Source organism: Symphalangus syndactylus, chromosome 3 (genome assembly GCF_028878055.3).
Source record: "Symphalangus syndactylus isolate Jambi chromosome 3, NHGRI_mSymSyn1-v2.1_pri, whole genome shotgun sequence".
NCBI classification, from domain to species: Eukaryota; Metazoa; Chordata; class Mammalia; order Primates; family Hylobatidae; genus Symphalangus; species Symphalangus syndactylus.
Window position 1 is genome coordinate 50222245 of NC_072425.2, and position 72089 is coordinate 50294333.

Below are 72089 nucleotides of genomic sequence, written 5' to 3' on the forward strand. Positions count from 1 at the left end.
AAGATATGATGGGAAGCCAGGTCTACAAGACACACTTTCTTTTTTCTCCATTCAAACCTTTAGTCTCTTTTCCATTGCCTCTCACTATAGTTTTATTTTCAGTAAGTTTTGGTCACAGGATCTGCTGACATAGTCTAATATTTAGTGCATTATGTTTTGCTAACTCATTATAATTCATAGAATCTTCCATAGATGTTTACCATCCAGGAAGGAGAAGTTTAAGTCTCAGCTGCCAGCTTTCCTCAGTGGAAATCAAGTGAAGTCATCATCTTGCAGTTCTCAGATCCTCTTTCCACCTGGCAGCTGGTTCTCTTGGGTAGCACTGTGGCTAATCCTTTTCTTGGTGCAGATCTTGCATTCTCAGAAACCACAGTTCCCTGTATTGACCTCCTTTTACTGAAAACAGAGGTGCACAGCTCTGCTTTCTAGCTCAGTAGAGGATTCTTGGAATATAAAGTTTAACTCATTCCAAGAAAGCGTCTTAGGATCACAGCACTTCAAAATCAGGTAATGTTCAGGCAATTTATCAGAGACACATAGTAGATTAGTATTTTGACTTTCAAAATTTCAGAGCCAAGTTGTGTGCTCTAGAGATGCATTGTGGTATAACAGCATTGTGGTATAACATAGAGATGGGATGATCTGAAGTTCTCCAAACAAACAAGCTTGAAGTAAGGTAAAGGAGAAATTGCATTTGATTTCTTAACACTCAAAGCACACTATGTTTACTTCTGTGAAGACTAAAAATCATTTCATAATGTTCTCCTTATTTCCTCATTGAGAAAAGGAAAATAAAAATTAAATACCAGGTTGATTAATAAATACTCAAAGCTTATCTTTTAGAATTTTAGTTAATTCAAATCAGGTAAATGTCTGATTTTGATTGTGTAACCAAGTATTTCTGGTTGTTTTTCATATCATATGTCTTCTTGCTTCCCAGTCTTATTTCCTAACTTGAGGGGAAATTGTAAGGAGACACCCTTGCCTTGTTATCAGAGTTCACAATTGAAGGAGTTTTAGGAAAAGTTCGTCCTCAGCAGCTTGTCTTTCTCCTGGTTATCTGCTGCTTCTCAATAGTGTTTGCCATCAATAAATTAACCTCAACATTTATTAGATCCTACTTTAAAGGAGACTGTTTTCTGCTGCATAAGTTATGTTTCCTGTTGTCTCTTTTTAAAACTTATTTTTCTGACAATTACCCAGAGTTTTGTGGCTTAAAAGAAAAACATTTATTTTGTTAATGAACCTGTGGTTTGGAAAAAGCTTGGCCAGGACAGCTTGTCTCTGCCCCCTCAGCTTCCCTAGGAACAGCGGATCAGTTGGGAAAATGGAATCATCTGAAGCCTTGCTCACCTATGTGTTTGATGGTTGATGCTGGCCATTGGCTGGAACCTTGGTTGGGGCAGGCAGCATGAACACTGACACTGGCACTGCCAGGTTCTCTTTGTGGCCTGAGCGCTCTCACAATCTGGGAGCTGAGTTCCAAGGGAAAGCAGTCCGAGATAGAGAAGCCACATGGTATCCCTTTTACTGCATTCTATTCATTAGGAGGAAGTCAGTAAGGTTGGCCCATATTCTGTTTTTTTAAATGGGATCAATGTAGCTTCTCTTTTGTTTTAAGTGACACATATATACATAATTATGGGTTACAGAGTGATATTTTGATACATGTAAATAGGGTGTAATGATCAAGCTAACTAGCACATTTACTACTTCAACCATTTTTCATTTCTTTGAATTGTGAACATTTACAATCTTCTGGCTTTTAAAAAAAATACAATAAATCATAGTTAACCATATTCACCCTACAGTGCCGCAGAATACCAGAACTCATTCCTCTTATCTAACTGTAATTCTATATCCATTAACCAGCCTACCTTCCCCTACTTCTTTGAGCTTTTTTATTGTTGTTAAGAGACAGGGTCTTGCTAGTGTAGTCTGGGCTCTGGGCAACTGTAGTCACCCAGACAGGAGACAGTGGTTTGATCATAGCTCACTGCAGCCTCCAACTCTTTGTCTCATGTGATCCTCATACTTCAGCCTCCTGAGCAGCTAGGATTATGGGCATGCACCATTGCACCCATCTGATTTTTGACTTTATAGAGATATTTCCCTATGTTGCCCAGGTGCTCTGGAACTTTTGGCCTCAAGTGATTCTCCTGCCTTTGTCTTTCAAAGTGCTAGGAAATTACAGGCATCAGCCATGTTGCCCAGCCCTCAATTTTTCTTTAGCTCCCACACAGGAGTGAGAATGTGCAGTATTTATCTTTCTGTGTCTGCACTTAACATAACATTCTCCAGACTGATCCATGTGGCCATGAATAACAGGATTTAATTCCTTTATATGGTGAATAGTATTCCATTGTGTATGTGTGCCACAGTTTTTTGTCTTTTCATTTGGTGATGGATATGCAGGTTGATTCCATACATTAGCCATTGTGAATAGTGCTACAATAAACATATGAGGACAGGTATCCTTTTGATCTATTGTTTTCTTTTCTATTGCCTGAATACCCAGTAGTGGGCTTGCTGGATCCCTTGGCAGTTCCATTCTTAATTTTTTTAGAAAACCTCATGTTGTTTTCTGCAGTGGCTGCACTAATTTAGCTTCCCACCAACAGCATGTAAGAGTTTACTGTTCTCTGGAATCTCACCAGCATTTTTTTTTAATCTTTTCAATGATAGTAATTTATTCGAGTTGGAGAAAGATTATATCACATTGTAGATGTGATTTGTATTTCCCTGAGGATTAGTGATATTGGGCATTTTTAAATTTATTTATTGGCTATTTATATTTCTTTTTTCCTAAAAGAAGTATAGTTAGATATTTTGCCCAATTTTGAACTCAGATTCTTTTTTTACTGTCAAGTTGTTTGAGTTTCTTGTATATTTTGGATATACAAGATATACAAGAGTATATATAAGAGTAGTACCATTTGTCTATCATTTGTTTTTTGCCTATGCTTCTGATGTCTTATCCATAAAAATCTTTGTGCAGACTAATGTCCTCAAGCATTTTCCCTATATTTACTTACAGTAGTTTGATAATTTTGGGCCTTATATTTCAGTCTTCAATCGATTCTGAGTTTATTTTGTTATATTGTGTTACACAGGAAGCTAGTATCATTCTTCTCTATATGGATATTTAGTTTTCCCATTGCCATTCCTTGAAGAGGCTGTCCTTTCCCCAGTGCTTGTTCTTGGCACCTTCACCCAAAATCAGTTGGCTGGAAATATGTGGATTTATTTCTGGGTGCTGTATTCTATGGCCTTTACCCCAAGAATCATTACTTCTTAAAATGCAATTCAAATTAGCATGAAACATTTGCAGTTTAAGCAAAGGCTTATGGCATCAGAATCCTTATTTACTGGATTCATTATTTTGTGTTTTTTTGAGATAGGGTCTTCATCTGTCATCCAGGCAGAAGGGCAGTGATGTGGTCATAATTCACTGCAGCCCTGAACTCTGGGTACAAGCCATCCTTTTGCCTCAGTCTCCCAACTAGCTGGGTTTACAGGCATGAGCCACCATGCCTGGCTAATTTTAAAAAATATTTTTGTAGAGATGGGGGTCTCACTATGTTGCTCTGGCTGATCTCAAATTCCTGGCCTCAAGTGATCTTTCTGCCACAGCCTTTTAAAGTGCTAGGATTACAGGCATGAGCCACCATGCCTAGTATAGAGTATTATATTATTTTCAAAGTCTTATTCCTAGAGCCATTTATTGACTTTGGCCTAAATAACTCAATATGATATCTCTGAAACTTTTTTTGACATATGGGGAATGATAGGGAAGGGGGTTAGATACTTTTTACTAAGAGATAACTTAGTGCCATTTAAGGAGGAACAAAAATAAATTATCAGAAAAATAAAAGTAAGATGAAGTGCAAAGTTCTGTGGCAAAGATGATGATAGTATATAGTATATTTTTGTGACTCATGGTAGCTTTTACTTTGTTCTTAAAATTCTGAGTAATTTAAGGGTTCACATTTGAAGAATCTACTGCATTACAGATAACATTTTATTGCAAGTAAATGCATTTCAAAAGTTGCTATTGGTTTTGTATTAGATTATTCTCAGCCTACTTCATTATCAAGCTATACTATTTTATTCATGCAGTTTGATGATCTTACAGCAGAGAAGGAAGCTGTATCTTCAACATGTGTCAATTTGGCTAAAGACAATCAAGTTCTTCAACAGGAGTTATTATCTATGAAAAAAGTACAACAGGAATGTGAAAAACTTGAGGAGGATAAAAAGATGTTGGAAGAAGAAATATTAAATCTTAAGACACATATGGAAAACAATATGGTAGAACTTAGTAAACTACAAGAATACAAATCAGAGCTAGATGAAAGGGCAATGCAGACAGTAGAAAAATTATAAGAAATCCATTTACAGGTTAGTTTTTTAAATCAGGTAAGTTTATCTGTAATGTACTTTCATTTATTTCACTGCAAATTATATTTTGGATACGTATATATTGTGTTTCCTCTGCCTCTCTTGTAGCAATTTGCTTTGTAGAGTTCTAGAAAAAAGATGGCATCTGTTTTTTCTTCTAAATATTTAAATTTCCATTATTATTATAATAAAATCAATCTTTCAGAGTAATGATTCTCACTATGGAGTCATTTGATGATTAAGACCAGTTGGCATAAGAAAAAGTTGTGATTTAGAAATTATGTGATACTTTTGAATTGGTCTTAAGCTACATTTTTGGTTGATCACTTTTTAAAATTATGAATGGATTCTATTACTTTTTATATGACCAGATTACATTAATACTAACATAATTATGATTTCAAATTTTTATAAATCAGACTTAATTCTGAATTCAGTTATTAGTTTTTATATTGCTGATAAACATTTTAAGCTTCAGCCTCTTTTTTAAACATATTCAGAATTGCTCTTTGTATCACTGACTCAAAATGAAAGGCAACAAACATGTAATAATTAGGTTATAATTGTTTTAAAAGTGTATTCTTTTCATTTGTTTTAGAAACAAGCACAATATGAAAAACAATTAGAGCAGTTAAACAAGGATAATATGGCTTCACTAAATAAGAAGGAACTCACACTTAAAGATGTGGAACGTAAATTCTCCAAAATGAAAACTGCTTATGAAGAGGTTACAACCGAATTAGAAGAATATAAGGAAGCCTTTGCAGTAGCATTGAAGGCTAACAATTCCATGTCAAAAAAATTAATGAAGTCAAAACATACACTTATAGAAAATGAATTAAATTCATTAATTTGTTTTGAAAGCATAATTTTTAGTGAGATGGCTTCAGGATATTAGTAGGAAGTGAATGCTAATTTGACAATGTAATTTTGGAAAATAATGTTAGTAAATAATCTTACCTTTAAAATGTTAGTCAAGGATAGTTTCTGTCTCTCCTCTCTTTTTTTTATTTTTTTTTGCTTTTGTATGGCTTTTTTCCCCTGAAAAGTCTCATGTAGTTAACTTAATCTGTTAGTTTTTTTCACTAAGTATTTTTGAAGCTATATAATTAATAAAGTGATCTTGTTATAAAATTACTTGTCAAAATTTCCCTAAATAGAAATATTAATGAGTTTAATTTTTTTTTTTTTTTTTTTTTTTTTTTTTTTTTTTTGAGACGGAGTCTCGCTCTGTCGCCCAGGCTGGAGTGCAGTAGCGCAATCTCGGCTCACTGCAAGCTCCGCCTCCCGGGTTCACGCCATTCTCCTGCCTCAGCCTCTCCGAGTAGCTGGGACTACAGGCGCCCGCCACCACGCCCGGCTAATTTTTTGTATTTTTAGTAGAGACGGGGTTTCACCGTGGTCTCGATCTCCTGACCTCGTGATCCGCCCGCCTCGGCCTCCCAAAGTGCTGGGATTACAAGCGTGAGCCACCGCGCCCGGCTTTTTTTTTTTTTTTTTTGAGACAGAGTCTCGCTCTGTCGCCCGGGCTGGAGTGCAGTGGCGCAATCTCGGCTCACTGCAAGCTCCGCCTCCCGGGTTCACGCCATTCTCCTGCCTCAGCCTCCGAGTAGCTGGGACTACAGGCGCCCGCCACTGCGCCCGGCTAATTTTTTGTATTTTTTTTAGTAGAGACGGGGTTTCACCGTGGTCTCGATCTCCTGACCTCGTGATCCGCCCGCCTCGGCCTCCCAAAGTGCTGGGATTACAAGCGTGAGCCACCGCGCCCGGCTTTTTTTTTTTTTTTTTTGAGACAGAGTCTCGCTCTGTCGCCCGGGCTGGAGTGCAGTGGCGCAATCTCGGCTCACTGCAAGCTCCGCCTCCCGGGTTCACGCCATTCTCCTGCCTCAGCCTCCGAGTAGCTGGGACTACAGGCCCCCGCCACCGCGCCCGGCTAATTTTTTGTATTTTTTTTAGTAGAGACGGTGTTTCACCGTGGTCTCGATCTCCTGACCTCGTGATCCGCCCGCCTCGGCCTCCCAAAGTGCTGGGATTACAAGCGTGAGCCACCGCGCCCGGCCTAATGAGTTTAATTTATTTTTCAGTGGATCACAACCTAAACCCAAAGTGTCAAGTGGTACTGCTACTCTGGGCACAATCTTTTTTGATTGGGATCTTTAGTATTATCACTAGAGGATGCCTCAAGAAAGACTATTTGTGTAACATTTTCAAGATGTTACAGAAAGGCATCCTTGAGAAATAGGGAATAATTATCACAGGAATTTCAAGAAGCGTAATTCACAAAGTGGTTAAAAAATAACACCTTGTTCAGCCTGAAGGGGTGTGTGGAAGGCAGAAAGAACAAGCCCCACCTCCAGTGCCTTGGTCACAGTGCTGGGGGCTAATTGCCTTCAGAGACGCTTTAGTTCTTTTTGGTCACCAACCAGACAATCTAGTTCTCCCCTAGGAGTTGTTGCTCTGAATTATTCCTCAGTGCCAAATGTTTAATCGTTCCTAGATAATGGGTGAAATGTACAAGGGTGAAACCTAAAACTGGTTTACTAAACACAAGTATTCCTAGATTTTTTTCATTCATTTTAGTTTTCTTAACCTACATTAAGGAGTACAACATGATGTTTTGATATAATTACTTCTAGTGAAGTGGTTCTTGTAATCAAGGCAAATCAACATATTCATTTTCCCATGTTGTTACCCTTTAAATACAAGTATTTCTAATGGAATCTTCAGAATCTTACAATTAGAGCCATTTTAGAAGGCAGCAAGTTTTACCTTTTGAGCCAGACATCACTGATAGCCATTTCTCTTCCCTGTCTACTTTGTTTGAACTGCTTGTTCAGTAGAAATCACCTTAGAAACACAGGTACTTCTTTAGAACGATTTTAAAATTATAATTCCTTACAACATGTGTGCTCTCACACACCTTCGGTGTGAAAACACTGTTTATTGGGTAACTTGGTTTACTCTCAGGGCAAGTTTTTAAAAACTGCAAGTCATTAAGAATCATTTAAGGAAAAATGAAACACTAAGCATTTGTCTTTGCTCTCTTTACAGATCAAATAAGAAAATAACAATGATCAGCACCAAGCTCCTTATGCAGAAAGAGCGGGTGAAATATTTTCTCAGCACTCTTCCTACGAGGCCAGACCCAGAGTCACCTTGTGTTGAAAATCTTAATAGTACAGGACTCAACAGAAAATATATTCCCCAAATGCCTGTAAGAATTCCTACTTCAGACCCACAGACTTCAAATAACTGCAAGAACTACTTGACTGAGGTTAGTTATGTGACCGTTTCTGTTTTGGGTTTCATTTCTCTAATATAATTCTTGTTTTTAATTTGGTGAAATACTGAGTTGTTCTGTTGACTTATGCATGTTAAGTAAAGATCATAATTAGCTGTGTTAACACAGAAAGGAAATGGGAACTTTACATTTTTTAATTCCCTGGAGCTCTTATTTTCAAGAGATACCCATTTACTAATTGTATTCAATAAATGTGGCTAAACTGACATGTTTAAAATATCTTTAAAAGCTGCATTTAAGTTAGGTTTTAGAAATTGCATGTTATTGCCTGATAACTGACAACATACTTTGAGATGCTTTGGCTTTCTCTCTAATTGATTGTAGTTTAGCTTTGGTTCACACCACATTTTTTTTTTTTTTTTTTTTTTTGAGGCAGTGTCTCACTCTGTCACCCAGGCTGGAGTGTCGTGGCACCATCTCAGCTCACTGCAACCTCCACCTCCTGGGTTCAAGCGATTCTCCTGCCTCAGCCTCCTGAGTAGCTGAGACTACAGGCACCCGCCATTACACCCAGCTAATGTTTGTATTTTTAGTACAGACAGGGTTTCACCACATTGGCTGGGCTGTTCTCGAACTCCTGACCTTGTGATCTGCCTGCCTCAGCCTCCCAAAGTGCTGGGATTACAGGCATGAGCCACCGTGCCCAGCTCACGTCACTTTTAAAGTTTCTTTGCACCAGCCAGGCGCGGTGGCTCATGCCTGTAATCCCAGCACTTTGGGAGGCCAAGGCAGGTGTGTCACAAGGTCAGGAGTTCAAGATCAGCCTGGCCAAGATGGTGAAACCCCGTCTCTACTAAAAGTACAAAAAAAAATTAGCCAGGTGTGGTGGCGGGCACCTGTAATCCCAGCTACTAGGGAGCCTGAGGCAGAGAATTGCTTGAACCCGGGAGGCGGAGGTTGCAGTGAGCAGAGTTTGTGCCACTGCACTCCAGCCTGGGTGACAGGGCAAGACTCCGTCTTGAAAATAAAAAATTTTTTAAAAAGTTTATTTGCACCATCTCAACTCTTCTCACCCATAATCACAACTGAATGATTGGCATCCAAACACTTTACCCCGCATATGGATGTTTATTATATAGTAGAATCTAAAATAATTGCATTTTATGAATTACACAAAACACTAAAATGTTCATTTCATTTTTATGTTAAAAGCTTTGTGCTTGGCCAGGCACGGTGGCTCACACTTGTAATCCCAACATTTTGGGAGGCCGAGGCAGGTGGATCACCTGAGGTCAGGAGTTTGAGACCAGCCTGGCCAACATGATGAAACCCATCTCTACTAAAAATACAAAAATTAGCAAGGCATGTTGGCAGGCATGTGTAATCTCAGATACTTGGAAGGCTGAGGCAAGAGAGTCACTTGAACCCAGGAGACAGAGGTTGCAGTGAGCCAAGATCATACCACTGCACTATAGCCTAGGTGATGGAGATTCCATCTCAAAAAAAAAAAAAAAAAAGGTTTGTGCTTCTCTTTCATAAGAGTACATCCTCTGACTATAAAAATCCTGATAGAAAACCTAGGAAATACTCTTCTAGACATCATACTTGTCAATTAATTTATGGCTAAGTCCTCAAAAGCAATTGCAAGAGTAACAAAAATTGACAAATATGATCTAATTAAGCTAAAGAGCTTCTGCACGGCATGAGAAACTATCATGGATTTAACAGACAGCCTAAAGAATGGAAGAAAATATTCACAAATTATGGATACAGCAAATGCCTATTATCCAGAATCCATAAGAGACCTAAACAAATCAACAAGCAAAAATAAATAACACCAGTAAAAATGGGCAAGGGACATGAACAGACACTTCTCAAAATAACACATGTAAGTGGCCCACAAACATATCAAAAAATGCTTACCATTGCTAATCATTAGAAAAATGCGAGACAAAACGTCAGTGAGATACCATTTCATACAAGTCAGAACGACTTTTGTTAAAAAATTAAAAAAAAAAAACGATATTGGGGAGGCTGTGGAGAAAAGGGAACACATGCCGTATGTGGCAATGTAAATTAGTTCAGCTACTAGGGAGAGCAGTTTGGAAATTAAGAACTAAGAATGATTGTTGGATGCAGCAACCCATTACTATACTAGGGGTATACCGAAAGGACAATAAATCATTGTAACAAAAAGATGCGTGCACATGTATTTTGATTGCAGCACTATTCACAATAGCAAAGACATGGAGTCAATCCAGGTGTACCCAAGGTAGACTGAAAATCCAAGGTAGATTGGAAAATTCCATATATACCATGGAATACTATGCAGCCATAAAAAGAACAAAATCATATCCTTTGCAGCAACATGGATACAGCTGGAATCCACTCTCCTAAGCAAACTAACACAGAAACAGAAACCAAATATCTCATGTTTTCATTCATGTGGGAGCTACACATTGGGTGCACATTGTCATAAACATGGGAATAACAGACACTGGGAAATAAGAACGGGGAGGGACAGAGTGGGCCAGGGTTGAAAAACTACTTATTGGGTCCTATGCTCACTACGTTTGTGATGGGTTCAATTGTACTCCAAACCTTGGCATCCCTCAATATACCTTTGGAAGAAACCTACACAGGTACCACCTTAATTTAGAATGCAAACTCGAAAAAAAAACAAGAAAAATTTACTATAAAAAAAGTTTACTATAAGTAGAGAATATAAATTTCATTTTAGGATAAAATTTGTTGAAGTAAAAAATGGATTAAACTTTTATAAAGGGCAGAGTTTTGCTAAGAATTTCAAAGCAATGCATTCATTGCAAAAGATGACTTTAATTATTTAATTTCTTTTCTTTTTTTTGAGTCAGGGTCTCACTCTGTCACCAGGCTGGAGTGCAGTGGTGCAATCTTGGCTCACTGCAACCTCCACCTCCTGACTTCAAGCAATTCTCCTGCCTTAGCCTCCCTGGGACAGGTGCGTGTCACCACACCCAGCTAATTTTTATATTTTTAGTAGAGATAGGGTTTCCCCATGTTGACCAGGAAAGTCTCAATCTCCTGACCTCATGATCTGCCTGCCTTGGCCTCCCCAAGTGCTGGGATTATAGGCATGAGTCACCACGCCTGGCCATTGTTTAACCTTTGTACTAATAAAACACTACCTTTCTAAAATCGTGCATATGCAATAGACCACTATTAACTGTATTTTTGTCAGACTGCTCTAAACAGCATTACACAGATACATCCTCTGTTATCTAAACTTAAGTAGAAATTTTACTTTATTTATGTGATTATTTTTCTATTTAAGCAAACTTCGTTATGTCTAATCACTAAAAATACTAAAGGCCACATTTTGTAAGTGATATATTATTTTCATGATAATGTTCCTTGTTTAACTAAAACATTATTAATTATTTTTACTTATTTTAGATGCAGCCGGACTGTGTAGAACAAATAATTAGAGAAACAAAGAGAAGTATGTGGCCAAAATTTATTAATTAAATTTAGGTTTATTTTAGAAATAAAGTGTAAATAGCAAATGGCATTCCTTTTCATTGTTGGGTTAGTAGGTACTACGTCAAGTATTTTTTTTCTTACACACATCTAATGAAAGATGTGAAAACAAAAACTTTCACAGAGAAGACTTTGCTTATGCACCATAAATTCATCACGTTCCATAGCTTAAAAAATTCCCAAGAAGTCTATGCATCTCTTTTTCACTGGCTCTACAATTTCTTCATTTTTGCCATCCTCATGGAACTGTCAGCCAGCATACTGAAACGATTCTAAGAAAACAAAGGCATCATCAAGTTCTCAGGGTTTTGGTAGAGACTGAAGGCCAACAGACTTCAGACTCATTCAGAAATCCTTAGCTGAGCAATAACCCTTCATAAGCAATCACCTGAAGTGACATTTTAAATCTCCTGTCATCTACTGTGTCATTGGCTTACATCTGTTCTCAGGAAAAGTTCCAAATTTTTCACCATGAAATAAAAACATCCATGTCAATGTGATTCTTGTCAAGTTACTCAGCCTTGTCTCTCACCACTTACCCCACTCTGCCCTTTGCTCCAGCGCCAAACTGGATGGAGTGGAACTCCTCAGGGCTCTTCCTCACCTCAGGCGCTTTGCCTTCCTCTCGTCTCTCTATCTGGCAAGCTTTTCCTTGTCCTTCAGGTATCAACCTATGTATCTCCTCCACCACAAAGCCAATGATATTGACACAAAAGTGGGATCATGTCCCTTCTGTGTGTTCTAGTAGTGCCCTGCTGTATACCTGTCATGGTATCTGTGACTCTATATGGACTTTGCCTGCCCGTCTGTTTTTTTAGGTTATAGCCTATGACTATTGGGAGGTGGACCATACCATTTTCATCTTGTAATTCCAGTGCTGGTTCTAGTACCTTAGCACGTGGCTGTTGCTTACATGAATGAATAATGAAAAAGCTCTGATATTTAAACACAATTAGAATTAATGCCATGTGTAAATTATCAATAGTAATTTTGTATTGTAAATGTATATACAAATTTCTCATTCTTATTAACTCTGATAAAGTTCTCAACTCTTTAGTTTTTAAACTCACACTTAATTAACTGAAGAGTTTTAGGTAAAGAACATAAATTTTTTTTCTTTCCAGCTGTTGCTGTGTTGGACACTAGTTCCCATCTACTTTCTTCTCTAGAATCCACTGGTAAGCCACATCTAATGAAGAGAATATTTAACCATAAAGTCTTAAGGAAAAATCGTATGATTTAAAAGATTATAAAACTTTATTACTGGGCTATTTACACAGCATTTTAATCGTTTCTCATAAAATATATAACATTACAATATTTACTGAAGTAGGATATTTTTGTATCATATGTATGATGATAATTTATAGGGTATTTTAAATGATGTTTTTTAGCCTCCTTAAGTTTTAAGTGGATCTTGCAAATGAAAACCAGTATTATTGAGTTTGACATACTCAAATTGCCCAAATGTCAGCTGTTTAAACAGCCAAACAACCAAGTCATCGTTGATACTTTAGTAAAGGTCATTGAAGGCTTCTTTGCATTTTACAGTTTTTATGACTTAGGAGAGTTAAGGAGTACTCCCAGGTTTGTCCATGCTAATGTTATGATTTTCTTTTTGTAGTTCAGCCGTATTTTGTATGGAGATACTTTGAGGCTCTGTAAATATCTGGTTACTCCTCAGAACCCACTAGATTTAGCATTTCATGGATGACTTGTGTTTGAACAATTATTACTATGATGGTTGCCAGATGATTATTTTCTTATTCTCTTCTTTGTTCTACATGGAGAAATAAAACCAATAAATAAGGGAAAAGGGAAAGCTCATGATTCTGGTGGTCCAGTTCCCCAAGATTAGGCCAGTGGTAGACATTTCAAGCTGACTTTATGTCTTTTTGATTTGTCCCTGTTACTCTGGCAGGACTTTTTTACTTTCTGGCACAAGATGTTCTAAGCTAATCTTGTGTTTTCTCTGCCCGAGCCCTGGAACGGGTAATTTTTCTTAGAAGCAGAGGTGGAGCCACTGAGGAAGCACAGGCAAGCCCTCCCCAGCATGCGCTCACTAGTGTCCAACAGAAGAACTGCTGCCGCATCCACTGAGGTACCAAGAAACCAGCAAAGGGCCTTCTGGCTCTCTGGGGACCATCCTCATGTGGTCCCCTGGCTCAGCCTCAAAGGTTGTGGATTAGTCTTCCTGTAGCCTCTGTGCTGTGTCTTTAGATTGGGGCTCTGTGGGAAGGGCCCTTGGAGACCCAGCAGCACAGAGTGTCTCATCTGCTAAATGTCCCTCCCTTCCTCACACTCTGACACTCAGGAATAGGGTAGATGGCGTGTCCAGGCAGTGCCAGGCCACCTCACTGTCTCCTTTGAGATGGGCCCAGAGGACCTTTGGGGGTGAGTGTGGAACTGGGCACCTGGAGCCTGAGGCCAACTGTCTCTCCCTGTGTCTTGGAGGAAAGCCTGTGTCCCAAAGAGACCCCCTGGGCCTGTCCTCTGGGCACACAAGCAGGAGGGAGGGTCTGTGAACTGAAGGGGTCATTGTAATAAATCTTTGAGCACCGCTGCTCAGGGGCCTGGTCAGTGGACCATGGTCAGAGATGACCTGGTCATCAGGACCTGGCCAGTTGGGACCTGATCAGCAGGGGCCTGGTTAATGGTGGCCTCCTCAGTAAAGGCCTCATCAGTGGGAACCTGGCGACCTACTCATTGGAAGACCGGTCAGTCGGGGGACCTGGTCATTGGTGGCCTTATTAGTGGGGCCTGATCAGTTGGAACATAAATAGTGAAAAACTGGTTGATGGGGCCTATACAGTATACTAGGGGCCTGGTCAGAGGGGGCTTGGTCAGCTAGGGACTGATCCATGGAGAATTGTTCAGTGGGAGGTCGAGTGAGTGGCAACCTGGTAAATTGTGGTCTTGTCAGTGGGAACCTGGGCAGTGGGGACCAGATCAGTGAGAAATTGGCCAGTGGGGTCTGGCCCATGAGGCCTATTAAGTGCGGGCCTGGTTAGGAAGACATGGTCAGTGGGGACTTGGTCAGTGGGACCTGGTCACTGGAGGAGTGGTCATTAGGGGCCTCTTCAGTGGGAACCTGGTCAGGGGCAGCTGGTCAGTAGGAACCTGGCCAGGTGGCCACTATATGACCTCAGGCAGAGGGTTTGTCTGTGGAGCCTCCTTGCCTCCATCTGTAGGGAAGGTGAGTCAGGGCACCCTGGAGGGTGGTTGGAAAGAGAAGGTGAGAAGATGTGTTGAATCCAGCACTGCTTGGCAGACCTACAACTTTACACATGACCTGCGTTCCACCTAGAGAAGGTGCCAACCCTCTCTGCTCTACCCGGTGCCCCTCCTCTGTCTGCATCCTCAGGACCACCATGGGTGGGGAGGGCAGAGATTGGGGAGCACCTGTAGAGGCTCTAATGCTGGCCACGGGCCCTTGTGGTGACAGTGATGAGGACCTGGGTGCATTCGTGAGTGGAGAAGCTAGGCCTGGCCAGAGAAGCAAGACAAACACACACATATGTGCGCGCACACACACAGGCACACACACATGCACAAACACATTGCATGCACACATGTCAGTTCAAGGGATAGAGGACACTGACTCTGGGCCCTGTTGACCCAAGCAGGCTCCCATTGTGGTGGGTTGTGTCACCCACAATGTCACTGTTGCTGAGCCCCCATCGCCTCTGTGTTGTGGAGCAGTTAGAGACACACAGCAGTGTCTGTGAGTGGCTCTGCGTGAAGGACCATTTTCTAGCTGAGAGGCACATCTCAACACAGCTGCCTGATTAGACTCAGGTGAGTGGGACCTGCTCTCTTCTCTTCCTCCTAGCTTGGGGACAGTCGCTATCAGGTGGGTGGTTTTGGCCTCTGGGCAGCTACTGAGGGTAATCCCTGAACACTCACCGGGTGCCTGTTCTGTGCTGACAGTCATCTCATTCATTTTCGCAGCAATTCCATTCTGCATCTTTTCTGATCACCCGTGACCACCCAGGACAAGCCCATCAGGACCATGTCACCAGGCCCAGTCCGGCTCCATGATAACCAAGATGCAGGTCCAGAGACAACCGCCCTGCATGGTGCCTGCATCTGACCCCCCTTGGTGGGTAGTGATGAGCACAACATGGAAGAAGCCAGGGCAGCATGCGGCCAGCTGCCCTGCAGCCCCAGATGTCTCCTTGGCCTTGGGAAATCATTCTTAAAGAGGAAGCTGGTCACTTTGAGGTCCCTGGAGGGAAGGGTGAACGTGCATCCCAACAGCCCTGGCAGCCAGCAGCATGCCATACATCTTCTCACCCAACCTGTGTGACAGAGCCCCCCTCCTGGGGCACAAGTCCCATACCTAAAGGGTCCTGTCCCAGTCGGGCCTCATCCTGGGCCCTGGGAGGGGAGGGGCACCATGGGCCCCCCTGCAGCAGCCAGGATTACCACCCAGGGGACTCGGCCTTCTGTGGCCCTGGCCAGACTTAGAATTTGGCCCAAGATAAGACAAGCTCACTCGGAGCAGCTTGTCAGTACCCGTGGCCTGTGCATGCCAAGCAAGGCCAAGCTGGCTCAAAGAGCAACCAGCCACCTCTGCAAGGGTGTGCCAGGAGCCAGTGGACCAGCCACCAACCTCACCTACTCAAGGAAACAGGGATGGCCAGGTTCCCACAGCCTGAGTGACCACCACCTGATGGCTGATGGAGTGGAGCCCTGAGGAAAAGCAGATGGCACTGGGGCCCTACCTCCAGGGCAGAATAACTGATTTATCCTGACTAGCAGCGAGTGAGGTTGGTGGCTGGTCCACCTGCTCCTGGCACACCCTTGCAGAGGTGGCTGGTTGCTCTTTGAGCCAGCTTGGCCTTGCCTGGCATGCACAGGCCTCAGTGCAACAACTGTGCTGCAAATGGAGCCACATAGAGGAAATGAGCAGCAGGCTCAGGAGCAGGGTGTGCGCTGCCTTTGGGGCTCCAGTCCATGCATCAGGGCTCCTACAGCACTGTGGGCTTCTCGGGTGCCAAGAGGCAGACCACAGGCCATCTTGAGGAGGACTCTATGTTCAAGTGCAGAAAGGGCCCAATCTGGTAGATGAACCACACAGCCAGCTTCTGGGTGCAGGCATAGTGCCACATCTTCCGTCACTTCCTGATGTTCCCCACCAGTGCTGAAAAGACAGCCTGGAGACAGGGCAAGAGGAAGGCTGAGAAGGATGAGGTGGTGAGTTCCAGCTTCTTCCTGACCCTGAGCCCACCCCTAGAGTGGCCCTCAACCTTTAGGAGTGGGAGAGCAAAACTGATGGCTTTGAGTGCTTCACCAAGAAGATGGACAACAGGGCACTCAGCTCAACTTCACAGCCAATGAGTTGACATGCAAGTTGATCATAGTCACAGGCTTTAAGAAAGAGCATCAGAAGGCAGCCAGTTCTTCTTCCACCTCAGCCAGGCCTTGGAGCTGGAACAGGCCATCACTTCACCAGAGATGCCTTCAACACCATCAGTGAGCTCTTTGCCAATGAGCCCAGCCAGGAACTGGACCCAGTCATGGCCCTCTTAGTACTATCTCAGGGACACCAGACCAACATCCCGGACATCATCCACATACACAAGGAAGCTCTTACCAAAGTCATGGAGAGTAGGCAACATGTGACAGAAGGGAAGACAGAGGTGCAGAGGCTGATAACGTCAGAATCACAGGAACAGGATTTTTTGGGACACTTTGGCTGAAATTCACCACTTCCATCCAATTCAAGTGAGAGACATGAACTCACAGATGCAGGATTTCTTGCAACAAGAGATACTGTTTTTTCAAAAAGTCACCCAGGATTTGATAGTGTTGAATGACTAGATATTCCACTGTGGACTGTTTCCAGTTCAGGGATACTTTCTATAGCAGAATAATAACACTGGCAAAGAGCTAGTGCCAGCTATTGGTGGTAGGACAAGGATGATTTTGTTCTTAATTGAAACTCAGCTGAATGTAGAATTGTGTAGGAAACAGTTAGTATGGTGATAGAATAGAAAGAGTAGCAAACATGAAGTAAACCATGCTATGAATTCCTACGCTACCATTGTAACTTTTGAAAGAATGATACCACTTATTTTATTGCTTTTTGAAGGATGAATATTTTAGTATATATGCTGTAGACCTCAAACCCTGTGAAGAGTCTCAAAGAAGCTGGCTGGATAAAGCCTGCTGTGGATGTCTTTATATTCCAAGATTGGTGATGCAATTCGAGTATGTGTCCCCACGAGATCTCATGTTGAATTATATTTCCTAATGTTGAAGGTGGATCCTGGTATAAGGTGATTGAATCCGGAAGGCAAATTTCTCATGAATGGTTTAGCACCATCCTCTTGCTACTGTCCTTACAATCATGAGTGACTTCTCATGAGATCTGGTCATTGAAAACTCTATGTCACCTCCCTACTCTGCATGTTTTCCTCTTGCCATGTGAGACAACTCTTTCTTCACCTTGCATGAAGATTGAAAGATTTCTGAGGCCTCCCAGAAACAGAAGCCACTATGCTTCCTGTCTACCCTGCAGAACCATGAGCTAATTAAACCTCTTTTTCAAAATGAATCATACAGAAAATGGCAAATGAGGACTGCAGCATTGCTATAAAGATACCTGAAAATGTGGAAGCAGCTTTGGAACTAGGTAATGGACAGAGGTTGGAAGAGTTTGTAGGGCTCAAAAGAAGACAGATAGATGAGAAAATGTTTGGACCATCTTAGAGACTGGTTAAATGGTTGTGACAAAAGTCCTGACAGAAACATGGACAGTGAAGGCCAGGCTGAGGAGGCCTCAGATAGAAATAAGAAGCTTTCTGGGAAATGTCTTCCTTTTGGATATGGAAAGTTTACACAATGCCTGTACCATCATTGTACCTTAGAAGTAGTGAACTTGCTTTTTATTTCAGAGGCTCATAGGAAAAAAAGACTGTAGCCTTGACTCAGATGAGACTTTGGACTTTGTAACTTTGAGTTAATGCTGAAATGAGTTAAGACTCATGCTGGCAAGGCATGATTGTATTTTGCAATGTGAGAAGGACATGACGTTCGTGGGGTCAGGGACAGAATAATAGGGTTTGTCTCTGTGTCCCTATCAAAACTCATGGGGAGCTATACTCCCTAACATTAGAGGCAGGGCCTAGGTGGAAAAAAATTTAGTCATAAAATGGTGCGGGAAGATCCTTCACGAATGATAAAGCACCATCCCCGTGATGCTGTCCTCCTGATAGTGAGTTCTCATGAGATCTGGTTGTTTAACAGTCTGTGGAACCTCTTTCCTCACTCTGTCTTCCTCCTACTCCTGCCATAGGAGACAGCTCATTGTCCTTGGCCTTCTGGTTTAATTAGGAGGCTCCCTGACTCCTCCCAGAAACAAAAGACACTATGCTTCCTTCACAGCCTGCAGAATCCCAAGTCAATGAAACCTCTTTTATTTACAATAATACAGAAAATTAGAACTGCAGAGAGGAGCTGTGAAATGTCTTCAAGGCCTTTTTCCATTTGTCTTGGCTATCAGCACAGGGCTTCTTTGTATGCAAATTTCTGAAATCTTGAATTTTCCCCCCTTAAATTGGGTTTTGTGTTATTACTACATAGCCAACCTGCTATAGAGATACCTGAAAAAGTAGAAGCAGATTCCAAGTGGGTAGCAAACAAAGATTGGGAGGGTTTGGAGGGATTAGAGAATGAAAGAAGGATGAGGGCCTGGTGGGAGTGATTTAATCATGGATGGGAGGTGGGTGGGGTGGAAGGAAAAAGAGATGGGTAGGATGGGGAGGAGTAGGTTGGCTGTAGGGTGCTGGAAGGGTGGGGTGTAGTGGGAGTGGGGAGTCACCTGCTACAGAGGCACAGCCTCATGGACAACCTCTACTAGGGCAGTGCACCTGTGGCTTTGCAGGTTTTGGCCCCCACGGCTGCTCTCATGGACTGGGCTAGTGTTGAGTGCCTGTCGCTTTTCCACAGTGAGGGTGCAAGCTGTTGGTGGGTCTATGAATCTGGCTCTGCCTCTGCAGCAGGCTTCTGCCTGGAAACGGTGGGAGGTGGAAGTGGGTGTGGGGGGGCGGATCCTTCACCAGTGGTTAAGCACCATCTTCTTGATGCTGACCTTGTGATACGGAGTTCTGATGAGATCTGGTTGTATAACAGGGTGTGGGACCTCTTTCCTTTCTCAGTCTTGCTTCTACTTCTGCCATATGAAGCATCTCCTTGCCCCTTGGACTTCTGGTATGATTGGGAGGCTTCCTGAGTCCTCCTAGAAGCAGAAGCCAGTATGCTTCCTTTACAGGCTGCAGAACCATGAGCCAATTACACCTCTTTTCTTTATGATTATACACAAAATTAGTGCTGTGAAGTGGAGCTATGAAACGCCTTCAAAGCCTTTTCCCCATTGTCTTGGCAACAAACACTCAGCTTCTTTTCATGCAAATATCTGAAGCCTTCGTGAATTTTCCCCCTGAAAATGGACTTTTCTTCTTTTACTACATTACCAGGCTGTGATAAAGATATCTTGAGAATGTAGAAGCAGGTTCAGAAGTCGGTAAAAGACAGAGGTTGGGAGAGTTGGGAACGCTTAGAAGACAGCAAGATGAGGAAAAGTTTGGACCACTGGAAAGAATTGTTAAATACTTGTGATCAGAAGTCTGACAGCAAGATGGACAGCAAAGGCCAGACTTACAATGTCTCAGATGAAAATGAGGAATTTCCTGTGAACAGGAGCCACAGTTACATTTGATTGGCCTTAACAAAGAACGTGGCTGCACGGCGACCCTGCCCTGGAGATCTGTGAAACTATGAGCTTGGGGGTGATAATTTAGGATGTATCTGATGGAATGAACATGTAGGCAGCATAGCTCCAGAGGTGTCCTGTCCGCGTCGAACAGCCTGTGTTCTTATGTGCAACCTAAGAAATGACCTCAAGTTGCAACTTCTATTTAAATGAGAAGCAGAGCTCAAAAATTTAAAAAATTTGCAGCCTGGCCAAATGGTCAAAAAGAAAAGCTGATTTTCAGGAGGAAAATTAGGGAACATTTAGAGTATTTGCATAAATACTAAAATACTAAAAAATACTAAAAAGAGCCCAGTGCAAGTAGCCGAGTCAATGGGGAAAAGGCCTTGAAGGCATTTCAGAGACCTTTGCAGCAACACTTGCTGTCACAGGCCCTGGGGCCTAGAAGAGAAAAATGGTTCCTGGGCCAGCTCCATGGCCTCACTGCTGTGTGCATCCTCAGGACACTGCTGCCTGCATCCCTGCAGCTCCAGCTCCAGCCATGGCTGAAAGATGCACAGGTACAGCTTGGGTCACTGCTTCAGAGGTGGCTCCAAGCCTTGGTGGTTTCCACATAGTGTTAAGCCAGCAAGTGCACAGAGCAAGAGACTAGACGCTTGGGAGTCTGCGTCTAGACTCCAGAGGATGTACAGAAAAGCCTGGGTGTCCAGGCAGAAGCCTTTCCAAGAGGCAGAGCCTCATGGAAACCTTTACTAAGGCAGCAGCAAAGAATGGACGTATTGGATTGAAGCCCTCACACAGGGAGGCACCATCCTCCAAACCCCAGATTCATAGACCCACCAACAGCTTACCCCCTCTGTGTGGAAAAGCTACAGGCACTCAACACCAGCCCTGTCCATGAGGGCAGCAGCAGGGACTGATCGCTGCAAACCCACAGGTGCATATCTGCCCAAAGACTTGGGAACCCAGCCCTCACACCCCTGTGCCGTGGATGTGGGACAAGGATTCCAAAAGGATGATTTTGGAGCTGTAGGACTGAATGACTGGCCTGCTGCATTTTGGACGTTCATGTATCCTGTGAGTCCCTTCAGTGTTTATTTTTCTTTCAGGCAATTTTTCTTCTATTGGCTGGGAATGCTTACCCATTGCCTGTATAATCATTGTACCTTGGAAGTAGTTAACTTGCTTTATAATTCAGAGGCTCATGGGCAGAAGGGACTGTATCCTTGTCTCAGATAAAACTTTGGGCTTTGGACATTTGCTGGAATGAGTTAAGATTTGGGGGACTGTAGGGAAGGCATCATTGTATTTTGCAATGTGAGAAAGACATGAGATTTGCGTGGACAGGGATAGAATAATATGACTTGGCTCTGTGTCCCACTGATGTGGAATTGTAATGGGAAATGTTAAAGGTGGGGGCTGGTGGAAGGTGATTTAATCATGGTGGAGAGTGGAAGTTGGAAGGTGGGGGTGGTGGGGAGAATTGGGGGGAATTATGGTGGGGTTGGGGGTGAAAGGCAGGGGTGGGGGCAGATCCTTCACAAATGGTTAAACACCATCTCCTTAATGCTGTCCTTCTGATAGTTCTCTTCATAATTTTGCAGCTGTGAGATTGAATACTGGTCTGCTGGGTTTTGGATGTGCAATGAGCCTGTGGTCCCATTTGTGTTATTTTTCTGGGAAATTTCTTCCCTTTGGATTAAGAAAGCTTACCCAATGCCTGTACCATCATTGTACCTTGAAAGACAAGAACTCCGTTTTAACTTCAGGGACTCATAGGCAGAAGATACTGTAGCCTTGTCTTGGATGAGACTTTGAACTTTTTATAGTTGAGTTAATGCTGGAATGAGTTAAGGCTTTTGGAAACTTTTGAAAAAGCATGATTGTATTTTACCCTGTGAGAAGGACATGAGATTCGGAAGGGTCAAGGTCGGAATAATATGGTTTGGCTGTGTTTCGCTAGAAAAACTCATGTGGAATTGTAATCCCAAATTCTGGTGGTGAAACCTGGTGGGAAGTGATTTAATCATGGATGGGAGGTGGGTGGAGGTGTAAGGAGAAAGGGGTGGGGAGGGTGGGGAGGAGTAGCCTGGTTGTAGGGTGATGGGAGGGTGGTGAGTAGTAGGAAGGGGGAGTAACCTGCTGCAGAGGCAGAGGCTCATGGGAAACTACTAGAGCAGTGCACCTGTGGCTTTGCAGGCTTTAGCCCTCATGGCTGCTTTCATGGGCTGGGCTGGTGTTGAGTGCCTGTAGCTTTTCCATACTGAGGGTGCAGGCTGTTGGTGGGTCTATGAATCTGGGGTATCGAGGATGGTGGCCTGCTGCGTGGGGCTTCAAGCCCATATGTTCCTTCTGTACTACCCTAGTAGAGGTTTTCCAAGAGGCTCTGCCTCTGCATCAGGCTTCTGCCTGGAAACAGTTGGGGGTGGAGGTGATTGGGGTGGTGGATCCTTCACGAATGGTTAAGCACCTTCTTCTTGATGCTGACCTTGTGACACTGAGTTCTCATGAGATCTGGTTGTATAACAGGGTGTGATATCTCTTTCCTCTCTCTGTCTTCCTCCTACTCCTGTCATATGAAACATTTTATTGCTGCTTGTCCTTCTGGTATGATGGGGAGGCTTCCTCAGTCCTCCCAGAAGCAGAAGTTACTACGCTTTCTTTACAGCCTACAAAACCATGAGCCAACTAAACCCCTTTTGTTATGATCATATAGAAAATTAGTACTGCGAAGTGAAGCTATGAAATGCCTTCAGTGACTTTTCCCCATCGTATTTTCTATTAACACTGGTCTTCTTTTTAATGCAAATATCTGAAGTCTTCTTGAAGTTTGCCCCTGAAAATGGCCTTTTTTTCCCCCTTCTACATTGCCAGGCTGTGACAAAGATAGCTGAAAATGTAAAAGCAGGTTCAGAAGTGGCTAACAGCCAGAGGTTGGAGAGTTGGAGGACTTGGAAGAAGACAGGAAGATGAGGGAAAGTTTGGACCATTGTAGAGACTTGTTAAATAGTTGTGATTAAAATGCTGACAGAAAGAGGGACAGTGAAGGCCCTCATTGTTGCACTGGACACTTTTCAAGGTCTGTTGATCTCCGATTTCCCTGTCTCTGATGAGACAACGCTGGTTCTTGAGGGTGGCTTGCTGCTGCTGGCTGCGTAGCTCAGCATTCTGCTGTGTTCTGAGTAGAACGGGTGCCTGTGGTTGCAGGGAAACCCACAGACTGGGGCTTGAAACTGCTGTTGGTGCTGACTTACCTTTGAGGCATGGCGCACATGGCAAAGTGACATTTTCTCCTCCAGTATCTGTCCAACTGCTGTCATGAGCCGCTGAGCTTCAGCACTGCTGCTGTACATGCATGATCGGTTTTTTACTGTTTTTTGGCTCTTGGGAGTGACTGGTGCTGGCTTGCTTTTTTTATCTGAAAAAACCCTCTGAAAAAATTGCTTGATGTTTTCTCCAAAGTGGCTTATTGAAGGAGGCTGTTTCTTTGATGGCAGTAGCTGGACGCCTTCATTCTGATGGGTGTCTTCTGTTTTCCTGCCTGGGATAAATTGAGGAGTCCTCAATTCTTGAAACATTTCTTCATGTTTTTCTAAGTTGGGCTTCCTAGAGTTCTCACTCTTGTGAGTAGGGGGAAACATCGGCCTTTGGCTCTTGCATGAGCCTTGACAGTTTGGGTTCCTGGGCCCCTTGTGCCCCAGGTTGCTCCTTCTGGCTGCCATGAGGTCATGTAGCTCCTGGGAAGCCCGCATGTTCCCAGTAGGCATGCTCTGGAGATGGCCCTGGGGCACTTGAGAAGCCAAATTCTCTGAAGCATGGGGCAGAACAGATGCTTGCCCATCTGGAAGGAGCACAACAGTGGCAGAAACTTGAGGCTGGATCTCTGACGTCATGGCCATTCCACGCTCAAATTCACTAACAACCTCCTCCCTAAGACACGGCTTTCTTGGATCTTGGGAGACAGACATTCTAGGGAGTAGAGAGCTTTTGCTGGTCCCTGGAGCCACGCACATCCTCACTTGTGGCTTGGAGGTTTGCCATCACACAGGTTGCCAAGGGGACTCTGGGTTGCGGCACTGCCTCCCTGGTCTCTCCAGCCCTTGAAGATTGGGCTCCTAAGCTCCTGCTCTGCTGGGTGCTGCCTGTGAGGCTGTATGTGAGGGGCTTAGATGGCCACCTGCCCTCCTGTCCAGCTGGAGAAGACTTCAAGGGCCCATGACCATTCCAAGATGGGATCCCTCGCGGGGGCCTCTGGAACTGCTTACATGCAGGTGAGGAGGCCTGAAGACTCTCTGGCATGTGAACAGATGCTTTGCTCAGCACCTGCTTTCTCAGACTTGCCATTGGTGGCTCTCTAAGGAACATGGCCACCTCAACTTTTGAGCCAGCCCCAGATTCACAGGTGGCTGAGGAGGGACCAGCAAGCTGTGTATTGCACAAGGATGAAACCAGTTTAAAGCACTGAATGGGCTTGAGGACCCTGACAGTTAGACCCCACCTGTGTTTGGCCCAAAACCTCACAATATGGGCTCCCAGCACCTGCTGAGTGCACGGCTCAAGGAAGGAAAGCACCTGGGCTATGTTCACACTGGCTTTCCCACTTTCGGGGCTGCTAGATTGCTGGATTTCACGTGGGTGTTGGACACAGGAAGAGCCTGGTTGACAACAAGCCAGGATCGATGCACACTCACGGGGATCAAGCCCTCATTGGTCTGGCCCAACTTCCTACCCATGTGGGCTTTCAGGATGTTTTCTATATGATTCCTCTCTGTGAGTCTTAGTAAATCACTTCCCGAGTCACTCCTCAAGGGCTTCCTCAAGTTCCTTTCTGACTCCTCAGAGGTCGCCCCCAGAACCTTCCCTGGGAAGCTTTCCATGCCCCTGGATAGATTTTGCGGGGTCTCACCCAGAATTTGCCCCAGATGTGGGCATGGGTCACTCTCTAGCTGGAACTTCACCTTCTGTGCCTCCTTGCTGCTTTCACCTGTGGACATGGAGGACTGCCAGGACCTGGGTTTGCCCTTGGCCTGACTTGTCCCTGGCGATTTGTCCTGAAGCTGCATAAGATCCAGAGACTCTTGGATCTTGCCCTGGTGTTGAATGAACCACTTTTCAGTATGTTGCTCCGGAGTTCAGGACTGACTGGAAAGTTCTCAGGCAGGATGGATGTCAAGCTTTCCTGGGGAAGGTTAGGAGTGGAGACACTAAAGACGTCCTGAGAATTTTGGACCCTAGAGAGTAAAGCCAACCCACCTTCTAGTTGTTTCCTCAACAAAGGCCATTCAGGGTGCTGAGTTTCAGGGAGGGAGAGAGCTTGCACTTTATTCTGTGATGCAGGGCAAGCTACTCCAGTGTTAATTGGGGATGGAAAAGCAGGAGATAGGACTAAGAGGATTGAAGATGGGTCTGAGCCATAGGCATGGGCTAGAATTGGGGTGTGGATGAAATAAAGGGTTGGGACTCGGGCCCCAGATGGGACAGGGGCTGGGCCTGGAAAAGCAGTGGGGACATTGTAGTCTCTCTTTGAATTGGGCAGACATTGGACATTTCATTGATGTAAGGATGTAAGACTGGTCAGTGACCCAGGCATTAGCCACCAGGGATTTGCTATGCAGAGAGGGGAGGCCCCAGAAAAGCTGGCTATAATTCTTCTGAAAACTTCCCTGCAAGAGCCTAGGATCTGAGAGCTTCTGAGGACTGGGCAGCTATTTCCAGTTCTCTCCCATGTTCCAGAAGGGTTTTAGGGTTGTGGTGTCCTGCTCAGCATCCAATGATTTAACCAAATTCCCCAAAGAATTCAAGTGCTTTTGTGGGCTGTTTTGGAAATCATCCATCATTTTCTTTTTCCTCTCAAATGTTGATTTCTGTGACTTGTATTCCCACGACATTCTGGCCATCAGAGCTGAGCAAAAAGGGTCTACCAGATTCCATCTGACAGGTCTCTGGTGGGTGGCGGGAAAGATGATCTTGCTGGACTGATGAATTGAAGACTCACCAGGTTCTGGTAGTCTCCTGCCACCAGGAGAAGGCAGAAACTTGACTGAGCCACCAAGGCCTGGGATGGCTGGGACAGAAGCCGCCAAATCCTCACGTGGAGACAAGCTTTGAGGGACGGTGCCCAGTGGAAGTGCCACTGAGTCACAGTGAGATGGAGTCATCAGAGTGGAGTCCCACAGGGGAGGAGCAGCGAAGCCTTTTGGAGGAGGCGGAGAGCAGGCCAGAGGATCAGGGGTGTGTGGTGGGTGAGGGAAAAGTGCAGGTGACTCGGGTGAGGAGTATTCTAGGAGAAGGGAAGGTTCTGGTGGCTGGGAGGCACTTAGGAAACTGAGTTGGTCATTGGGCCTGGTGATGTGGTGGAGGCCAGATCCTGAGGATGCTTGGTTTGAGGATCTGGGGAAGCTAACGGGGAGAGCATGGGAGCAGCATCTTCCATAGGCTCATGAGAGGACCGGGAGGCTCCATCAGGTGCTCTTTTGCCCACCTCACCTGGGGGGTCTGGACCAGAGAGCTGACCAAAGTCACCTTTGTCAAGGTGTGGCCCCAGGAGGGTGCAGGAGACAGGAGGCACAAGCTGCAGCCAGGAGCAGGTGGGTTTGGAGGGCACAGTGGGCGCTCGGGCCACTCTCGTTGTCGCTTGGCCTTCTGGTATGGTTAGGAGGGCCCTGATCAGTGTGGGCCTCGTCAGTGGACCTAGTCAGTTGGGACTTGGTCAGTGAGGCCTATTTATTGGGGGCATGGTCAGCGGGGGGCTGCTTAGAGAGGGTCTCATTAGGGGGATCTAGTAGTGGGCATCTTGGTGAGTGGGGACCTAGTGGCAGCCACTTGTTTGGTGTCTGGTCAGTGTAAAACTAGGCTGCAGGACTTTGTCAGTGGAGACCTGGTCAGCTGGGGCTTAGTGGTGGCCTTGTCAGCATGGGGTGGGTCAGTGGTGACCAGGTCAAGGGGTGCTATTCAGTGGAGGCCTGGTCACATGGGACCTTGTCAGCAGGGCCTGGTGGCTATGTCCTCATCAGTGACGCCCTTGTCAGTGGGGCCCTGATCAGGGCAGCCTGGTCAGTGGAACCTAATCAGTGGGGGCCTGTTCAGAGAGAGTGCGGTCAGTGGTGGCTTTTGTAGCACTGGTCTATGGGGTGACCTGGTCAGTGGGGATCTGAGCAGTGGGTGCCTATTCAGTGGGGCCTACTCACTAGGGTCAGAGTTTGGGGCATCTGGTCACCTTGGGCCTGCTTAACAGGGGCCTGGTCAGGGCCGGGTGCGGTGGCTCATGCGTATAATGCCAGCACTTCGGGAGGCCGAGGCAGGCGGATCACGAGGTCAGGAGATCGAGACCATCCTGGCTAACACGGTGAAACCTTGTCTCTACTAAAAAAAAAAAAAATACAAAAAATTATCCGGGCGTTGTGGCGGGCGCCTGCAGTCCCAGCTACTTGGGAGGCCAAGGCAGGAGAATGGCGTGAACCCGAGAGGCGGAGCTTGCAGTGAGCCGAGATCGCTCCACTGCACTCCAGCCTGGGCGACAGAGCAAGACTCCATCTCAAAAAAAAAAAAAAAAACGGGCCTGGTCAGTGGCAGCCTGTTCCCTTGAGGCCTGGTCAGTGGGGCCTCATCTTTGGGGCCAGGCAATGGGGTCATGACTGGTGGAACCTGATCAATGAGGCCTTGTCAGTGAGGACCTGCTCAGTGAGGCCTTGTCAGTAAGGACTTGGTCAGTGAGGCCCCGGTCTGTAAGGACCTGGTCAGTGCGGGCCTTGTCATTGAGGACCTGGTCAGTGCGGGCCTTGTCAGTGAGGACCTGGTCAGTGCGGGCCTTGTCAGTGAGGACCTGGTCAGCGAGGCCTTGTCAGTGAGGACCTGGTCAGTGCGGGCCTTGTCAGTGAGGACCTGGTCAGTGCGGGCCTTGTCAGTGAGGACCTGGTCAGCGAGGCCTTGTCAGTGAGGACCTGGTCAGCGAGGCCTTGTCAGTGAGGACCTGGTCAGTGCGGGCCTTGTCAGTGAGGACCTGGTCAGTGAGGCCTTGTCAGTGAGGACCTGGTCAGTGCGGGCCTTGTCAGTGAGGACCTGGTCAGCGAGGCCTTGTCAGTGAGGACCTGGTCAGCGAGGCCTTGTCAGTGAGGACCTGGTCAGTGCGGGCCTTGTCAGTGAGGACCTGGTCAGTGGGGCCTTGTCAGTGAAGACCTGGTCAGTGGGGCCTTGTCAGTGAGGCCCTGGTCAGTGAGGCCCTGGTCTGTAAGGTCCTGGTGAGTAGAGTCCTGGTAATTGTGGGCCTGGCAGCAGGGCCTGGTTAGTGGGGCGTGGTCATGGGGTTCTAATCAGTGAGGGTGTGGTCAGGGAGGACCTGACGTGCGGGATCTGGTCAGCATGGACCTGGTGCGGGGGCTGCTGAGCACTGCTGGGAGATGTCAGGTACAATGCACATTATCGAAGGCCCTGTGGACAGCTCAGATGGGCCAGTGGTGCCCAAAGGCCCAGTCAAAAGTGAGTGTTTGGATGGACCTGGGAGATCTTGCTCAGAGATTTATTTTATTTTATTTTATTTTATTATTATTATAAAGTTTTAGGGTACACGTGCACAATGTGCAGGTTTGTTACATATGTATACATGTGCCATGCTGGTGTGCTGCACCCATCAACTCGTCACTTAGCATTAGGTATATCACCTAATGCTATCCCTCCCCCCACCCCACAACAGTCCCCAGTGTGTGATGTTCCCCGTCCTGTGTCCATGTGTTCTCATTGTTCAATTCCCACCTATGACTGAGAACATGCGGTGTTTGGTTTTTTGTCCTTGTGATAGTTTACTGAGAATGATGATTTCCAGTTTCATCCATGTCCCTACAAAGGACATGAACTCATCATTTTTTATGGCTGCATAGTATTCCATGGTGTATATGTGCCACATTTTCTTAATCCAGTCTATCGTTGTTGGACATTTGGGTTGGTTCCAAGTCTTTGCTATTGTGAATAGTGCCACAATAAACATACATGTGCATGTGTCTTTATAGCAGCATGATTTATAGTCCTTTGGGTATATACCCAGTAATGGGATGGCTGGGTCAAATAGTATTTCTAGTTCTAGATCCCTGAGGAGTCGCCACACTGACTTCCACAATGGTTGAACTAGTTTACAGTCCCACCAACAGTGTAAAAGTGTTCCTATTTCTCCACATCCTCTCCAGCACCTGTTGTTTCCTGACTTTTTAATGATGGCCATTCTAACTGGTGTGAGATGGTATCTCGTGGTTTTTATTTGCATTTCTCTGATGGCCAATGATGATGAGCATTTTTTCATGTGTCTTTTGGCTGCATAAATGTCTTCTTTTGAGAAGTGTCTGTTCATGTCCTTTGCCCACTTGTTGATGGGGTTGTTTGTTTTTTTTCTTGTAGATTTGTTTGAGTTCATTTTAGATTCTGGATATTAGCCCTTTGTCAGATAAGTAGGTTGCAAAAATTTTCTCCCATTTTGTAGGTTGCCTCTTCACTCTGATGGTAGTTTCTTTTGCTGTGCAGAAGCTCTTTAGTTTAATTAGATCTCATTTGTCAATTTTGACTTTTGTTGCCATTGCTTTTGGTGTTTTAGACATGAAGTCCTTGCCCATGCCTATGTCCTGAATGGTAATGCCTAAGTTTTCTTCTAGGGTTTTTATGGTTTTAGGTCTAACATGTAAGTCTTTAATCCATCTTGAATTAATTTTTGTATAAGATGTAAGGAAGGGATCCACTTTCAGGTTTCTACATATGGCTAGCCAGTTTTCCCAGCACCATTTATTAAATAGGGAATCCTTTCCCCATTTCTTGTTTTTGTCAGGTTTGTCAAAGATCAGATAGTTGTAGATATGCAGGATTATTTCTGAGGGCTCTGTTCTGTTCCATTGATCTATATCTCTGTTGTGGTACCAGTACCATGCTGTTTTGGTTACCGTAGGCTTGTAGTATAGTTTGAAGTCAGGTAGCGTGATGCCTCCAGCTTTGTTCTTTTGGCTTAGGATTGACTTAGCGATGCTGGCTCTTTTTTGGTTCCATATGAACTTTAAAGTAGTTTTTTCCAATTCTGTGAAGAAAGTCGTTGGTAGCTTGATGGGGATGGCATTGAATCTATAAATTACCTTGGGCAGTATGGCCATTTTCACGATATTGATTCTTCCAACCCATGAGCATGGAATGTTCTTCCATTTGTTTGTATCCTCTTTTTTTCCTTGAGCAGTGGTTTGTAGTTCTCCTTGAAGAGGTCCTTCACATCCCTTGTAAGTTGGATTCCTAGGTATTTTATTCTCTTTGAAGCAATTGTGAATGGGAGTTCACTCATGATTTGGCTCTCTGTTTGTCACTGGTGTATAAGAATGCTTGTGATTTTTGTACATTGATTTTGTATCCTGAGACTTTGCTGACGTTGCTTATCAGCTTAAGGAGATTTTGGGCTGAGACAATGGGGTTTTCTAGATATACAATCATGTCATCTGCAAACAGGGACAATTTGACTTCCTCTTTTCCTAAATGAATACCCTTTATTTCCTTCTCCTGCCTGATTTCCCTGGCCAGAACTTCCAACACTATGTTGAATAGGAGTGGTGAGAGAGGGCATCCCTGTCTTGTGCCAGTTTTCAAAGGGAATGCTTCCAGTTTTTGCCCATTCAGTATGATATTGGCTGTGGGTTTGTCATAGATAGCTCTTATTATTTTAAGATACGTCCCATCAATACCTAATTTATTGAGAGTTTTTAGCATGAAGGGTTGTTGAATTTTGTCAAAGGCCTTTTCTGCATCTATTGAGATAATCATGTGGTTTTTGTCTTTATATGCTGGATTACATTTATTGATTTTCGTATGTTGAACCAGCCTTGCATCCCAGGGATGAAGCCCACTTGATCATGGTGGATAAGCTTTTTGATGTGCTGCCAGATTCGGTTTGCCAGTATTTTATTGAGGATTTTTGCATCAATGTTCATCAAGGATATTGGTCTAAAATTCTCTTTTTTGGTTGTGTCTCTGCCCGGCTTTGGTATCAGGATGATGCTGGCCTCATAAAATGAGTTAGGGAGGATTCCCTCTTTTTCTATTGATTGGAATAGTTTCAGAAGGAATGGTGCCAGTTCCTCCTTGTACCTCTGGTAGAATTCGGCTGTGAATCCATCTGGTCCTGGACTCTTTTTGGTTGGTAAGCTATTGATTATTGCCACAATTTCAGAGCCTGTTATTGGTCTATTCAGAGATTCAACTTCTTCCTGGTTTAGTTTTGGGAGGGTATATGTGTCGAGGAATTTATCCATTTCTAGATTTTCTAGTTTATTTGCATAGAGGTGTTTGTAGTATTCTCTGATGGTAGTTTGTATTTCTATGGGATCAGTGGTGATATCCTCTTTATCATTTTTTATTACATCTATTTGATTCTTCTCTCTTTTCTTCTTTATTAGTCTTGCTAGCGGTCCATCAATTTTGTTGATCTTTTCAAAAAACCAGCTCCTGGATTCATTAATATTTTGAAGGGTTTTTTGTTTCTCTATTTCCTTCAGCTCTGCTCTGATTTTAGTTATTTCTTGCCTTCTGCTAGCTTTTGAATGTGTTTGCTCTTGCTTTTCTAGTTCTTTTAATTGTGATGTTAGGGTGTCAATTTTGGATCTTTTCTGCTTTCTCTTGTGGGCATTTAGTGCTATAAATTTCCCTCTACACACTGCTTTGAATGTGTCCCAGAGATTCTGGTATATTGTGTCTTTGTTCTCGTTGGTTTCAAAGAACATCTTTATTTCTGCCTTCATTTTATTATGTACCCAGTAGTCATTCAGGAGCGGGTTGTTCAGTTTCCATGTAGTTGAGCGGTTTTGAGTGAGTTTCCTAATCCTGAGTTCTAGTTTGATTGCACTGTGGTCTGAGAGACAATTTGTTATAATTTCTGTTCTTTTACATTTGCTGAGGAGAGCTTTACTTCCAACTATGTGGTCAATTTTGGAATAGGTGTGGTGTGGTACTGAAAAAAATGTATATTCTGTTGATTTGGGGTGGAGAGTTCTGTAGATGTCTATTAGGTCCACTTGGTGAAGAGCTGAGTCCAATTCCTGGGTATCCTTGTTAACTTTCTGTCTCGATCTGTCTAATGTTGACAGTGGGGCGTTAAAGTCTCCCATTATTATTGTATGGGAGTCTAAGTCTCTTTGTAGGTCACTCAGGACTTGCTTTATGAATCTGGGTGCTCCTGTGTTGGGTGCATATGTATTTAGGATAGTTAGCTCTTCTTGTTGAATTGATCCCTTTACCATTATGTAATGGCCTTCTTTGTCTCTTTTGATCTTTGTTGGTTTAAAGTCTGTTTTATCAGAGACTAGGATTGCAATCCTTGCCTTTTTTTGTTTTCCATTTGCTTGGTAGATCTTCCTCCATCCTTTTATTTTGAGCCTATGTGTGTCTCTGCACATGAGTTGGGTTTCCTGAATACAGCACACTGATGGGTCTTGACTCTTTATCCCATTTGCCAGTCTGTGTCTTTTAATTGGAGCATTTAGTCCATTTACATTTAAAGTTAATATTGTTATGTGTGAATTTGATCCTGTCATTATGATGTTAGCTGGTTATTTTGCTCATTAGTTGATGCAGCTTCTTCCTAGCCTCGATGATCTTTACAATTTGGCATGTTTTTGCAGTGTCTGGTACTGGTTGTTCCTTTCCATGTTTAGTACTTCCTTTAGGAGCTCTTTTAGGGCAAGCCTGGTGGTGACAAAATCTCTCAGCATTTGCTTGTCTGTAAAGTATTTTATTTCTCCTTCATTTATGAAGCTTAGTTTGGCTGGATATGCAATTCTGGGTTGAAAATTCTTTTCTTTAAGAATGTTGAAGGCTGGGCGCGGTGGCTCACGCCTGTAATCCCAGCACTTTGGGAGGCCGAGGCGGGTGGATCACGAGGTCGAGAGATCGAGACCATCCTGGTCAACATGGTGAAACCCCGTCTCTACTAAAAATACAAAAAATTAGCCGGGCGAGGTTGCGGGCACCTGTAGTCCCAGCTACGCGGGAGGCTGAGGCAGGAGAATGGCGTGAACTCCGGGGGGCGGAGCCTGCAGTGAGCCAAGATCGTGCCACTGCACTCCAGCCTGGGTGAAAGAGCGAGACTCCGTCTCAAAAAAAAAAGAAAAAAAAAAGAATGTTGAATATTGGCCCCCACTCTCTTCTGGCTTATAAAGTTTCTGCCAGGAGATCAGCTGTTAGTCTGATGGGCTTCCCTTTGTGGGTAACCCGACCTTTCTCTCTGGCTGCTCTTAACATTTTTTCCTTCATTTCAACTTTGGTGAATCTGACAATTATGTGTCTTGGAGTTGCTCTTCTCAAGGAGTATCTTTGTGGCATTCTCTGTATTTCCTGAATCTGAATGTTGGCCTGCCTTGCTAGATTGGGGAAGTTCTCCTGGATAATATCCTGCAGAGTGTTTTCCAACTTGGTTCCATTCTCCCTGTCACTTTCAGGTACACCAATCAGACATAGATTTGGTCTTTTCACATAGTCCCATATTTCTTGGAGGCTTTGTTCATTTCTTTTTTATTCTTTTTTCTCTAAACTTCCCTTCTCACTTCATTTCATCTTCCATCACTGATACCCTTTCTTCCAGTTGATTGCATCGGCTCCTGAGGCTTCTGCAATCTTCACGTAGTTCTCGAGCCTTGGCTTTCAACTCCAACAGCTCCTTTAAGCACTTCTCTGTATTGGTTATTCTAGTTATACATTCGTCTAAATTTTTTTCAAAGTTTTTAATTTCTTTGCCTTTGGTTTGAATTTCCTCCTGTAGCTTGGAGTAGTTTGATCATCTGAAGCCTTCTTCTCTCAACTCGTCAAAGTCATTCTCCATCCAGCTTTGTTCCATTGCTGGTGAGGAACTGCATTCCTTTGGAGGAGGAGAGGCACTCTGCTTTTCAGAATTTCCTGTTTTTCTGCTCTGTTTTTTTCCCCATCTTTGTGGTTTTATCTACTTGGTCTTTGATGATGGTGATGTACAGATGGGTTTTTGGTGTGGATGTCCTTTCTATTTGTTAGTTTTCCTTTTAACAGACAGGACCCTCAGCTGCAGGTCTGTTGGATTTTGCTAGAGGTCCACTCCAGACCCTGTTTGCCTGGGTCTCAGCAGTGGAGGCTGCAGAAGAGCAGATTTTCGTGAACCGCGAATGCTGCTGCCTGATTGTTCCTCTGGAAGTTTTGTCTCAGAGGAGTACCCGGCTGTGTGAGGTGTCAGTCTGCCCCTACTTGGGGGTGCCTCCCAGTTAGGCTGCTCAGGGGTCAGGGGTCAGGGACCCACTTGAGGAGGCAGTCTGCCCATTCTCAGATCTCAAACTCCATGCTGGGAGAACCACTACTCTCTTCAAAGCTGTCAGACAGGGACATTTAAGTCTGCAGAGGTTACTGCTGTCTTTTTGTTTGTGCCCTGCCCCCAGAGGTGGAGCCTACAGAGGCAGGCAGGCCTCTTTGAGCTGTGGTGGGCTCCACCCAGTTAGAGCTTCCCGGCTGCTTTGTTTACCTAAGCAAGCCTGGGCAATGGTGGGTGCCCCTCCCCCAGCCTCGCTGTCGCCTTGCAGTTTGATCTCAGACTGCTGTGCTTGCTAGCAATCAGCGAGACTCCGTGGGCGTAGGACCCTCTGAGCCAGGTGTGGGATATAATCTCCTGGTGTGCTGTTTTTTAAGCCCGTCGGAAAAGCGCAGTATTAGGGTGGGAGTGACCTGATTTTCCAGGTGCTGTCTGTCACTCCTTTCTTTGACTAGGAAAGGGAACTCCCTGACCTCTTGCACTTCTCGAGTGAGGCAATGCCTCGCCCTGCTTCGGCTCGAGCACGGTGCACTGCACCCATTGTCTTGCGCCGTCTGGCACTCCCTAGTGAGATGAACCCGGTACCTCAGATGGAAATGCAGAAATCACCCATCTTCTGCGTCGCTCACGCTGGAAGCTGTAGACTAGAGCTGTTCCTATTCGGCCATCTTGGCTCCCTCCCCCTTGCTCAGAGATTTTTACAGGGACAAACGCAAAGGAAGGGCCAGAGTGGCCGGTGAGATGGTCACAGTCTATGGGCTGCACAGGATGGAGGAAGCCAGGGAAAAGGCAGGGTGGGCAGCTGGGGTGCAGGGAGAGGCAGGTGCATGCTGGGAGGTCAGACCCTCTCAGTACTGTGGGGGCGTCAGGTGAGGTGGGCTCCAGGTGCACCCTTAGTGCACTGGGCAGGTCTCGGCCCAGGTTCCCTGGACGCTGGCCGAGTGATGTGGTCACTCCCTGGGGAACTGCTGTCGGGCCCCGGCCATCCACCCTGGGCAGTGCTGTCCCATCTCAGGACTGGACTTTCTCAGATCCTGCAGAGGGCACAGCCTCCAGTGCAGGAGGGGCAGCCCCATGGGGCAACCTGAGCTCTCCATGGGCCTGGAGCATCCCCTGCCAGCCCTGCGCTCCCTCTTCTCCCAGGTCCCGCTTTTCCAGTGTCAGCCAGCAGAGGGGCTCTGTCCTCCCTTCCCTATGTGTCTCCTGGGCTGAAACTCGTGGAGGGTTGGGACAGGGATGGTGCTTCCCTCAGGCCCATTTAGGGAGGGGACTGGCTCCCAGCTTGGCACATGTCCTCAGCTCTGCCTTGGTTGCCTTAGAGTGAGAAGGATCAGTCAGTGCCCTGAAGGTAAATGTAGGAGACTGTCCATGCTGTGTGGGAGGCTGGTCTAGGGATGGAGGACTTAACAGGTCCTCCCAGTCTGTCAGGCCTGGGAAGCACTGTCCTGTCTCAGGACTCACAAAGTCCAGTCCTGCAATGGGACGGTGCTGCCAAGGTTGGGTGGCTGGGGCCTGACAGCAGTCCCCCAGGGAGTGACCACATCACACAGGCGGGGTCCAGGGAGCCTGGCCTGAGACCTGCCCAGTGCATTGAGGGTACACCTGGAGCCCACTCCACCTGATACCCCCACAGCCCTTGCAGGGTCTGACCTCCCAGCAGGGTCATTCCCTCATCTGGGGCAGGGGAGTTCACCACCCTCAGCAGCCTCCATGAAGCTGCCCCCCTGGCCCCCCACCTACACATGCACAGAGCTGGAAGGTCTGTCCCCACCGCCACTCCAGAGTGCAAGAAAGGGAGAGGCAGTGGGATGGGGAATGTGCTTCACATGTTGGCTGAGCTAAGAGGGCCCATCTCCATCCCAGCCTTTGTCAGGGAGAGAAGGGGCAGACATCATCTATTCTCCACCAGGATACCCAGGGTCAAGACTTCTCTTACTTCTGAACTCAGGGTCCAGCACTCTCCCACCCAAACTTCCACTATTTTGTGACACATGAAGCTACTTGGCTGTGGCATTTCCTGGAGCCTGCATGGAGATGTTCAGCCCTGTGACATCTCTGCAAACCTTTTCCCTACAGCTGCATAAAGTTTGAGGTAGACAGTAGTAGTGGAAAGATGGGTTGAACCTTATTTCACAGTGGAATCTTCATAGGTTTTTCTCATCTTGTTTTTAGAATTTTTTCTTGTTTGTGTAAAGATGGTGTTATGGAAACGTAAGGTTCAGTGAAGGAACTCAGGATGAAGGTGGGCTTACAGCACCACTGTCAGCATCCCTCCATGTCCTGTCGCTTCTAGAAACCAAGCCCACACCAAGCATGGCACAAATAAAAGCCATCACCCTCTTATGATTAAAAAACCATATATATTGTGGAATATTAAATGTTCTGCATGTACTAACATGAGAGAAAATACTTTTTCTCTACATAGAATTTTTTTCTTGGGGACTTGTTTTTCTCTAGGAAAAGCTAAAAAAGAATTTGTGACTGAATAAATTAGATACCTCCCTGCAGAAGACAGTGCCTTGGACAGTGGTGACGGTGGCTAGAGGCACCGGGTATCTTCGGTCAGTGCTGAGGGGGACTGACTGGGGATACAGCTTTCTTGGGGAGCAAGAGTTGGGGATGTCGCAGGCCCCGTTGCTCATTGTTGCACCAGACACTTTACAAGGGCTGCTGATCTCTGATTTGCCTGTCTCTTTTGGGACAACTCCGGCTCTTGAGAGTGGCTTGTTAACTGCTGGCTGCATAGCTCAGCATTCTGCTGTGTTCTGAGTAGAAGGGGTGCCTGTGGTTGCAGGGAAATCCACAGACTGAGGCTTGAAACTGCTGTTGGTGCTGATTTACCTTCGAGGCATGGTGCGCATGGCAAAGTGACATTTTCTCCTCCAGTATCTGTCCAACTGCCGTCATGAGCAGGAGAATGGCATGAACCTGGGAGGTACATATGTACCCATCCATTCATGTCACCAATCAATCAGGCTTGATTTGGAAACAGCAGAAGATTCTACAGATTTTGGGCACTAGGGATATATTTTAATTCAGCCATGAGGTGTCCTCATAGGTAAACTATTTCCCAAAACAGTTCTCATAATGGGAAGATTTTCATAGCAGTAAGGAGATGAGGCCAACATGACCTCATTTTAGGATAAGTTGTCCTTTTAAATGTTTTAAACAATAAACATGTGTTTTTCTTTTTCTTTTTGAGACAAGAGTCTCATTCTATTGGCCAAGCTGGAGTGCAATGGTGCGATCTTGGCTCCACCTCCTGGGTTCAAGTGATTCTCCTGCCTCAGCCTCCTGAGTAGCTGGGATTACAGGTGCGTGACACCACATGTGGCTAATTTTTGTATTTTCAGTAGAGACAGGTTTTCGCCATGTTGGTCTTGAACTCCTGGCCTCAAGTGATCCACCTGCCTTGACCTAAGACTTTATATCAAATAATTCATTGTGTCATTACTATTGTAGAAAACTCCACTGACTCACTTGGAGTACTGTATAGAAAAGAGTTAACACAGCAGGCCTGAGACTACTATTTTTGCAATGTTCTGCTTGCAAGGAGGGCCTTTGCTGGTATCTGGGAATTGGTTTCCTCAGGACTTTGCCCCATGCACCTCTTCCCTTTGCTGGTATCTGGGAATTGGTTTCCTCAGGACTTTGCCCCATGCACCTCTTCCCTTTGCTGATTTTGCTCTGTGTCATTTAACAAATCTTTCTTAGCCATGACTACTATGATGAGCAGCTGAGTCCTGCGAGTCCTTCTGGTGAACCAACAAACTTAGGGTGCTCCTGGGGACCCCTAACACAGATCCTCATCTTCTAAAACTCATCCTCTGCTTACATCCCCCTGGGAGATGAAGGCCTCAGGATTTGGAAAAGAAGGGAAGTTAATCTTAGAGGTGGAGAAACTTTGACTTGAAAACTGAGTGTGGCCCTCTCTTTTCAGTCACACCATGGACTAGGCAAAGGGCAATGCAGTTCCACCTAAAAAATACCTCTAGTTGAGAAAATGAAACACTGCATAAGATTTTTATTGTTCATAATCTGAAATGTCAAACTGCCATAAAAATCTCATAGGTCATTTAAATCAAAGCTTTAATTGTGAATTCATGAATTTTGCTTTTATACTCTCAACAATGCATTATCAGCCTCAGTTTGAATACTGTCAATTTTATGGGGAATGCATTCTTCTCAAGGGCATCCTCTGCATTCCCCTCCTGCTTCTAAAGGATTTAACTGGAATCTGTCTCCTTACAGCTTCAATCTCTTGGTGCCAGTTCTATTCCCTGGAGTCTCACAGAACGAGTACATGGTGCTATTCCTCAATGAAACCCCCCTGGTCTTTGCCAGCCCGTGTCTTTCTGTCTCATTTTGCATGTGTGTATTTGTGTCTCCTTGCATCTTTCTCCTCTTTGTGGGTATGCCAATTCCTTTTTTTGAGTATCTTTTCCAGGTCTTTCCCCCACTTTCACTTCAGCTGATTATGATACAACTAAGATGATATATTTAATCACTTTTTGTATTTAATGAGCAGAATTTTGTTTACCCTTAATTTCCAAATGAATGGATAAAACATTCACTTTTTGTGATCTTTGATGAATAGTTTTGTGCAACTCAGAGGTTCTTCACACAGAAAGGTTCCTCACCCTTGCTCTTACCCAAAAGTGTCAAGTTGACATATCTTCAATTTCCGATAATGGTGGGAAGGAGGATTTTCCCATAAAAGAAGAGAAGAAACTCAACTTGTTTCAGAGTTTTCTTAAAGGGAAATTTCATCATTTTATAAGAGAAGTTCACCTCCTTTGCTTTTCCCTCTTTATTCCAACCATAGAGAGTACTCACCCAGTGGCAGAGCTTGGGTCAGGTTAGTAGCTGGAGGATCTGTTTCTGGAGGACAGAAAGTCCTCACAGACAGTCCTTCCTCACAGAAGTCCCAACACGATGGGCAGAGCAGGTTTCCATCATGAATCCAGCCATTCATCTGAATATGACGGGGAGGACCTGCCCAGCCTGACTACATAAATATGAAGTATCGTGGACCCAAACCTTCAGACCTTGAGAAGAACAAGAAACCTTCAAACAGAAAAAAAAAAAAAAAAATCAGGTCAGTAAGATTCTAGTATATGAGATTTCTCCTTCAACTATAGAAAAATATGTTAACATTTATTAAAAACATTGGCTATAAAAAGCACAATTTGGAGCGTGGGCATATCTTTAACCTCATATAAAGAGGGTTAAGTTATTTAGGTTCTAAAAGGGTTACACTCTGTGGCAGGAGTTCTTAAACTTTGAGTCTAGCACCTTTTTAAGAATCTGACGGAAGCTATGCACACTTTCCCCCAAAATTAGAAGGGGACACACATACACACAGCTTTTTTTTTTTTTTTTTTTTGAGACAGGGTCTTGCTCTATTGCCCAGGCTGGAATATAGTGGCAATCTCAGCTCACTGCAGTTTTGACTACCCTGGGCTTAGGTGATCTTCCTACCTCAGTCTCCTGAGTAGCTGGGACTATACTGTTACTATAAACAAACTGAGTAACATGTGCCACTATGCCTGGGTAATTTTCATATTTTCTTGTAGAGATGGGGTGCGGGTTTTGTCATGTTGCCCAGGCTGGTCTTGAACTCCTGGACTCAACTGACCCACCCACTTCAGCCTCCCAAAGTGCTAGGACTACAGGTGTGAGCCACTGCACCCAGCCTATACAGATCTTTAAATACAATTTGAATTCACAGAACCCTCAAAGCTAAGTTGTAAAGAATAACATTTCTGTGAATTCCAGTGTCCTTTTACATGTCAGCTTAAATCTCTATCAAACACAAGTCACTCTAAAAGTCACTAAATTTTCTAAGTCAAAAAAAAAAAAAAAAAATGTTTTAGAGACAGGATCTTGTTCTGTCACCCAATCTGGAGTGTAGTGGTGCTATCATAGTTCACTGCAGCCTTAAACTCCCAGGCTCAAATAATCTTCCCCAAGTAGCTGGGACTACAGGTGCATGCCACCATACCCAGCTAATTTAAAAAATTATTTTGTAGAGACAGGGTCTTACTATGCTTGCCCAGGCTGGTCTCAAACTCCTGGGCTCAAGTGATTCCCCCTGCCTTGGTGTCTCAAAGTGCTAGGATTGAAGGTGTGAGCCACTGCACCCAGCCATAAGTCAAATTTTGTTTGGGGTTTGAAAGTATAAAAATAACATTTTATAAATTGGAATAAATTTATAAATTTATAATAAATTTTTATAATTTATAGAAATAACATGTAAATTTATTATAAACAAGAATACAGCATAGAAACGCAGAACAGTAAATTTCTTCATTCTTTCTCCCTATCCCAAATCCTCTGTGCAGTCACCGTAATTTTATCTAGACTTTGTCTTTAAAGGCTAGACTCACATCTCATCTGCAAGTGATGGTTAATGAAATCGGTTTTTAAAAGCAAAAGCAAACACATTACTGCTAACTTTTAAAACATTTAGAAATAGTAATTATTTTAATTTGAATTTAAATTTTTTTTTTTTTTTGAGACCGGGTCTCACTCTGTTGCCCAGGCTGGAATGGCGTGATCTCAACTCACAGCAACCTCTGCCTCCTGGGTTCAAGCAATTCTCATGCCTCAGCCTCCTGAGTAGCTGGGACTACAGGCGTGCACTACCATGCCCAGCTAATTTTTGTATTTTTAGTAGAGACGGGGGTTCACCATGTTGACCAGGCTGGTCTTGAACTCCTGACTTCAGGTGATCTGCCCACCTCAGCCTCCCAAAGTGCTGGGATTACAGGCGTGAGCCACTGCACCCAGCCAAAAATTTAACTGTTAAAAAAAAATCTCAAAGTTGTTTTCTACAAAGACTTCACATTCAATTATACTATTGCACTTTAAATATTTCTGAAACTTCTCTCTTGGAACTACCTTCCAAGTCAGTGTATGCTTCTGAACCTGTCTGATGGTAGCAAATTTTTACTTGGCAAGTAGATGCAATTTTTGCAAATAGCCCAAAGTTGCCCAGAACCAAGTCCAGTAAAGGTAGTTGACTAAACTGGTTAATAGAAGGTGTGATGCAAAATTACTGAGATTGATTTACTTTAGTGACTATTAAACTACTTCTACAGATAATTTCAAAAGAAGAGTTCAAAGTATATTTGAAGTCATTTTGAAATAAGTCTATCATCAGTTAAGTTAAAATGGAGTCATTTTTAAATACCTCTATCATTTAAGTTGAAATATATCACTCTTTCAAAAATTTGTTTTAAGCTCTCACAAAAACAATGAAGTGTGACCTCTTCTGTAAGTGTATCGTTCAATGATCCACATCAAGTAAGCATCACCACAGCTTCAGTGCAATGTCATCATTCTTTAAAGTGAGACTTGATTGAGCACTGTGGTTGGTGCTAAAAGGGATACCAAAAAAGTACCTGATACAGTGCCTGCCCTCTAGCAGTTTCAACTGAGGAAAGATGAGTAGGATATATTTTTTTTCAGCCAGGTACAGTGGCTCACACTTGTAATCCCAGCACTTTGGGACACCAAGGGAGGGGGATAACCTGAGGTCAGGAGTTTGAGACCAGCCTGGCCAACCTGGTGAAACCCCACCTCTACTAAAAATACAAAAATCAGCCAGGCGTAATGGTGGACACCTGTATTCCCAGCTACTCGAGTGGCTGCGGCATGAGAATCGCTTGAACCCGGAGGCAGAGGTTGCAGTGAGCCGAGATCCCATCACTGCACTCCAGCCTGGGTGACAGAGTGAGACTCTGTCTCAAAAATAATAATAATAATAAATATTTTTTTCTAAAATATTAACAGTATTTTGAAATTAGAAGAAAAAGCAGAAAATGAACAGTACCATACTATTTTATGGTTAAGAGTCAATAAATGATAGAAACAAGAATAAATATTAGAAAGCTTCATGGAAGAAAAAGCATTTATATCCTAAGGGTATACACAGGATATGAATCACTACAAGGTAGATGTTATGGGTTGGGAAGCAGAATGTACATAGCTTAGAGATGAGAATTACATGAGAGTGTTGATAGGACAAGAGGAAAACTCCTTTGCTGAAGTTGAAGTACTATCATTGTGGAATTCTGGGAATTAAGCGTGGGCAGGAGGGTAGATGTACAAGTAGCAGACATAACAGACTCAAGAAAGCTGTCAAAATCCAGCAGCAGGTGGCTGGGTGCGGTGGCTCACGCCTGTAATCCCAGCACTTTGGGAGGCTGAGGCGGGTGGATCACAAGGTCAGGAGATCCAGACCTTCCTGGCTAACACAGTGAAACCCCGTCTCTACTAAAAATACAAAAAAATTAGCCGGGTGTAGTAGCGGGTGCCTGTGGTTCCAGCTACTTGGGAGGCTGAGGCAGGAGAACGGCGTGAACCCGGGAGGTGGAGCTTGCAGTGAGCCAAGATCGCACCACTGCACTCCAGCCTGGGTGACGGAGCGAGACTCCGTCTCAAAAAAAAAAAAAAAAAATCCAGCAACAGGAAAAGCCAAGAAGAAACCTGATTTGCACTGCAGAACACAAAGACACAAAGAAGGCTTAGGACTGCCCACACCTGGTACCAAGAAGTGAGAGCTACAATTAAAAGGATTAGATTAAAATCTATTTCAGAAACAGATCCCAGCATTCCTCTCCCTTGCTACGAGCGGCTGGATCACTGTTTCTTCTGAACCCTGCTGATACAGTTTGGGTATCTGTACACTCCAAATCTTCTGCTGAAATGTGATTCCCAGTGTTGGAGGTGGGACCTAGTGGGAGGTGTTTGGGTCATGGGGACGGATCCCTCATGAATAGCTTGGTGCCCTCCCCTCAGTAACATATTCCCTGGAGATCTGGTTGTTAAGGAGATCGGGACCTCCCTCCTCTCTCTTGTTCCCTATGTGACAAGCCTGCTCCCACACTTTGCCTTCAGCCATGATTGTAAGCTTCCTGAGGCCATCACCAGAAGCCAATGCCAGCACTATGCTTCTTCTAGTCTGCAGAACCATAAGCCAAGATAAACCTCTTTTCTTTATAAATTACCCAGCCTCAGATATTCCCTTATAGCAACACAAAGACTAATACACCAGCATACTGGAGGTTTATATTTTGGAAAGGGTAAAACAGAGTTTTTCTGTTCTAGGGGAAACCAAGTACAGGTGAGAGCTGGGATGCCGTCATGAAAATAAGGACTCCAAGTTTACAGGTTAAATATTGAGACTACTTAGCATTCAAAATCGACTTAGTTCTTCGAACTCTCACAGCTATGCATATAGACTCCAGGCAGGATATTGGCAGTTTCTCTGACAACTCTGATCACTCAAAAGGGAAACCCTCCAAGACACAGCTATCAAAGGTTTTGTGAGGAAAGAGTCCTATAGTGAAGACCGCAGTCAACAAGCCCTATGTGCGTGCTCACAGCTTCCAAATTGGCTTCCAGTCACTTTTTTTTTTTTTTTGAGACGGAGTCTCACTCTATCAATCACCCAAGCTGGAGTGCAGTGGCACCATCTCGGCTCACTGCAACCTCCACCTCCTGGGTTCAAGTGATTCTTGTGCCTCAGCCTCCTATGTAGCTGGGATTACAGGCACCCACCACCACATCTGGCTAATTTTTGTATTTTTAGTAGACGAGCGGTTTTCAAAAAGTTGGCCAGGCTGGTCTCGAACTCCTGACCTCAAATGATCTGCCCGCCTTGGCCTCCCAAAGTGCTGGGATTACAGGCATGAGCCACCATGCCAGGCCCCAGTCACTTCTTGAATATGAAGAGGCTGTTTGTTAAAAATAGAATCAACCCATTAAATTTTAGAATAGTGGTGGTTGTGGCAGGTGGGGATGTGGCATGAGATGTTAAAATTAAGAATTTACCAGCTCCCAGAGAAGAAAGAAAAAGGATTCTGGCAATCAAAACTCAGAATGACATTGAGAGTTAGCATACAAAGGAAAAATACTTTCAGAATTCTGATGGAAAATAATTTTTTTTTCCTGCATCCAATCACCCATTAGGAAAATAATTTTCAAAAAGAAAGCTATACCCACCCAAGCTATTGAAGGATAGCAGAACACGCTACCCCAAAATATGCTATTTTGGCATCAAGGTTTCAAGCTAAAGGGACTTAAACACAGCAGACCCAACAAGACTGTTCTGAACACCCCCTTTCCTCCTGAAAGCAGAAGATAAAATTCCCACATGTCCTTCCTTTTCCAGGAGAAAAGAAACATTCTTATCACCAATATAGGGAGTTGAAGCCAAATAATTTTGTACAAACAAACAGACCTTCTTAAAGTAATTCTTATCTTCCTTTAGCACCCCTCCCATATATTTTACTTTTCCATAATTGTCCCCCTTTGTTCAACGTAGTATAGAAGCATACAGGTTTTACCACTTTGAGAGTCTTCATTTACTCATGTGGGTGGGCTCCTGTGTCATGTAAAACTTACCTTAAATAAATGTGTATGTTTTCCTCCTGTTCATCTGGCTTATGCCTATTTCATTCTCAGGCCTGGCTGAAGACCCTGAGAGCAGAGGTGAAGTTCTGCCTTCCCACGCTATCAGCAGGTATCACAGTAGAACAGTGATGCTTTCAGACACGCAAGGTCTCAACATTTTTCTCTGTCACATACTCCTCAAAAATCCACTAGAAGATATGTTCCATTAATATTTTTAAAATTCCAAAAAATTCCAAAAAATAATGTGACACAAAATCCATGAAGTAGGGGATCCAATACAAGAGAGAGGCAGAGGGACCTCCAGGATGATCCTCATTCGAGATCCCAAGATGACAGCTGTGCTGCCAATCTGAAGATTACATAATCGAGATTAGCACAGGCCAGAAATGTTCAGAAGAGATTTCCTCAAGATGAAATCGATAGAATACGTCAAGTATCTGGTTGTAGTGAAAGGAGATGAGCCCAAATGGGAGACGATGCTATTTTGGCATAAAGGTTTCAAGCTAAAGGGACTTAAACACAGCAGACCCCCCAAGACTTAAATTAGTGCTAAATACAAAGAAAACTCCGCAGCCTGGCTCTGAGTAACAAAACCCTGCTTCCATCTCAGCAACCGTGCACACCACCCTTCCTCCCACGCTAGAAAGTCGCCCCCAGATTCTTAAGTTGGAAGATTTGGTTTCCATGACAACAGACTTGAGCTGGCAGAATGGATTACCTGGCTCTGGGAGGCTCCGCAGCGCGGAGGAAGCCACATACCCTTGCTGACCAGCCAGATAACCCCAGTAGCTCTGTCTTTGCGTTCTTGAGTCCTTCCGGGTAGTTCCCCTTTTAAGTCCCCCTTCACCCCCAGCTCCTAAATCCAGAGAAAACAAAATACTGGGGAGAACTGGAGAAGTAATCATTGCATACTACAAGGCTGCACGTTTGCCTAGACCTAGTAATGTAAACAGTGAATACATATTTATCCACAATCACCACTGGGAGGATGGGGAAACAAGAAGTATACAATGGGGAAATAGGAAGTGAACACAGCAAGAGGAGGAGGTGAACAAACTAAATTCTTATTTTCCAAAGTCAACAGCTAATATTATTTGAAATTCAAATCTTATGAAAGAATAACATAAGCTTTTTAAAAATAAGAAAGCAGGTGGGGTGCAGTGGCTCATGCCTGTAATCCCAATACTTTGGGGGGCAGAGGCGGGTGGATCACTTGAGGTCAGGATTTCAAGACCAGCCTGGCCAACATGGTGAAATCCTGTCTCTACTAAAAATAGAAAATCTAGCTGGGCATGGTGGTAGGTGCCTATAATCCCAGCTACTTGGGAGGCTGAGGTAGGAGAATCACTTGAACCAGGCAAGTGGAGGTTGCAGTGAGCCGAGAGATCATGCCACCTACATTCCAGCCTGGCCAACAGACCAAGACTCCATCTCAAAAAAGTAATAAAAATAAGAAAGCAAATAGTAAGTCTCCCCTGACTCCTCCACCCACAACAAAACAACAACTAAGAATTGAAAGCAAAGACTCTGGGAAGAAGTAATAAATGTTAGGGAATTAATACCAGAGGCTCTAGTTTTTTTGGTTGTTTGTTTTTTTGAGTTAGAGTCTCACCCTGTCACCCAGGCTGGACTGCATGGTGCGATCTTGGCTCACCGCAACCTTCACCTCCTGGGTTCAAGCAACTCTCCTACCTCAGCCTCCTGAGTAGCTAGGACTACAGGCATACGGCCACCATGCCCAGCTAATTTTTGTATTTTTAGTAGAGACAGTGTTTCACCATGTTGCCCAGGCTGGTCTCAAACTCCTGACTCAAGTGATCGCCTCAGCCACCCAAAGTGCTGGGATATAGGCATAAGCCACAGTGCCTGGCTTGAGGCTGTAGTTTTTTGAAAGCAGACAACAAATTTGACTCAAACTATTTGCATGTATAAAATTTTAAAAGGATCAATGTGGTTATCGAAGTAAGATGAGAGGAGGGAAATTAGTTAGGAAACTGAAATGATAACAGCTTAAACTATGAAGGTAAACTTAAAATAGATATAAGAGATTTCAATAGGAGAGCAATCTAAAGACTTAGTCTTTATTGATCTGTCTTTATAGAACAGAGAGTAGAAAACAATCATTCTGGTTTCTAATTATAGAGACTGGGACCAGTGCTGGAAGCAGCATAGCTGAAATGCAGAGTTGTTGGGAGAGGGATCATAAACTGGAGAAATGAGTGACTGAAAGACAGGGCTGGAAAAAGGCTTTTCCTGTACCCTGTACATTCTTTTGCATCTTTTGAATTTTTCACCATGTGAATTGCTTATTTAATAAATATATAAATTACTTTAAAAATTTATATTAAAAGGTGCCATCAGCACAAAAGGTAATGTGATAAGGTCCATGATCTCAGTTTCATCAGGGAAAAACATGTTAAGAACACAGAGTTGACACGAAAACATAAGCTTCAAGGTCTGTTTTATATGGAGATAATACAGTCTCCCTTGGAAGTATTTCACCTGAAGTATTTCATCCCACTTTTTATTTCATTTATTCTTATTTATGTTAGTCTTAGCAATTATTTAGCCACAAACAGCCAATCTTTAACTCATAACAAAGCCCATTTCAATAATTCGTTTATGGACACATATCATACAGGTGTCAAAGCTCACAGAATGTAAAACACCAAGAGTCAACCCTAATGTGAATATGGACTTTGGAAAATGATGTAGGTTCATCGATTGTACCCAAAATACCTCTGTGGTGCAGGATGGTGACAGTGGGGTAGCCCAAATGTGTGTGGAGCAGGGTAATATGGGAACTCTCTGTACCTTCTGCTCAAATTTCCTGTGAACCTAAAATTGCTCTAAAAAATAAAGTCTATTAATAATAATAAAAAGGAAACCTCAAAATAACACCAAAAACCCCTCAACAAAAAATAAAACCTAGTTTGGTAGTTCCTAAAAAAGCTAAACATAGAAATGTCATGTGATACAGCAATTCTACTCCTGAGTAGATACCCAAAAGGACAGAAAACAGGGACTCAGACAGGGACTAAGCCAGTGTTTGCTGCAGCAATATCCCAATAGCCAAGAGGTGGATGAAAACAATCTAAGGGTCTATCAACTGATAGATGGAGAAACAAAATGTGACATATCCATACAATGGAGTACTATTCAGACACAAAAAGGAATACAGTTCTGATACATGCTACAATGTGGATGAACTCTGAGAACATCATGCTAAGTGAAAGAAGTCAGATACAAAAGGACATATTGTATGATTCTACTTATAAGGACTGTCTAGATTAGGCAAATCCACAGAAGGTAGAATAGATGTTGTCAGGGGCTGGGGGAGGAGGAATGGGGAGTTATTGTTTAGTGAGTACAGAGTTTCAGTTTGGGATAATGAAAAATTGTGAGATAGTGGCGATGTGCACAACAACACCAATGTATTTAATGCCACGTAACTGTACGTGTAAAAACTGTTAAAATGGAAATATTTGTGTTATATATATTTTGCCACAATTTTAAGAAAAAAAAAAAAAAGCTCAGTGATCCCTCCCTTTCTCCTTTGCCCTTCCTCAAAAGTAATTACATCCAAAGCCGTTAAGTGAGGCAAGGTAGGTGATCTGCATGGAGAGGCAAGGGGAGGTGTGCGACCTGGAGGTCACGCAGAGTTGGCAGGGTGAGGAGGGTAATGGGAGTGAGAGAAAGTGGATGGGATGTGGACAGATCAAATAAGTAAAGGAGCTGGATTTCTCACTGTTGGTTAAAGGGAGTACAAATATGAAAAGGTGGAAAACTAAAATAAATCCTTTGGTGTGAGACAAGGTCTCACACCAATGGAATCAAACCAACCCTACTGATGCAAACTCATGGTTATACACACACATACACACACACACACACACACGACAGCAAACTGATACATATACATGTATTTCCTAGCTTACTAAGAGGGCCTGATAAACTGGTATTCCCATTCCCAACTGCTATTCCCAATAGCAATCAACAGTATAATTAGCACCCAGATCTTAGTCTCTAAATACCACACTCCACTAAAAGTAACCAAAGATCTTTGGAGAAATGGTTAATTCCACGTCAGGGGCAGACAAAGAACGAAGTGAGCTTAGAATATGTTGTGATAGACAGAAAAGAAATATTCGGCCAGGCATGGTGGCTCATGCTGGTAATCCTGGCACTTTGGGAGGCCAAGGTGGGAGATCAGTTGAAGCCAGGAGTTTGAGACCAGCCTGGCCAACATGGAGAAACCCTGTCTCTACTAAAAATACAAAAATTAGCTGGGTGTGGTGGCACACACCTGTGATTCCAGCTGTGCAGAAGGCTGAGGCACAAGAATCGCTGGAACCAGGGAGGTGGAGGTTCCAGTGAGCCAAGATTGAGCCACTGCACTCCAGCCTGGGTGACAGAGTGAGACCCTGTCTCAAAAAAGAAAAAAGAAGTTAATTTTACATAAATTGTATGGTATGTGAAATCTATCTTGATAGTGCTATTACCAGGTCAGGCAAAGTGGCTCATGTCTGTAGTCCCAGCACTTTGGGAGGCTGAGGCATGAATCACATGAGCCCAGGAGTTCAAGACCAGCCTGAGTAGCACGGCAAAACCCTGTCTCTACAGAAAATAAGAAAAATTACCCAGGTGTGGTGGTGTGCACCTATAGTTCCAGCTACTCAGGTGGCTGACATGGGAGAATCACCTAAGCCTGGGAGTTCACAGCTGCAGTGAGCCATGATCATGCTATCGCCTCTAGCCTGGGTGACAGAGCAAAACCCTGTCTCCGAAAAAAAAAAAAAAAAAAAAAAAGCAAGCAGTTATAGAAAATGGTGAATTTTGTAAGTAACTTTAATGATAAGAGTTAAATATCTAGTTACAAAGTCCTTTTAGCTCCTGCAGCTGAAATGGCACAAAGAATGCTTATTCTTCATTTCTCAGGTTTACACTCTCCTCCCTGACATCCATTTGTAGGGTATAGAATATTCATTAAGTTGGATGCTCCTAAGTCACAGAATGGCTACATCCTTATAAGTTCTTAATAAGGTGACGCAGTCATTTAATATCAGATGTGCAAATAAGATAACTAAGGAAACAGTAGACAAGGCATGGTGGCCTGCATCTATAATCCCAGCACTTTGGGAGGCCAAGGCAGGATTGCTAGGGCCCAGAAGTTCTAAACTAGCCTGGGCAACATAGTGAGAACTCTTCTCTACAAAAAATAAAAAAATTAGTCAGGTGTGTGGTGCACACCTGTAGTGCCTCAGCTACTCAGAAGGCTGAGGTGGGAAGGTCGCTTGAGCCCAGGAGCTAGAGGATACAGTGAGCCGTGACTGCACCAGCACTCCAGCCTGGCTGACAGAGCAAGATCCTGTCTCAAAAAAAAAAAAAAAGAAAGAAACAACAAATTGTAGTTTGCCCTTTTTGGATTTCCAATTACAAAGAGAAAAAAAAATCCTGTTATTAATTATTTTTTCTTTATTTTTTTAGAGACAGGGTCTCACTTTGTTGCCTAGGATGGTTTCAAACTCCCGGGCTCAAGTATACTCCTGCCTCAGCCTCCCAAAGGGCTGGGATTACAGGTGTGAGCCACCACGTCCAGCCTCGTTTACTAATTCTTATAACCCATGTGGTCCTCAAACCTTCGAAATAAAATTGTACGTTTTTTCTATTACAAAGTAATATTTGCTCAAAAACAAAATTACATATTTACCATTATTTCCTCAGAATATATGCCCAGAAGTAACATTATAGCAATTATATATATATATATATATATATATATTTTTTTTTTTTTTTTTTTTTTTGAGATGGAGTCTTGCTCTTTTGCCCAGGCTGGAGTGCAGTGGCGCAATCTCGGCTCACTGCAAGCTCCGCCTCCCGGGTTCACGCCATTCTCCTGCCTCAGCTTCTCCGAGTAGCTGGGACTACAGGCGCCCGCCACCACGCCCGGCTAATTTTTTGTATATATATATTTTTTTAAATAAAGAGGCAATTTTTTCTCAAAGAAATGACAATATTTTCATAAAACATGAGCATCCAAACTAGTATTTACATAAACAAAATAAGTTAAAGTATTGATCAGTAAATTCATGACATAATATGAAAATATAACTCAAAATATAAAACCATGAAAGAGATAAAATTCCATAATAGTTGGTGTAACTAAAAACAAACATATAAGCTTACCTGATAACATCCGCTCCCCCAGTCTGGGTAACTCAGCTTCTTCTCACACTTTTCCATAACAAATGCTGATTTCTGAATTAGACAAACTGAGTGAGGTCCACACTTTTCAGCACCATAGTTCTTAAAAATTTCTGAGGCAAACAAGAAAAGTCTCCTTAAAAATTGGCTTTTGGCTCAAAGAACAAGAAATTGAAGCATTCCATTTTTATGATTAAAAGTTGCTTTAAAAATCAAACATGTTTCGTGGAAATTTTAAGTTTAAAAAATTAGCATAGACAGGATTCCAAACTCACACTAGGTTCTCAATAAAGGAATTAATGGGAGAAAATTACTGTATCAGACACACAAGGGAATAAAACTGGGCCCAAAGTTTTCTAGGTTAAACATATAGAAGAACTAGCACTAAGAATCATTAGATCACTAGATACCATGGTAAGAATCATCTTCACTGGTGGTCTAAATAGGAAGCACCTCCAAATGACCCACGATAGGACGAGGCCAAGAGATTTATATAACGAAGACTTTTGGGGTGTTGCAACTTTTGCAAAACTTTCTTGTATCTTCAACTTGTGTCACCTCCTGGATGTCCACAGATATTAGGTTGGTGCAGAAGTAATTGAAGTTTTTGCATTACTTTAATGGCAAAACCGCAATTACTCTTGCACCAACCTAGTAACATGCTGATCTAATCTCACATTAAGCACAAACCTGCAGAAGTACAGGGTGGAAATAAAGACCTCTAAATATCTAATGGACAAAGGGACAAAGCTCTTAAACCCTAGCAATAATTTGTTTATTTTTGGAAAGTAGAGAGTTCAATTAGCCCATTTTGAAATATTATACAGATAAGTGTTTTATGTCACTTTTGATAAATCTTAATTGTATAAGCTAAGAAAAAATGCAAATTAGAATAAAACAGAATTCTTTGCTTCTTTTTTTTTTTTTTTTTTTTTTGAGACGGAGTCTCGCTCTGTCACCCAGGCTGGAGTGCAGTGGTGCAATCTCGGCTCACTGCAAGCTCCGCCTCCCAGGTTCACGCCATTCTCCTGCCTCAGCCTCTCTGAGTAGCTGGGACTACAGGCGCCCGCCACCACGCCCGGCTAATTTTTTTGTGTTTTTAGTAGAGACGGGGTTTCACCGTGGTCTCGATCTCCTGACCTCGTGATCCGCCCGCCTCGGCCTCCCAAAGTGCTGGGATTACAAGCGTGAGCCACCGCGCCCGGCCTCTTTACTTCTTTTATTTATGAGTTTCGGAGTCTTTGAAAAGTATAGTAATCAGTGTCTAAAATAAGGTTCAGGGCTGGACGTGGTGGCTCACGCCTGTAATTCCAACACTAGGCGGCAGAGGAGGGAGGATTGCTTGAGGCCAGGAGTTTGAGGCCAGCCTGGGTAACATAGCGAGCCCCGTTTCTATAAAAAATTTTAAAAATTAGTCAGGTGTGGAGGTGCATGCCTGTAGTCCTGGCTTTGGGGAGTCTGAGGCAGGAAAATCACTTGAGCCCAGGAGTTACAGGTTACAGTGAGCCATGATGGTCCCACTACATTCCAACCTGGGTGACAGAGTGAGATCCTGTCTAAAACATAATAATAAAACAGAGTTTAGCAAACTACAACCCTCAGGCCAAATCCTGGCACACTCATTCATTTACATATTGTCTGTAACTGCTTTCAGACTGTAACAGCAGGGGTGAATAGTTGAATCATGAAGCTACAGAGACTTTATGACCCACAAAGCCCGAAATATTTATAATCTTTCCCTTTACAAAAAAAAGTTTGCCAACTCCAGCTCTAAAACAATAACATGTGATAGTATATCTTTGGCAAATCCATAACTGACAGATTCATGCATTTCTTTTGCTTTAATATGGAACTGCTGAATAGTTATAAATTGTTAGGTTATATATATATATATATATATTTGAGATGGGGTCTCACTCCATGCTGGAGTGTAATGGCCTGATCTTGGCTCAGTGCAACCCCCGCCTCCCAGGCTGCTTAAGCAATCCTCCGGCCTCATCCTCCTGCGTAGCTGGGACCACAAGTGTGCACCATCATACCTGGCTAATATTTTGTATTTTTCATAGAGACGGGGTTTCACTATGTTGCTCAGCTGGCCTCGACCTCCTGAGCTCAAGCAATTCACTTGCCTTGGCCTCCCAAAGTGCTGCCATTACAGGCATTGAGCCACTGCGCCTGGCCAGGACATTTATCAAAAAGATGGGGAAAAATGACTGCAGGAATCCAGTTACATCTGCCAGGCTTAAGAGTAAAAGGTAAAAATACAAAAATTTAGAATTTAAATGCCTTAGTCTGTAATAAAGTATGGAATGGGGGTGGGGGTTTGGAGACTAGGTTAAAACTTCTGATGAACACAGAGAGAAAAACTACTTACTGCTCTTTATTACATCAGATGTGAGAATATTTATGTTTACAAAGGTAATTAGTATGAACTATAACTACTATTGCAGAATACACAATTGCCATAGTGTTTATTCCTTTGGTGTATTCATTTATATGTATTAAGAGGAAACAAATAATATGGTAATATATCTTACTGGCCATGAGACAAGAATATTATTTTCATATCTGAAGAGTGACATGTTGCTTCTAACTTACGTTAAAATGCACATTCCCCACGAGAGGAAAAAACAGCTTATCTAAGGTATTCTAATAAAAAGAGTCTGGCATTGGAGGATCTTGCACTGACACCAATTACCTATATCACTTAGTATCTATCCACTGATCTGGGAAATCTACTTATCTGGGTAATATCTTCCTTATGTTTCTCATCATGTTTTTAGAATAATAAAATGGTAAGAATGAAAGTACTTTGCAAATGAAAAGGGCCATGCAGATATAAGGTATGACTTAAATACAGTGTGTGTGCATGCATACACTAATAATACCTTATATGGGTCAGACACAGTTCTAAGCACTTACTACATTAATTCATTTAATTCTCACAACTCTGTAAATATTGTCTCCATTGTACAGATGAAGAAACAGGCAGAGAAAAGTAACTTCTTACATATGGATAGCAGCTGAACTATAAAGCAAATTCAGACAGTTCTGCTCTAGGGTCTGTGCCCTTAACTACTATTTTAAGATTGCTAATATATAATTTTAATATGTATATAACTGTTGGGAACAGGCCCCCCAAAATCTGGCCATAAACTAGCCCCAAAATTGGCCATAAACAGAATCTCTGCAGCACTGTGAAATGTTCATGATGGCCATAACACCCATGCTGGAAGATTGTGGGTTTATGGGAATGAGGGCAAGGAACACCTGGCCCACTCAGAGTGGAAAACCACTTAAAGGCATTCTTAAGCCACAAACAATAGCATGAGCAATTTTTGCCTTAAGGACATGCTCCTGCTGCAGTTAACTACCCCAACCTATTCCTTTAATTCGGCCCATCCCTTCCTTTCCCATAAGGGATACTTTTAGTTAATTTAATATCTATAGAAACAATGCTAATGACTGGCTTGCTGTTAATAAATACGTGGGTAAATCTCTGTTCAGGACTCTCAGCTCTGAAGGCTGTGAGACCCCTGATTTCACACTTTACACCTCTATATTTCTCTGTGTGTGTCTTTAATTCCTCTAGCACTGCTGAGTTAGGGTCTCCCCAACCGAGCTGATCTTGGCGTATAACACTTCATTTCACTAGCCAACTAACCTGGTTGATTTTCCAATATTCTACAATCTGAGCTGAGCTGATATTCACCACTTAAATGCCAACTGAATTCCTGATTGAAAGGGCAAGAGTCAGCAATTTCCACGGAGCCGCCATAATAAGGCAAATCTTCTGCAGGTATTCCACTGAGTTCATCAAAGCATTACAAAAAAAAATTGAGAAGACAAGAAAGTAAGAAACACTCTGTATAAACAAAAGGGAGTGCACAGGTAATTTCTTGCAACTCTCTATTGCTATATAACACAGATATTAATGTACCTTTCTTCATCAACTGCACCAAATAAAGAAGACAGTAATATACCACCAGCAGAGTATTTTAAGGTTGCTGTAGTTTTACAAATAAGCAAGGTAAATAAATTAGTTTAAGTTATGTATTACCATGGCAAATTAGACTAATGTTTTAAAATAATGAAATAGTTTTAATTACACTGAGCAAAAAGAAGTTTTAAGACTTGACAAAACACAGAACTAATGCATAAAATTACAACATTTTAAATATATTTTTCAAGTGTTTTTAGGAGACAGTTTATGTGTTGTTTTGACAAACTTGAAAAGTCTGGCCAAAAAATAGTGAAACCCCGTCTTTACTAAAAAAAAAAAAAAAAAAAAATAAGCTGGGCATGGTGGCACACACCTGTAGTCCCAAAATAAAAATAAAATAATTTTATGTGTTTTCACACCCCTGGATGCACTAGATAAATTTTTAAAGATGTCACATTTTCCACCAACCTATTGAGTTATATTACTATGCCTATGAATACAGTTGCTATTTTATGGTGTCTGAAGCATTCAGTGAGCTCATAAATATGTGAAGGAAGCTCAAAATTCAGTAGCTTTATTTTAAATTAGCTTCTGAGACATCATTTCTGACAAAAGGTTCCTTTGTAAATGGCAGGTAAAGTTGAGGCTTTTCAAAGATGGCTTTGGCAATAAGAAACGTAAAGGTCATGGCCGGGCGCAGTGGCTCACGTCTGTAATCCCAACACTTTGGAAGGCTGAGGCAGGTGGATCACTTGAGGTCAGGAGTTCGAGACCAGCCTGGCCAACATGACGATAACCCTGTCTCTACTACAAATACAAAAATTAGCCAGACATGTTGGCTCACACCTGTAATCCCAGCACTTTGAGAGGCCAAGGCAGATGGAAGGCCAGGAGTTTGAGACCAGCCTGGGCAACATGGCAAAACCCTATCTCTACTAAAAATACAAAAATTTGCCAGGCATGGTGGCTTGCACCCGTAATCCCAGCTACTCGGGAGGCTGAGGCATGAGAATCACTTGAACCTGGGAAGGGGAGGCTGCAGTGAGCCGAGATGGTGCCACTGCACTCTGGCCTGAGCGACAGAGCAAGACACTGTCTCGAAAAAAAAAAAAAAAGATGAAAAGAAACGTAAAGGTCAAATCAGAGATCCTGACTAGACACATGGGAGCATTTCCTTAATCTTTCAGATCCCACGAATCAAATCTTTTCTAAAGCACAGCTTCCAAGTCTTCAATTAATTGGATTAGAGTACTTAAGTTATTTTCTTTAAAGATTTTTTTTTCTGTCTAAATTAGAGGAATTTAAATAGCAAGACTTTGGAAACAATTAGAAAACATAAACAGGTAAAAATAGATCAAATATTCAAATTCTTTTTGCCATTATTATAAGACATTGCTAGATTTTAACTAAGTGCTATCAATTAGGACATTATAAAGAAATGGAAGCATTATTTCATTTTTTCTAACTTTTGGAAAACAGGGCCTTATAAATTGAGAAACTTAAGAGAATTTACTGTTTTTATTAAAATGGAGACTACTTTTGAAAAGCTGATTCCTAAAATTGTGCCCTAAACCAGTTTTACCTGGTATTCCTGTGGTGAAGGTTTAGGAAACTTCTGCAAATTACACACTGCAACTGCTCTCTGGTCCTGTCTGCAAGTTAACTGCAGTGGGTTACTTCTGAGAGTTTCACAATAAGGGCTCAGCAACTGCCTCCTGCAAACAAAGAAAAATACCATGGTATTAAATTTTAAAGAAAATATTGCAAGTCCATTATACAGCCAACAAATGGAATTCCAGATCCTGGCCTAAAAATACAAACCTTCATAATTAACAAATGGGATTCTCAGGAAGAGATGGAGGTAATGTCCTCTCTGCCCTGCAGCTACAAAGAGTGAAATTTTTTCTGTTCAATAATCTAGCTTAAGGAATCATATTTGACAATCTGTTTAACTGACCACTGTCACAAGACAATCTTATTTTCCTGTGCAAAATAAAGATTGCGTGAATATTCCTAATTGTTACCAATTTGTTTTGTTCCATTAAATGTAATCTTCAGAGTATAATTTGAAAAATGGGCCTTGTAAATTATCAAAAGGTATCAGAATCTGTTGCACTGTCTTGCAGAAATAACCTTCAAACAAAACTGTAATTCTCAGCAGTCATCAAATTGACAATTTACAATATAAAAAATATATTATGTCATAATAGCAATTTTATAAATAAAATCTCGATATTCTTAAATAATAGAAATCCTATTAATACTGGTCTACCAAATTGTAATAGTATCACTGACAATTTTCCTCTTCTTTCACATATTTCTTAAGCAAAAAAAGCCTGTATTAAATATTTCTTATTTTAAGGAAAATTGATGACTTGTCTTATTTAAATGAACACGGTTTATCAGTAATATATCTTACAGCTTCCTAAGATAAAACATGTAAAATACTTACCACAATCTTCAGCAAATTTGAAGTAGCACAGTGTAACAGGAAAGCAAAGATTTTGAAGTCATCACACAGGTCTGGGTTCAAACACCAGTACCAGCCACACTTCTGTGGAATTTACTTAACTTTCCTGAGCTTCAACTACAAAGCACTCAATGCCTAGCACATACAAGTTACTCAATAAATGTAATTTCTGTGGTTTATACCATTTTAATAAAATCTTCATATAGGGCAATATTTTAACTTCCCATGATAAAGCTTCCAATGAATATGGAAGTTCATATTCCAATAGTTCTTAATCAGTTACTTTCTTGATACCATGAAAGTCATTTCCCTTTGTTTCTAAAACCAAAAGGTGTATTATATTTACTTTAAATTATATGAAATGAGTTTTAGCTAAATGAATAAAGAGGCAAAAAGAAGTTAAAAGTTAGTGATTTTAAACATCCCAAAGTTAGAACTGTCTAAGATTCATGGCTTAAACATTCCAGAGAAGCACGGTCAAGAGAGCTGGAAAAGATCTATATATGTGCTATCCAGTATGGTAGCCACATATCATGTATGTTACCTGAAAGGCGAACAGTTAACTGAGGAACTAAATTTTAAATGTTGGCCATTCTCCTGCCTCAGCCTCCCGAGTAGCTGGGATTACAGGCACCCGCCACCACGCCCAGCTAATTTTTTGTATTTTTAGTAGAGATGGGGTTTCACCATGTTAGCCAGGATGGTCTCGATCTCCTGACCTCGTAATCTGTCCGCCTCGGCCTCCCAAATTGCTGGGATTACAGGCGTGAGCCATTGCGCCTGGCCATCACTCGTAAATTTATTAAAACAAAAAACATACAATGCTAGCGACTGGCTCTTACCACAGTCATGATTTAATTAGTAACTTCGGTATGGAGAGTTTTTAAAGTTCTCTAGGTGATTTTCATAAGCAGCAAAATTTGAGAACCACTAACCGGCAGATAAAGTTGTAGTGCTGAGGTTAACAAGCCGGCCCCAGAGTGGCTGCAGGTGCTTCCCGCTACTGCCTATTATTTTCACATTTGGGTTATAAATGTGGTCAGAGGTCAGACTCCTTAGTAGAAACTACAAGTGATTTAAATTGCTTTAGGACCTGACCCAGGTAAGAAAAGATGAGAATAATATTTTTTCTTTTTTTTGAGACAGGGTCTTGCTCTGTCAAACACAGTGGAGTGCAGTGGTATGATCACAGCTCACTGCAGCTGTGACCTCCTGGGCTCAAGGGATCCTCCCACCACAGCCCCCAAGTAGCTGGCACTACAGGGCCATGCCACCATGCCAGGCTAATTTTTTTACTTTGTAGAGATGGGGGTCATCGTACATTGCCCAGGCAGGTCTCAAACTCCTGGGCTCAAGCAATCTTTTCTCTTCCCAAAGTGCTGGGATTACAGTTGTGAGCCACCACACCTGGCACACCCCAGGGAATTATTTTAAAATATAAAAATAGAAATGTAAGTACCACTTCTGATTCCTGGAAGATGGAGTAGATATGCTTTTTCTTATTCCTCCCTCTAAGTACTACTAAAAACGTAGACATTGTAAATTAAAGAAATATAAGAAGACTCTGAAGGGTAGTCTAGAGAAGTCAGACTAGTTAGGGAATTTAGGACTCAAAAGACTGATATGGTAGTAAATTCTCTCAACAACTGACAGACCAACTAGGCAGGAAATCAGCAAGGATATAGAAGGACTTAACACCATCAACCAACAGGAGGTAATTAACATTTATACAACACTCCACCCAACATCAGAATGTACATTCTTTTCAAGTGCCCATGAAACATATATCAAGATTGGCAGGGCACGGTGGCTCACGCTTGTAATCCCAGCACTTTGGGTGGCCGAGGCGGCCGGATCACCTGAGGTCAAGAGTTCGAGACCAGCCTGGTCAACATGATGAAACACTATCTCTACTAAAATACAAAAAATTACTGGGCATGGTGGTGGGTGCTTGTACTTCCAGCTACTCAGGAGAGGAAGGAGAAGTGCTTGAACCCAGTAGGTGGAGGCTGCAGTGAGCCAACATAGCACCACTGGACTCTAGCATGGGTGGCAGAGTGAAACTCTGTCTCAAAAAAAGAAAAAAAAAAAAAAGAAATGTATATCAAGATAGACCATATCTTGGGCCATAAAACAAACCTGAACAAATTTAAAAGAAATCATACAGCATATATTCTCCAACTACAATTCAACAAAAAATAACAGAAAAATTTCCGAATACTTGTATACTAAACAACACACTTCTAAATTATCCATGGATTGAAGAAGAATCTCAAAGAAAAATTTTTAAAAATACATTGAACTGAATGAAAATAAAAATATATTGAAATTTGTGAGACAAAGCTAAAGAAATGCTGAGAGGAAAATTTAGAGCACCAAATAGCTACATTAGAACAGGAAATATCTCAAATCAATAATCTCAAAAATCAAGATTAGGAAGAGAAACATAGGCCAGGCACAGTGGCTCATGCCTGCAATCCCAGCACTTTGGGAGGCCGAGGTGGGCAGATTACTAGAGCCTAGGAGTTCAAGCTAGCCTGGGCAATATAGTGAAACCCTGTCTCTACAGAAATATAAAAATTTAGCTGAGTGTGGTGGCGTGTGCCTGTAGTCCGGGCTACTTGGAAGGCTGAGGAGAAAGGACAGCTTCAGCCCAGGAGATCGAGGCTGCAGTCAGCCTCATGATCTGCCCACTGTGTTCCAGCCTGGGCAACAGAGACTGTGTCTTTAAAAACAAAACCAAACAAAACAAAAGGCTGGGCGTGGTGGCTCATGCCTCTAATCCCAGCATTTTGGGAGGCCAAGGCATGCAGAGCACTTGTGGTCAGGAGTTCAAGACCAGCCTGGCCAACATGGTGAAACCCCTACTAAAAAATACAAAAATTAGCTGGGCATGGTGGCGTGTGCCTGTTATCCCAGCTACTTGGGAGGCTGAGGCAGGATAATTGTTTGAACCCACGAGGCAGAGGCTGCAGTGAGCCAAGTCTGTGCCATCGCACTCCAGCCTGGGTGACAGAGTGAGACTCTGTCTCAAAAATATATATATATTATTATTAAAATAAATGAGCCAAAAACAAGCAGTAAGAAGGATATAACAGGGAGCAGAAATCAATGAATTTGAAAACAGAAAAACAATAGAAGATATCAATGATATAAAAAGCTGGTGCTTTTTTTTTTTTTTTTTTGAGACAGAGTCTCTCTCTGTTGCCCAGGCTGGAGTGCAGTGGCCGGATCTCGGCTCACTGCAAGCTCCACCTCCCAGGTTCATGCCATTCTCCTGCCTCAGCCTCCCAAGCAGCTGGGACTACAGGCACCCGCCACCATTCTCAGCTAATTTTTTGTATTTTTAGTAGAGACGGGGTTTCACCGTGTTAGCCAGGATGGTCTCGATCTCCTGACCTCGTGATCCGCCCGCCTCGGCCTCCCAAAGTGCTGGGATTACAGGCGTGAGCCACTGCACCCGGCCAAAAAGCTGGTTCTTTAAGATTAGTGAAATTGGCAAACCTCTAGAAAAAGACAAAGAGAAGATGCAAAATTACCAGTATCAGGACTGAAAAGAGATATCACAACAGACCCCATAGTATGGATATACCATCCTCCAAGATCTGATTATTTCACATTGTATGCCTATATCAAAACATCTCATTTATCCCATAAATACATACACCTAGTATGTACCCACAAAAATTAAAAATTAAAACAGGCCCTACAGATGTCAAAAGAATAAGGGAATACTACAAAAAACCTTATACATATAAATTTGATAACAAGACAAAATGGACCAATTCCTCAAAAAGCAAGTTACCACAATTCATGCACTATGAAATAGATAATATGAATAGCCCTGTAACTATTAAAGAAGTTTAATTCATAATAATTCACAATTTTAAGACTTCCAAAAGAGAAATCTCCAGGCCCAGATGTTTCACTGGAGAATTCTACCAAACACTTAGAGAAGAATTAACACCAATTTTATACAATCTCCTCCAGAAAATAGAAGAGGAAACACTTTCTACTTCATTTTATAAACCTAGTATTACTGATACAAAAACTAGACAAAGAAGGTACAAACAAGAAAACTTTTTTCTTTTCAAAGAAAATGATCAGAGATAAAGAGGGGAATTACAAAATGATAAAGGAATCAGTACTCTATGAAAATACAACAATACTAAACATGTGTGCACCTAACTATAAAGTGTCAAAATATGTAAGCCAAAAATGGATAGAACTGCAAGATGAATCCACTATTATCACACAGACTTTAATATATCCATTTCTCAGAAATGGACGATGTAGCAGGCGGGAAATTGGTAAGGATATAGTTGAACTCAATAGCACAATTAACAAACTGGATATAGCCTGACTCTACAGACTACTTCAACCAAAAACAGCAGACATTTTTTTTTTGAAGCTTACATGGTGCATTCACCAAGATAGACCACATTCTGGGCCATGAAACACACCTTAACAAATGTAAAAGGGAAATCATACAATGTTCTGCTCTCTTAGAATAATGGAATTAAACTAGAAATCAGTAACAGAAGGATAGCTGGAAAATCTCAAAACACTTGGAAATTAAACAAAGCACTGTTAAATAATACAGCAAAGAAATCTCAAGAGAAAGTTAAAAATATTTAGAACTTGAAGTGACATAAGTTTTTAATTAAAAAAAGAGTAGAGAAAAATATTTGGAACTAAATCAAAATCAAAATGAATCATGACAAACACCTCATTATGTACTGGGATTTATTACTTCAGAGTATTATATAAATTATTTATTTATTTATTTAAAGATGGGATCTTACTCTGTTGCCCAGGATGGAGTGCAGTGATGCAATCATAGCTCACTGCAGCCTTGACCTTCTGAGCTCAAGCGATCCTCCTGCTTCAGCCTCCTGAGTAGCTGGGACTACAGGCATATGCCACTATGCCCACCTCATTTTTGTATTTTTGGTAGAGATGGGCTTTTGCCACATTGTCCAGGCTGGTCTTGAAGTCCTGGGCTCAAGCGATCAGCCTGCCTCAGTCTCCCAAAGTGCTAGGATTATAAGTGTGAGCCACCACACCTGGCCATAAATAATAATTTAAATCAAGCTAATATTAAGTATGACAGGGGAGCCCATTATTTGTGTATTTAGTAATAACTTTTTTTTTTTTTTGAGACAGAGTCTCACTCTGTCCTCTGTCGCCCAGGCTGGAGTGCAGTGGCATGATCTCGGCTCACTGCAAGCTCTGCCTCCTGGGTTCAAGCCATTCTCCTGCCTCAGCCTCCCAAGTAGCTGGGACTACAGGCACCTGCCACCACACCTGGCTAATTTTTTGTATTTTTAGTAGAGACAGGGTTTCACCATGTTAGCCAGGATGGTCTCGATCTCCTGACCTTGTGATCCACCCGCCTTGGCCTCCCAAAGTGCTGGGATTACAGGCGTGAGCCACCACACCCGGCCAGTAATAACTACTATGTATTTTATAAATGTTTTTCTTTTTCTTCTTATTTTTTAAATCCCTCTCACTGGAAGGATATATTTTGTTGTTGTTTTGAGACAAGAGTCTTGCTCTGTCACCAGGCTGGAGTGCAGTGGCGTGATCTTGGCTCACTGCAAACTCTGCCTCCCGGGTTCAGAATGATTCCCCTGCATCAGCCTCCCGAGTAGCTGGGATTACAGGCACGTGCCACCACGCCTGGCTAATTTTTTGTATTTTTAGCAGAGACAGGGTTTCACCGTGTTAGCCAGGATGGTCTCTATCTCCTGACCTCGTGATCTGTCCACCTCGGCCTCCCAAAGTGCTGGGATTACAGACATGAGCCACCGCACCTGGCCAGGATATATGTTTTTCAAAATGTGTCAGATTTGAAAATGATAAAGTTTAACTGACATAATACAATTGTTCTGAGAGCCTTACCTATTAATTAAAGGTAAAAATAATTGGAGAAAAAGGGAAAACTCCAGATCTATATTCATCATGAATATAAAAACAAAAATCTACAACAAAATAATAGTACATAGAATTCAGCAACATACAGAAATAACTATATGCCATGACCAAGTGGTGTTTATTCCAGGAATGCAAGGGTGATTTAATATTTGAAAATCAACCAATGTAATCCACCATATTAATAGGCTAAAAAATTACAAGATTATGTGTATTAACTAAAGTAGAAAAAGCATTTGACTGAAGGTAATATCCATTCATGATTAAAGCTCTCAGAAACATAGGAATAGAGGGGTACTTTCTCAACTTGATAAAGAACATGTATTCAAAAATCTGCGGCTAACATTATATTTGATAATGAAAGACTGAATGTTTTCTCTGATGTTTACAGATTGGAAAACTCAACACAGTAAAAATGTCAGTTCTCCTCAAATTGACATACAGGTTTAATGCAACTCCTAGCAAAATCCCTGCCAGTTTTTTTTTTTGGCAGATACAGACAAGATTATTGTAAAATGTATATGGAAACGCAAAAGAATCAAAACAGCCAAAACAATTTTAAAATAAAGTGGAATCAGTCTACCCTATTTCAAGACTTCTTATATAATTACAGTAATTAAGGACTGTGTGTTACTGGTGGAGGCATAGACACATGGATCAGTGGAACAGAAGAGAAAACCCAGAAACAGATCCACCACAAATATACTCCCAACTGATTGTTTTTGCCAAAGGTACAAAAGCATTTCAATGAAAGAAAGATAGCCTTTTCAACAAATGGTACTAACACAGTTGCCTATCTGTACACAAAATTGAAACTTGATCTAAGTCTCCCAGCTAATACAAAAGTTAACTCAAATGAATCATGGACTTAAATGTAAAGTGTAAAACTATAAAACTTTTGAAAAAATATACGAAAACTTTCAAGATCTGGAGCTTGGCAAAGACTTCTTAGACTTGACATCAAAGACATAATAAGATGACAGACTGATAACTTAAATATACAATGTAAAACTATAAAACTTTTGAAAAAAATATAAGAAAACTTTCAAGATCTAGAGCTTGGCAAAGATTTCTTAGACTTGACATCAAAGACATAATAAGAAGACAAATTGATAATCCAGACTTCACCAAAACTAAAAAAACTTGCCCTACAAAAGCCCCTGTTAAAAGGATAAAAAGACAAGCTATGAACTGGGAGAAAATATTTGCAAACCACATATCTCACAAAGGACTAGTATCTAGAATACATAAAGAACTCTCAAAACTCAACAGTAAAAAACAATCCAATCAGAAAATTGGCTTAAAAGATGAAGAGACAATTTGCCAAAGAGGATATATAATTAGTAAGTAATCGCATGAAAAGAGGTTCAACATCATTAGCCATTAGGGAAATGCCAGTTAAAACCAAAATAAAATAACACTATGCTCCTATCGATTAAACCAAAAATTGTGACAACACCAAGTGCTGGCAAAGATGTGGAGAAACTATATCACTTATACATCGCTGGTAGGAATTAAAAAGTTTGGCAGTTTCTTACAAAACTAAACCTGCAATTACTTAATGAGCCAGCAATTCCATTCCTGGCACTTTTTTTGGAGAAATAAAGATGTTCACACACAAACCTGCACATAAATGTTTATAGCAACTTCATTCATAATAGCCCAAAGCTGGAAACAATCCCGATGTCCTTCAAAGTGTGAATGTTTAAACTGTGGTATATCACACTGTGGAATATTAACTAGCAATAAAAAAAATCAAATTATTGACATATATAACAACCTGGAGGAACCTCCAGAGAATTATGCTGAGTAAAAAAAGCCATGCCCAAAGTTCATATAGTATGAATTCATTTATGTAACATTTTGTTTTTTGGGTTTTTTTTTTTTTTTTTTTTTTGACACAGCGTCTCGCTCTGTTACCCAGGCTGGAGTGCAGTAGTGCAATCTCAGCTCACTGCAACCTCTGCCTCCTGAGTTCAAGCTATTCCCCTCCTACAGTCTCCCAAGTAGCTGGGACTACAGGTGCCTGACACCACACCAGGCTAATTTTTGTATTTTTAGTGGAGACGGGATTTCACCATGTTGGCCAGACTGGTTTTGAACTCCTGACCTCAAGTGAACCACCCGCCTCGGCCTCTAAAAGTGCTGGGATTATAGGTGTGAGCCAGCCTGGCCAAAGTGGTGAAACCCCATCCCTACTAAAAATACAAAAATTAGCCAGGAGTAGTGGCGCATGCCTATAATCCCAGCTACTCAGGAGGCTGAGGCACAAGAATCGCTTGAAACCAGGAGGCAGAGGTTGCAGTGAGCTGAGACTGTGCCACTGCACTCCAGCCTGGGCAACATCCTCACAAGAATTCAGTGTTGTCAGTGTTCTGGATTTTTACCATTCTCTTTTTTTTTTTGAAACGAGTCTCTGTTTGTTGCCCAGGCTGGAGTCCAGTGGCTCGATCTTGGCTCATTGCAACCTCTACCTCCCAGGTTCAAGTGATTCTCCTGCTTCAGCCTCCCAAGTAGCTGTTATCACAGGCATGCATCACCATGTCTGGCTAATTTTTGTATTTTTAGTAGAGACAGGCTTTTGCCATGTTGGCCAGGCTGGTCTCAAACTCCCAACCTCAGGTGATCCACCTGCCCCGGCCTGCCAAAGTGCTGGGATTACAGGTGTGAGCCACCACACCCGGCAGATTTTTACCCATTCTAATAGGTGTAGTAGTTGTTTTAACTGGTAATTCCCTAATGATGTATCATGTTGAACATCTTTTCATATGCTTATTGTCATCTGTACATCTTCTTTGGAGAAATATCTACTCGAATCCTTCACCCATTTTTAAATTGCATTGCCTTTTTACTATTGGGTTGTAAGCGTTCTTGTAAGTATTCTGGACACTAGACCCTTATCATATAAATGACTTGCAAGTATTTTTTCCCATTCTGTGAGCTGCCTTCACTTTCTTTCTTTTGTTTTTTTAAAGAGACAGGGTCTTGCTATGTTGCCCAGGCTGGACCCAAACTCCTGGTCTCAAGTAGTCTTCCCACTTTAGCCTACGGAGTAGCTGGGATTGCAGGGATGATTACTCCAGCTGTCTGTTCTTTAATTTTCATGCCAACGCACCTCAGCAGCTCTTTTCACTGTCTTGAGTGTTCTTTAAAGCACAAATGTTTTTCAAATGTTTTTAATTCAGTGAAGTCCAAGTGTTTTTTTTTTTTTTTTTTTTTTGGTTGCTTGGGCTTCTGGTACAGTGTTAAAGAAATCATTGCCTAATTTGATGTCATGAAAATGTACACCTGTGTTTCCTTCTAAGCATTTTGTAGTTTCAGCTCTTAAATTTAGGTTTCAATCCTTTTAAATATATATATTGCTGGGAAGCGAAGCCTCTGTCTAGAAGGCAGAAACAGGTACTTTCTTTTGATCCATTTTTAGTTAGTTTTTGTACATTGTGTACCATAGGGGTTCATTCTTATGCATGAGGATATCTGGTTGTCCCAGCAGTATTTGTTTAAAAAACTATTATTTTCCCATTGAATGGTCTTGGCATCTTTGTCAATACCTGAACTCTTAATTACTATAAATATATGTGTGTTCTTTGGTCACGATATATTTCTTACTGTTTAAGACACTGTGCCAAAAAAAAACTTGTAAAGGATGCTATGTAAAATCTGTGAAGACCTTCAGGCAATAGAAAGGACCACTTTAGATGCAGAGAGATAGACTTACTAAAGCTACTGTAGTAATCTAGTCAAAAGATAATTGTGGCCTAGATAAAGGCAGTAGTCACCAAAAAATACACAAACTTTAGCAATACTGAAGAGCTAAAATTCAGCAAGATTTGTGACTGATTGGATGTGAGAAATGGGGAGAGGGTGTTATCAAGGATGACTGTCAGTTTTCTGAATAGATGGATGATATTATTTACTGGGAGAAGCAACTTAGTTAAGCTACACTTAAGTCTTATGCAGTGCATACTAATGACTTTTCAGGGTCCTATTTTCTACCTCCTAAAGGTAGAAAAATGCCCCCAATTTCTTTGTTAGGCAGAATGCTACATTTTTTCCTTATCTTTCTTCCTTTGGGCTAATGAAAAACTAAGAAAGTATATGACTTCTGTAGATGCTTTGTCTGAAAACAGTGCCCATGAGGTATGCACTTACATCTAACTTCTGCCTTCCTCTCTCCCTCAGGGATGGCTCTGTCTCCTAAATGACAGAGATATGGTAACCAAAAACTCTGAACTTCTTCAACTTCCTGCTTCCACTTACAAAATGGCTTGTATTCTCATTCCCATTCTTCCTTCATGAATTAATGGACAGGATTGTGTCTTTCTTCCCATGCAAGTTCTCTCTTGGTTTTCTGGATCCCACCCATCTTGCATCCTCAGGGACAAAGCTGTGCTAATAATACCCTTTCTTACCTGTATCTTCCTCTGTCATTTAAGCAGCTCACCTTATTGTGGCAGGCCAGGTTGCGCTAATGCAGGCCTCCATTACAACTTTTTCAGCACTGACCGAGTAGTTAAGTTAAATATTAAAAGCTAAAAAAGCTAATGCGCTTATACAAAGGCTGGAATGTAACAAAAGCCCATGGAGAGTTTTGCCTAGGCCTTTCCTGGGCCTTAAGGCATGACAAAATAACAGAATTCTTAACAGGACTCACTTAGGATTAAACAAGTTTTATTGGGGGTATGAAGAAATGCCACAGGCCTCAACAAACAAATTCACTGGTGGTCTGAAGGAACTCCCCAAACCTCCATGACTTAACAGGAGACAAGATAAGAGTACTCACCCCAGCACTAGACCCATTTAGATTAAGTAAATTTACTGAGGCAGAAGAAGGTCTTCAGGACTCCAACCTTATAGATTAAAATAAGTTAATCACTTATGTCTTTAGATGAATGCACACTTACACATAGACATATAGCTTAGAAGGTATATAAGCTCTGAAAAACTTTGTAATTTGGTCTGGCAATAATTTCCAGGCCTTCTCCCTTTAAGCGATTACAGAAATAAAAACTCTTTTCCTTCCCAGTTCATCTGCATCTCGTTATTGGGCCACGAGAAATAGCAGCCTGACCCTTAGTTTGGTCCAAGAACACTAGGAACTTCTCAGTCTTTCCCATTTTTATTGAAACTGTTCTCATGGTCAACAATGACCTCAAGCCAGGTGCAGTGGCTTGCAAATGTAATCTTAGCTAATCTGGATGCTGAGGTGGGAGGATCTCCAGGCCAAGAATTCAAGACCAGCCTGGGCAACACAGAGAAACCCTGTCTCTAAAAAAAAAATTTTAACAATTAGCTGGCCACCATGATGACAAGGGCCTCTAGTCCCAACTACTGGATAGGCTGAGGCAGGAGGATTCCTTAAGTCCAGAAGTTTGAGGCCACAGTAAGCTAGGATCACACCACTGCACTTCAGCCTAGGCAACAGAGCAAGATCCTGTCTCTTAAAACAAACAAAAAAATAATGACCTCTATGTTTTAAAATCCTTATACCTTTGAACTCTCAACAGTGAAGGTACTGTCAACAATTTTCATTGTTTTAATAGCACCTCTGCCATTAATTTTCAAATTTGATTCCATGTTCTAATTTTCTCTCAGACTGTTAGAAAAGAGGTAATAATGCTACTACTAAAGCAGCTTTAATTTTGTTTGATATGTAGGGGTTGTATAAAAGATTTCATTTAAAAACAGTATTTCTGCCAGGCGTGGTGGCTCATGCCTGTAATCCCAGCACTTTGGGAGGCCGAGGCAGGAGGCTTGCTTGAGCCCAGGAGTTTGAGACTAGCCTCTTCTTATTAGAAGAAGAAAACGAATGTGGGATATGATGAGGTTTCTCTTAAAATAATCTGATCAATCTTTTATTCTTATAATTCATAGTACCCCCCCCTTTTCTCCTTTTTCTTTTTTGGTTTTGCCTTTGTTAGATGCCCAGGCATGCCACAGTACCAGCTCACATTCCTTTCCTTATTTGGAAAGAGGACTAACTTTCTAGCTCGTTACAGGCACCCCTTGCCCTTCCTCTCCACTTTCTTTTATGTGCCCACCTTATCTAAAAAAATCAAATGTTTAGCCAAAACCGGGATTAGTTTAGATGTACGACCTGACCCCGGCCAATGGGGAAAGGGTACAGGGGCAGGACTTGCATCAGAATAAAGGCTCTTGTGCCCCTTTGTTCAGGTGTGCTCTCATGGTGACTGGCCAAGGAGGCACCCCTCTGCGAAGAAGTAAAATTGCTTTGCTAAGAATCCTTTGTTCGAGTGTTTAATTTCCTTAGGATTTTGAGTGTTATTCCTAACACAAATAGTATCAGGGATTTTTGTCCTAACTATTATCATGCCTCAGAGCCTCAAACATTTATTGAGGCCAGGTGAGGTGGCTCACACCTGTAATCCCAGCACTTTGGGAGGCCAAGGTGGGCAGATCATTTGAACCCAGGAGTTTGTGAACAACCTGGGCAACGTGACAAAACCCTGTCTCTACTAAAAATACAAAAAATTAGCCAGGCATGATGGCACATGCCTATAGTCCCAGCTAATCAGGAGGCTGAGGTGGGAGAATTGCTTGGGCCTGGGAAGTCCAGGATGTAGGACTACCACTGCACTCCAGCTCAGGCAACAGGAGTGAGACTCTATCTCAAAACAAACAAACAATGAAAGTATTTATTGAATGAATGGAGTTGGTATAAATAATGGACAGCTAACTATAAAAGATTCAAATAATTAATAAGTATATTTTGCTTCAGCATAAAATGTCAGCATTTTCTTAAGCTATAATCTCAGTATTCATTTTATTTTAATAAACAATTCATATCCTATTCTCACAGCTGTCTTACCCAGTGTCCTCCATTAATGCCAGAGTGGTTCAAGACAGTACTTGATTCTGGGTGTGAGAACCAGTCATTGCTTCATTCTGAAAATAACTAACAGATTTTAATTAGAAGACTAGATTCTCTGCAACTCCTAATACTTTCTGTAATTCCTCTGATATATATTTAAAATGTTTCAACTGTGAGAGGCTGACAAGACATTCACTTAAAGTGGTGAAATATATAAACCTTTAAAATGACTAGACTGAGCCTTGAAGTGAAATCTATTTTCTGCCCTAAGTGTTACCATTGTGTACAATTCCCTCGGAATGGTAGGCAGCTGGCATTTAGAACTCTGTGATGAATGAAGAAAAATCTATAGGGAAACAAAAATACTATAGAAATATTATACTCTCCAGGTAAAGAAAAGTGGGTGATTGAGGCAAATGCACCGATAATTTGGGGTCAGGGAGAACACTTGTCGGAATTACACAGAAAATGTTTTCATAACCTTCAACTTTGTGATCACAGAAACATGCACTAATATGCAAAACAAGTGTGACAGACTCATGGCATAAAAGGATTTACTTGAAAGGTCTAAAATATCATCAAGGTCTACTATTTACCCAATATTTTAATTCATATCATGCAATTCCTTTCAGGAGGTCACCTAATGAGGACGTCACTGCCTCTTATGGAGCATATTTCATCTTTGGGCAGCTCTGATTATTCTTTAAATCTTTCCATTGAACACCAGATGGCCATCTCAAGTACTGTGATACCATACTTTAAAAAAAAAATTGTTCAAGGACACAAAGTTGATTTGAGAGAAGTTAATGAAATTACTACTCTCAGAGCTTCTGCTGAAAAGCACATTTTCATTTCTGGCCAATCTATAGCTTTCTAAAGGGAGTCACTTGAGAAAATATCTTAAGGCAAAAAAAAAAAAAATTCCCATGGGAGGAATAAATGTATGTGTCTTTTATAAAAAAAAGTTTCCATCATTGTTACTTTGTGGTCACCTTGACAAGAACAGTAACCACAAGCATTCATTTCATTCTTTACATAATTTTATTAACTTTAGGCATGATGTATATAAGCTGCAACTATCTATTTAAGCAGATGTCCAAAAATAAAAAATAACACATATACCCTTTCACCCAGAAATTCCACTTCCTGGGATTCATTCTTTCTATATAAGTAAACCTGACCTTGGGTTAACTCTCTAGTTCTGTTCCCCTGGAAACCTAATAAAGGTGAATGTCGACTGTGTTACCAGGTAACAGTACCTAAGAAAAAAAGACCTCCTGATATGCCTCTAAACTTGGGACGACTGCAAATGAACATGAATACCTGTTGGTAAGACACAGTTTGGATCTGGATTCCCCTGTTTGCAGTCTATGGGTATGTCCCCTATGGGATCTGGAATTTAGATCTATGGAACTGTTAAAAAAGATATTGGTTCCTATTTGGGACACGATCTTTCTAAGCCAGGCTGGTTCTCCCATCTGTCTACTTTGGTCTTGTGCTCTGGTACTTGAGCTGCACAGGGAGGGAGACAGGCATAGATGACAGCCCCTCCACTGCTATGTGGAGCACATGAGAAATGCCTGGCTCTACTCTGCTAGCATGCTGTGTGTTCCTTCTAACATCCATCTCTAAGGGAATCTATCCTCAATATGGCCTGATTAGGTCCTGTGGGTTTGACTGCTTAGTTGAATCTAAAAGCAGCAACTGAAACCCCACCCTAGGAAGGTAAAGTATCACAGATATAAATACGTTGCTCATTACATTTTCTAAAATACAAAATTTAAGACATAGTTGTTCATTAACACAGAACTGACACGCTACATTCATATAGAAAAAAATAAGTAGATCCAAGTATACAGTTTATTTTGTGAAAGGATGTGTTTCTGCGACGTGAATGAGCTCATGTGAAATTAGTAAATAAGGGAATGGCATCACTATAACATGGAATCACATTGGTTCATTGATTTTTCCCTGCACGTTACTATTTTGTGATGAAGCTTAAACACAAACTATACTAAGACAGCCAAACACAGCAATACAAGAATGCTGTACTGTGTATAGTGTGTGTTTACTCCACCTGCTTTCTCTTTGCTCGGTGTAGCCAGCGGCTCTGCTTGGAAGTGTTTACT

General features: G+C 42.4%; 1 long non-coding RNA gene and 1 pseudogene across 1 annotated transcript; one reads left to right on the forward strand and one right to left on the reverse strand.

Annotated features, from left to right (window-relative positions):
- Positions 1-11086: 11086 nt before the first annotated feature.
- LOC134736190 (leishmanolysin-like peptidase) lies at positions 11087-56524 on the reverse strand (annotated as a pseudogene).
- On the forward strand, positions 14553-18725 carry LOC129479174 (uncharacterized). Its single transcript, XR_010120017.1, has 2 exons — positions 14553-14959; positions 15113-18725. It is a non-coding gene; the product is annotated as an uncharacterized lncRNA (long non-coding RNA).
- Positions 56525-72089: the final 15565 nt, after the last annotated feature.